General features: G+C 31.9%; 1 protein-coding gene across 1 annotated transcript; it reads right to left on the reverse strand.

Moving 5' to 3' along the window:
- Positions 1-4,796: 4,796 nt before the first annotated feature.
- Positions 4,797-42,454, reverse strand: LOC107447438 (uncharacterized). The gene is made up of 12 exons (XM_087163582.1): positions 42,145-42,454; positions 38,476-38,580; positions 35,939-36,175; positions 33,485-33,613; positions 21,348-21,452; positions 21,044-21,142; positions 18,270-18,374; positions 14,426-14,524; positions 12,817-12,960; positions 12,570-12,707; positions 7,544-7,637; positions 4,797-5,017 (listed from the first exon to the last, which is right to left on the reverse strand). Exons 1-12 carry the CDS (start codon positions 42,323-42,325, stop codon positions 4,975-4,977), a joined length of 1,479 nt encoding a protein of 492 aa, XP_087019708.1. The 5' UTR covers positions 42,326-42,454; the 3' UTR covers positions 4,797-4,974.
- Between the last annotated feature and the right edge of the window lie 28,616 nt (positions 42,455-71,070).

Consider the following 71,070-nt stretch of genomic DNA (forward strand, 5'->3'; position numbering starts at 1 on the left):
TAATTGCCTCATTTGAGAGATGCAAAAGTGAATTGGCCAACGCAGCAACACTCACTTACCCTATACCCAATCAGCCACTTTCACTTATGGTCGATGCCTCCGATATCGCTATCGGGGCAGCTTTAAATTGCACAGTGGAGAAAAACTTAAAACCATTAGCATTTTTTTCGAGAAAACTGAGCGCAGCAGAGGCAAAATATAGCACATACGACCGTGAACTCCTCGCAATTTATTCAGCGGTAAAACATTTCAGACATCATTTAGAGGGGCAGGATTTTGTGATTTATACAGATCATCGCCCATTAACATTTGCTTTTATTAAAAACTCAGAATCCTGTTCACCAAGACAACTCCGGCAACTCGATTATATTTCACAATTTTGCACCAACATCAAACACATTTCTGGCTCCGATAATGTAGTCGCTGATGCTCTATCTCGCCTGCAATCAGTACAGACTCCATCAGTGGACTTTACTGTCATATCTGAAGCCCAAAAAGCAGATAAAGAATTATCTGATTTGCTTCAAAAAGAGCACCATTCGCTCCAGCTACAATCATGGTCTATTTCGCCAACAGTGAAACTATATTGCGATGTGAACCACAAGTTAATACGCCCATATGTGCCACAACAGCTTCGAAAGACTGTGTTTCAATCTCTACACAATTTAGCTCATCCAGGCATACGAGCCTCCAAAAAACTTCTTCAAACTAGATTTGTGTGGCCTTCTATGGCCAAGGACATTGCGGAATGGACTCGAAATTGTTTATTGTGCCAGCAGTCCAAAATAACAAGGCACACCCACAGTCCTCTACAATCCTTCAACCTACCTTCACAACGGTTTGAACATGTGCACTTGGACCTGGTTGGCCCTTTCCCACCGTCCGATGGCTACGAATACTTGTTGACGTGCATTGACCGCTTCACAAGATGGCCAGAGGCCATCCCTGTTCCTGATATGTCAGCGGAGACCACTGCACGAGCTTTTGTCTCCTTCTGGGTTTCAAGGTTTGGTGTCCCAAAGATCATCACCACCGACCAGGGAAGACAATTTCAGAGCCACCTGTTCTCCACATTGAACAAACTTTTGGGGACCAATATGACACGAACAACTCCATATCACCCATCCTGCAACGGCCTCATCGAGAACTTCCATCGTCCACTCAAGCAGGCCCTCCGATGTCATAAAACCAAATGGACCGACTCTCTACCCCTAGTTCTTCTTGGGTTGAGATCTGCTTTAAAAGCAGACTTAAACTGCACGAGTGCAGAACTGGTCTACGGTGCCCCTCTCCGCCTTCCTGGAGAATTCTTCGAGGCCTCCACTACTGACGTGCAGCCTCATGAATTTCTGATGAGGATGCGTGAGACAATGCAGACTTTGAAGCCAAAACCAACGTCTTCACACTCTAAACAGTCCATCTTTGTACACCCATCTTTACCAAAATGCTCTCATGTTTTCATACGAGTCGATGGTGTAAAGAAAGCATTGCAACATCCTTACGACGGTCCATTCAAGGTTTTGAAGCGTAGCGGAAAAACCTTCACCATTGAAATGAAGGGTCGGCAAGCCGTAATTGGCATCGACTGCCTAAAACCTGCATTCCTGGATGATGAGGAGTTGCAGACTACTGCTCCAACCCCGGAGCAGAACGAACCTAGAGCTGCCCAGCATCCGGCTCCAGAGTTGGCTCGACCGGGGATCACGACTCGTTCCGGCCGCCGGGTGCATTTCAACACTCGTTGCTATTGATGTCGGTCTCCTGGACACTTGGGGGGGAGTACTGCGGCGATGCCCTGCTTCTACATTTTCATCTTACCTAATGCGAAAGGGCACTTCAACTTGGAGTGACGCATTTAAAAACCAGTTTTCCGCCAGCAACCAGGCTACTCCCATTTTTCCTCGTGCACTAGTACGTGATGCACGGCTCTCCGATAACTTTAATGTCATTCAGTTTTAGCTGTATTTATTTGTGATTTTAATAATGTTCAAATTAAATTTATTCCTTAAGTTTTAGTTGGTAATCTGTTCCTTTTAATGCTTGGAAAAACATGATTTACCACATGTTGAAACCAATGAAAGAGTAAAATCCCTTATAAAATCATGGTTCTATTAAAATCTATTCGTAAAGAAAATGGGGGACTGACGATGGTTAAGAATTGTATGGTTATAAAAGAAAAAATAAACAAGAAAAAATATTAGTACTGGTTAAATAAGAAATGACCATCTTTATAAGATTGCCATTGAGTATAAACAAGCATATTATGTAAAGTGATTATTTTCAGAGAAATATTAACAAGACAGCTTATTAAAAAAGAGGTGAAGAATGGCGATAAAACAAGTACCACAGTCTGTTACTATATATTGATTAATACAGACATATGGAAAAAGCAATAAGGCTTGGAATAGCAAGGTAAGAAACTGGTGATGGTTACTAGAGAAAATTTTAAAATGGCGACAAAAGTAGTACTAAAAACATTATGAACATAATAAAGTAATTTAAATATTATACTTTTAACTCTGGGTGGCCAACGCTATGTAAGTATACAATAGAAAAATAATAAGCAAACCATTAGATGATAGTTGTGAATACTCTAAGATGATGGCTTGGTACGATGTGGTCCACAGATGGTTGATGTTCAATAACCTAAGATTGTCTATTTGTTAAAGCAACCAGGAGATGTTTTTATTTATTGTTGATAATCGTGTAAATAAGTAAGACACAACAGTACACAAGTAAAAGATTTTAATAAATAAGACAAGCTTTTAATGATAAATGCATATAAATAAACAAGAGAAAGATATATAGAATGAAATGCTTAAAAATACTTAAAAATATGTTTATACTCTGACTCTGAGAAGATCGATTTTACCCATAGGAAGAAAAGCTAATAAATTTAACAATTGGTTAATTGAAATGAATAATAATTATTGAAAGCTGGGCGTAGCGTGATTGTAATAGCTTAACTGTTACTGTAATCATTACTTAGGTTTGTTTACATAAAAATGGCTAAATTATGCATTGAAAAAGAACGCCGAAATTGTGAAAAAAGATGTTTATTAGAAAATCGATAATAAATCGAGTATTAGGTTAAAAATTTTGAAACATGTATTTGTACATTGAGCATGAGTTGGGGCATAACATATAAAAAAGTTAGAACACACAGTAACAATTAAGTCTAAATTAAAGTCACTCAAAGTCAGAGTACAAAATAAAAATGTTTAACATAGCGATGGCCTATACCCAGAAATGACTATAAAATTTAAAGTTGCTGAAAAATATTATTACGATCGTCTAAAATTAAAAAAAGTATAATGGCATTAAGAGAATCGCTTTTAGCATTGAAATGAACAAGCGTGATTAAGTTTAGACACATTAAAAAAAAATTATAAATGCTGAAAGTTAGCGATAGAAATTTTTTGCATAGGAATACATGCTAAAATGGCGATCATATACATTAAGCCTGAATCAATGGAACGTCAATTTTAAAATATCAAAACATTAAAAATTGGGCTCCTAGGGCCCGGAAAAGACTCACCAGAGATGCCTTGAGGAGTTATATGATGGTTTTGATGATATTTTTTAGAAGAAGATGGATATTTGTTGCTTTTTTAGTTGGAAAAAAACTCTGTTCAATTAGCACAACAACATGGGTAGTAGCTAGATCAGTCCTCGATCGCATCTGGCTGGAATGTTGATGACCTCGTTCGACAATTGGGTCGAATTTGGCAGGAAATACCGCAAGAGACCATCCGGGAGCTTTATCGGTCTATGCCACGCCGTGTGGCAGCTTGTATCCAGGCTAGAGGCGGATCAACACCTTATTAAACTTGTTACTGTAACTCTGCGAAAAATTATTCTATTGTTCTGAAATTTTAGTCATTTACTATTCTGTACACTGTCTTCCTATCCACCAATTTTCATTTCAATCGGACAAATCTTTCTTGGTGTTTCAATTTTTTTTTTGTTATAGAGTGTATATGCATTCTACAGGGTTACAGCGGTCCTTGAGAAATTTTTATAGTGGTAGTAAATTAATTTCTTATTTTAATATACTACTTTGTCGTTAAGAAGTAAATAGTTCGTTGTAGTGGAACTGGGCCACTTGCGGCCCTTTTCCCTTTCATCCTGAAATTAGACTAAGAAACATACATGTCTAAAATAAAGTTTGGGGCACAAAATGGAGTTAAGAAGTAAATAGTAGGAATTTTCATGCATATATACTTTCTTTGGAAAACAATTTTTAGTGGTGATTACACGGAATTTAAATTCTTAACATTTGTTTAATTTTCCTTACCACTTTTTAAAATTTACAAAGCTTGCGGGAACCCTGTTCTAAGCGTGGTGACAATCAGGGTAAAAAAAAACTTTTAGGTAAAATATTTCTACGGCTGTTTATTTGGGATGAGGGGAGTAATAATAGTTTGATTTACTTAATATATCACGAATTAATTCAAAATAAAAATTATGTAGCTACACTTTGAGCTAACATTTATTAGGTATGTTAGAAAGAAAGTGATAGCAAAAATAAAGACATGCCCAAAATTAAGCTACCGCTTTTTATTTTGCTCCATCCTGACTCTGATTCCGTACGTATACATATATGACTCGCCAGTTCAGAAAAGGTTTAGTAGATGACTCTATAATATGTTCTTTTATATGCAGTAATTCAATAGAACATCTAAAATGTAGTTCCTCAGGATGTGCTTCATTAATAAGTTATTTGACATTTCACCATTGTATTTTGAAAACCACATTAACTTTAGTTACATATTTTTCTCTGAAAATAAATATCATTTCTTGAACTAATTATTCTAGTCTTTTATTCTACATTTCTCATTGTCATAATATTACATATTTACAATCGTATTTACATAATATTTCTTACAGATTTGTTTATTTGCATCAAAGTTCATCATCTCTATTTGATGTCTTGAAATATCGTCCACTTTCCAGGATCTTCATACTCGTAAGCTATTTTAATTCCTGATTATAACTAGTATATTCTTCTCGGAATCTGTTCGTAAAAAGAAATGATTTTTTAAAAAAATTACGAATCGTAATTGTATCAGCAAATTACAAAATTATTTTTAAAAGAAAATAAATTATTCTGACATTTTTTTAAAATTAGAAGCAGCATCAAATTTGTAGGGTTTTTTTTAAAACTAATACTTTATTTTATGCATACCATGGTACACTGTATGAATTATTTACACATTTTTTGCTAGCTAAAATAATTTCAAATCAATTTCGTAGGTAAGAATAATTCTTATTAAAAAAGAGAATACAGAGTAGTGTATAGAGAATATAGAGTATTTATGTATTTGATAGAATACAAATATTTCATTAAGAAACACTACAAAATTAAATAAGCTGAATTTCTCTAACATCGAACGAGAAAAGACTTTATACATATCATGGTGCACTATATGAATTATGTACACATTTTCTTGTAGCTAAAGTAGTTTAAGATCAATTTTTGAAGTAAGAGTAATTCTTATTAAATCAAAGAAAATTATGTATTGTATTTATGTATTAACAAGAAACACTACTAAATTAAGTAAGCTGAATTTTTTTTAATCTTCGTAACCTGGAAAATACTTTATTTTATGCATATCATAGTGCACTGTATGAATTATTAACGCATTTTTTTGTAGCTAAAATAATTTTAAATTATTTAAGTAAGAGTAATTCTTATTAAACCAAAAAATAGAATTTATTGTAATTATGTACACCAAAGAGCCATTACAATATGACCTCCCTCCATCTATAACAATAGGCTCGCCCAGATTTTCATGGTTTCTCGCCCAGGAACAATGTTTTCATGGGGCACATGGGCACATTAAGACCCATAATCCTCATAGAACAATCTCTGACGTCTGTAAGCTTCTTGAAGATAGTGGCAGACCAGGTTCACCCATTCATGGCAGCAGTGTTTCCTGCGGGGGATGGTGTTTACCAACAGGATAATGCACCATGTCATAAGGGTCGAATCGTCATGGATTGGCTCGAGGAACATTCCACTGACTTTCAAGTCATGTCTTGGCCCCCAAATTCACCTGACCTTAATCCAATAGAGCATTTGTGGTACTACTTGGAAAACCAAATTCGTGCTGCCACGCTACCCCCTCGCAATGTGAGGGAATTGCAAGACCAGTTGGTGAGCGCTTGGTACCAGATATCTCAGACTATATATCAGCACCTTGTGGAATCAATGCCACTGCGGGTGCTAGCAGTTTTGAGGGCTAAAGGTGGTCCTACATGTTATTAGCAGGGTGGTCATAATGTAATGGCTCTGCGGTGTATTTTAGCATAACAATGATGGGTGAAAGCGATACAGAAAAGAGGAAAAGTTGGTAGTAAGAATCTCTTTTTCAAACTATTACCTATTATATTACTAATATATATATATATATATATATATATATATATATATATATATATATTACTAATTTGCGTATTATTGAAGCTAGCGAAATTTTTAACCCTCTGTACTTTGACGCATTATCAACAGTCAGCATTTTTAAAATTTAAAATTTTTATTTCTTAATAATTAGTAATCACTCAAATTTTAAAAAATTCAGAAAAAATTATAAGAAATAGTAGTATAATTAATAAATAATTTAAGTAATAAATATTGAATACCTTCAGCTATAATATAAAAAACAACAATATTGAACTTTTCCCTCAATGTTAACCCCTCAGTTTGTTAACCGCTTAATGGTCGTTAAATTTTTTTTTTGTTGTTGTTGAAGGAAACGGTCATTAAAATGTCAATTTTTCTATTCAAGAAAATTATATTAAACTAAGTGTATGTGCAATATATTTCTTAATTTAAAATTTTTGGGTTTATTACAAATATAAGTGCTTGATGAGTGCAAATAAATATCAAGTTCAAAATAAACTACCTCTAAGACATCACCTCCTACATCAGAAAGCCTCCACACAGTTTTTCATAAGTAGTCCGTGCAGACTATTTAAAAAGTGTGCGCAGGAATCCAAATTCTATTTTAAAAGTACTTGAGAGAAATTTATCATACATATTTGAGAATTGAATCTGTAGTGGTTGACTAGTAAATAAAACAAACCAATTATATTCATAAATTAAACAAATTTTTAGACATATGTTTGCTACCATTTTCTAATTTTTAATAGATTTCATATTAAATGGTTATTGCACTAATTGGATTACCTTCATAGTGATCTGATCGGACTACCTACAAAAACCGTGTGGAGGCGTTGTCTAAGCACATTCCAAATAATCTAGTACTGCCATCTGTTGTATAGATTGAGAAATATATATGATTCCGGAAATGGAGAAATAAATTGTTTTAATATTTTTGGTGCGGTACTTTTGAACACTCCTATTTTAACGGCAGCAAGAAGGAAGGGGTTAAAATATACTATTAGTTATGATTGACAGGCACTGTTAATTAAACGAAGATTGCATGATAGGTAAAAATTCTATCCTTAGTTCAAAGAGTATTTTTGAAAAAAAGATTTTAGTTTTGTTCATACTATCGTAAAGCACTTTTGTACTTACGTTTTCTTCACGTAATAAACGACTGCTCCAGTAATTATAAGACTTACAAATGAAGCTATGGCGATAGTTGTGTAAATTGCTGTAGCTGTACTTTCTGCAATATAAAAAAATTTTAGCGAATGATATAATTATTTCATAACAGCAGGAATTTGTCATATATACATTTTTAGCAATAATAAGTATTATACTCAAATTGAAAATATTTTTAAATTTGCAATAATTATTTAATTTCTTAAAAAAAAATATGTATTATACAGTGCGTCAAAGAAAAAAACGGACCACCCTGAATAACTTTTGATCGGATCTTCACGTTTCGGGACTTTTGACCCTCCAAATATAGGGGGTAACCACAATCTGGGAAATATGATCCTAATAGTTTGGTCAGGAAAGTAGTCCAAAATTTGAACCCCCTAATGTTAATTTTATTTTTTGCGTATTTCGCCATATATCAAGAAATTTTTAAACGAATTTTTTAATTGAAAAATTTTCGTACACAATTATAAAATTCGTTTATCCAAATGTAAATTCCATGCAAAAATAAATTTTATTAAATATTTATTATTTTTTAATATTTTATTTTAATCTAAAACATTTAGAGTTGTAAGGTTTTAAAATTACTTACATCATTTCAAAGTATCTAATTTCACATGGCAAACTACAAAATGTGAGCGAAATCGGTTCAATAGTCTCTGAGAAATCGAATTTTTAAAAAATTGTTTTTTTTTTATTTTTTAAGATATCAATTATTTGTTGATATTTTCTCAAAAATCAACGAATTTTATAATTGTGTGGAAAATTTTTCAACAAGCTTTAAGATTTCTTGAGAAATAGCGAAATGCGTAAAAATTAAAATTAACATTAAGGGGTTAAAATTTTGGACAGGACTTTTGACCAAACTATCTGCGCCCTATTTCCCAGATTGCAGCTACCCTTTATATTTTGGGAGTCAGAAATCCAAATCCCTCGAAAAAACGGTATGTGTATACAGAGGAAGTAAGTTTTTGTGTCTGATTTCGTTACCTAAAATAACGTTTGTACCAATTAATTAACATATTTGAGGTCACCTTCTTGAATTATTAAGATTGGGTCCTAAAACGTGAAGATGATCAAAAGTTATTCAGAGCAGTCCATTTGTTTTTCCTTTCGGTGCATTGTACATATAAACTAAGTCAGAAGAGTTACACAACCTGAATAATTTTCAAATTATAATTTTGATTCTAATTTAAAATCAGGGAATATCATTTGCATGGCCATGTACTCAAGCGCTATAAAGGTGGTTTTAAACAAATTCTTCAAATAGTCCTATTAGAACTTCTTTAAGTAAATAAGTAAAATGTTTTACAAGACTTGAAAAGCAGAATGAAAATAGTTAATAAATTTCAAATTTAGCTTAATTTTAAAAATTAACAAAATAGACAAAATCGTAATTCCTTGAAGGTACTTATGCTCCAATAAATTATACTATGTTATACAACAGAAGTGAAATTTACAATAGTCAAATGAGAAAATTAGAAAGCTGAAGCTTGTTAGTTTAGTTGGCCTTAAAAAGGCTTCATCGATAATAATTTATAATGGATGCACAAAGTACACATTTAAAAATGTATGAAAAAAATTTTTTTTAGCAGAAAACAAAATAAAGCGTACTTTTAGGTACTTGTACTGTCATATATTTGAGTAGTGCATACTTAAACTAAGTTAACTAAGTTTGCTTGAGGAAAACCTAAACTCTTTCCGCCTAAATACAACCATTAAAATAATTCGTTTCTGAGCAAAAAAAAAAAAAAAAGACATTTATGCTTGATGCAGCCACAATAAAAAGTGATGAAAAGTAGGAGGATTTATCTCAGGTAAAATATGTTTGCTTTTATATAGCTTGTAACAAAAAGTATTATTTTATTATTCAATGGATAAATATTAAGGTAAAAAATGTTTATGAAGTTAAACTTTAAAAATATTTGAAACTGAAATTGTTATTTTGAATAGATTTTTTTTTGTATCTATAATATTCAGAAAAGTTTAAATAGATTAAGTTACAATTTTAATTCAAATTATTTATAAGTTTTCATTTGAAAAGGAGAGTCTTATGTGGAAGAAAAGTGAACAGATAATAAGAAGTTCCTTATGTGGATGACACGAAAATATGAAGGCCGATATCGCCTTGCTGGTAGTGCGCTGGACTCATGTTCGTGAAAGCGAGAGTTCGAAAGCAGCCGGTTAAAGACTCCCCGTGCAATAAATGGGGATTGGTTAGCGTTAAGTCTGTTGGGTCACAAAGTCCTCCATATCACCACAACAAATTATACTTATGCGGGTACTGGATTGGAGATTGATCGTTCAGGTCAAAATTACGATCTGTAGGTGAATGAATGGTTACGCCTTATGAACGGGTGGGACGTATTGGTGTTTCAGGAGTCAAATTCTTTGCCATAGATGGCGCTATTGGAAGATAAAAAAGCAATTCTATCCCACGTGCCTTAATGGCCAACGACGACAACAGCAAGATTTGCGAATTACTTGAGTTTTCCTCATAGGGCTGTCATCATATTATCAATAAGAAAAATATTCTCCGCGGCTGTTGTCAATGTAAATTTTAATAAAGTTGATTTTCCTAGCTATATTTTTCCATTTTTAAATTTGTTTCATTGTTTTCTTTCTTGCTTTGTATTATGTACTACTATATACATTGAAATGCTGCTTGCAATCAACTAATTAGAATTTAAAGTTGCACTGTTTTACCAGAACTCGAATGTCTTTACAATACTTTTTTTCGTGTTTTCTCCAATGGAAAATAGAACGAAATAAGAAGAATTATAAATTATAAAAAGAAATACAGCAAGAGAAAAAAAAGTACTTGTTCCATTAGTAGATGTATAGCACTCCAATATTTTCAGGGATGCCAACTGTTTCGGCAACAGTGTTTATAAAATGGTAAAGAATTAAATAGTAAAACTTGTAGAATAAGAATAATTACTTCTAGTCTTTAAAAGTTTTACCACGACATAAATGGAATTAAGTTACATTTCATATGACGCTTAGATATTTTTTATATATAGTGGTTGAAAAATTACTTTAAATGAAAATTACTAAATTAAAAATATAACTTAAATTTCGTTACTTCTCGAAAATATTTTTTTTACAAATGGAGTAAGTTGGCATCTTTTCCTCTCGGAGTATCCAAGCAGTGCCGAGAAATTCCATAAAACTCTCTGTGATTTCGTTTCCGAAGCAGAGTGGACAATTTCGGCCCACAAACATACCGTTATGATAAAGGCGTTTCGCCAGGCAGTCATGACTCTCCGCAAGTCTTAATTCAGTGACAGCTTTTTCACTGCTCTTATACATACATCATATACATCAATCCAAGATGTTCCTTAAACCCTTCGAAAAATTACGAGAAGTGAGCAATGCTTTCCAATTTTGCCTCATTAGATTTTTTGTATAAAATTTTGTGGGGGAAAAGGAGTTGTAGATGGTAAGTTGTTAAATTATTTGAGTGCTCTTCTTAGCTAGCATATTTGCCTGTTCGTTGCCATAAATATCACAATGTCCTGGAATCCATTGGGGTTTTATTTGTTGTCCCTCTATTCTCAATCCCAACCGGACAATCTAGGGCAGTAATTCTCAATATTTTTGGACAACAGAACCCTCAATAATCTACCTCCTTTTGGCAGAGCCCCGACTTTATGGACAAAGTTTATTAGTTAGAGGATTGAAGATTTTTCATCGTTTTATCATTAATAATATTAAATTATGTTTAATATCCAACCGTTAAACTTGCAGTTCTTGTGCTATATCTAGCCCAGTTATGAATTTGTTTTTGGTGTATAACTGAAAAAGAATAAAATAGGTTTAATTATGATTAACTTCGAAATGAAAACTAAAGAGAATTTCTGTAAGCGTCGAAAAAGGTCATTGGGAATACAAGTTTCCTCATGGAAGAATTTAGTCATTTTATTCTGATTTGAATAGCGCGATAGGAAATACTGATGCAATATTTTATAATTGCTTGTTTTTTTCATAATTTTTCAAATATATTGTCATTAGAAATATTATATTTTCCTTTTAAAAAGCACCCTTTCTATTTTATTGGCATTTTACTTGAAATAATTTCATAAAGGCAACCGCAAGATTAAATAAATTATGAATTAGGCTGCATCTAAATACGAGGGTTGTAAATTAAATAGTGGCAACTTAACCTTAAAACTCACAGAAGGGCGGGCATGCGCAAATTGGATATGGGAGCGATGAGGTGGCGCTGTTGTCGATGTGTAGAGTGCAAAAAAAAGTCGATTTGCTTAGAAGGGTAGTTGTTGTGTGGCGTTAAAGTTAGGAGTTTCGTTTCCATCGCTCTAAAGCATGTTTTCAAAAGGTGATCAGCTGTCGTGGCTTAAAATCGAGGTAGCCCGTGGCAAAAATGCAACAGAATGCTATAGAGGATTAGTGGAAGCCTGTGGAGCAAATGTTTTACCGTATAGGACAGTAGCACGATGGGTTCAAGCATCTCGTCTTTTTTCGTCATTAAGCCTTTTCACAACATGCTTTAGAGCGATGGAAACGAAACTCCTCACTTTAACGCCACGCAACAACTACCCTTCTAAGCAAATCGACTGTTTTTTGCACTCTACACATCGACAACAGCGCCACCTCACCGCTCCCATACCATACCTGCTAACTCTTCCAGATTTTCCGGAAGATTTTATTTCCATTTTTAAAGTGGTAGTAACTAGATACTATTTTTTTCTTTTATAATCTTAATTTTTAAATGATATTGATCACCACTATTCTTACAAAAATTAAGCACAGATATTAATATGCGTTACTATCATGGTTGTCTACTTAAGTTTTCTCAAATACAACGTATTTGTTTGTTTAATTCCAGTTAATTAAGTTTTAATTCCATTTTAATACCACTGGGGAAAATGATAATGGAAGGGATTAAAAGTTGGCAGGTATGCCATACCCTTATTACGCATACCCTATTTACGCACAGTATCATTTTATAGATAAATTTAAAAGCTATACATACTTTCGCACAATAAAGAGGAATCCATCAACCCTCGAGATACAAATCCAGATTCACAAATACAGTTGTAGCTACCTATAGTGTTCTCGCAAAACGTGTTAGGCTGAGCACAAGCTGAAGAATTTTCGCATTCGTCAATATCTATAAATTATTAATTTAAATATATTGATACATTCTTAAACGTATTTTTATCCAAACAGTGTTACAAATTCCAAATTAAATACATCAATGAGAAATTCAATGTTATTACCTTGGCAAATTTCTAATGGCTTAATTATCGTATCTACTATAACAGTCTTATAACCTTCTTTACAAATGCATGAATATGAACCAGGCAAATTGATGCACGTCATTGATTGTTTACATGGATTATGTTTCTCGCATTCGTTGAGGTCTAAAAATAGTCAAAGAATACTTATAAGAGAGGTAAACTTAATTAATCAATGCCCAAACACAAATATTGATAGATTGTGAAAAGTTCTTGTAAATAAAAAAAGTGGTAAAACATATTTGTATCTACTATTTTAGCTTTGAAAAAGAAAGAGTGTTTTATTTTTATGTTTGTTATATAATATAACTCATGGAAATGTAGGCTCGTCTGCTCAACATGAGTACAACGACTTACAAGACCTTCTCAAGTTAAAGAGACTAGATACCATAATTTACATAAGGACATCCCAAAGATATTACCATGCTTACAGTAATATTTGAACCCGCAACCTCCACGCTTCAGAGCTCTTGGTAGAAGGACAATACTCAATGACAGAAGACTTTCGATTCTGATTACAGTGGTTTGGAAACGATTGAAAAATCTTTCACATCATTCAGCACTTAAAATTCTAGCGTATCAGAAAGTAGCCACAATATCGATTGTGTTAAACTATACAATGTAACAGAGACAATATAATTCAGAGTAAAATTGTTTTTTATCTATCAGAAAATGTATGAAATTTGTATTGTCATGAGACACACCGAGCTCTAGTACAAGCTTAAATGCTCTAGCTAGTCGGAAAGTGGTCGAAATTTGAATGGTGCGATTCCATCATTACAAACAAGAAAACGAAGTAACAAAAACAGGGCCACCAGAAAGTAATAAAAACAGACCCTTGAAAAATTTTAATGGTGGTAGTAATAGTACTTTAGTTACATCGCATTGGAACTGCATGATGAGATATTGCCAGCCGTCTGGGAAACATCCCTAAAAATGATACGAAGGCATGCAATCACAATCGATCATCTACAGAGGGATTGATAGCCCGACAACCTACTCGTAAAGTCGAACACTTTAAAAAGAACCAATGCCCCATCCTCGGTCTCTTCGCTAACTGATCAAAGTTGGCACCCACACGAGCAGACTGCAGCAAGTAATACTTGAACTAGATTTACGGAGAACTGTATTTTACACTCAGTCCACTGTAGACCTTTTTATTAGTAGAAGATATAATAGGTCTACCGGGAAATTCTGTCTGCGAAAGAATACGCCCCTTTATAGAAGAATCAAGAGGTGCCATTATAAAAAAAAATATGGTAAGATATTTACCCATAAATGTACCATCAGATGTACCGCTTAGTTCTGTCCGAAAATTTGGTCACTTCCAGTAGAAATTTCTCTCTTTAAAAAGCCTTTTATTCATTTAAGGATTTTTGAAGAGATTTTTTGTATCGTTATATTGTCTTTGAAAACTATTTAGCGGTTATTGCAAGAAATATTATAATATCGACGCTCGTCTCATTTTATCAGCGGTGTAGAAATTTCTAAGCCCCTATGAAAGTGTAGTTAAAAGATAAAATTTTTATACACTGTGTATGAAACTATATTGACTTCATTATAATGAAAATAATAATACGTATTTATTCACCTTTACAAAAACCATTTGCCTCTTCATACCCGGATTCACAACCACAGACTTTTCTATCACCATCAAAAGTACAATTAATATTATCTCCACAATAACACTCTATAAAGAAACGTAACAATAAACAACGTCATTATGCAAATAAAAAAAAAGTAGTGTTGCATAAAATATACAAAACAAGAATACTATAAAGGTTTACTTTTGCCGATAACATTTGAAAAAAAATTTGGTTTTGTTTTCCGTGAGAGTTTTGAACGGATCTTAGATGTTTTCACGTTTCTGATTTCCAATCCGCAATCGGTATCTCTCTACAAACTACAGTTTGTACGCAAACTAATAATGGGTTCCAAATCAGGATTTTTTTAAATTCACTCGAACAAATAGTGAGTGTCCCCACTTTTTTTCTACGTAGGGAATGGTAGGAAAAAGGGGAAAATACACTTCAGTTTATGATACGATACTTAATGGTCGTATGCTTCTTGTCTTACCCTTTTAGTACATACTTTAAAAAAGTGAAGAATAAGAATGGTGCCAAATTTTTGTTGGATTCATACATGTACTTGATCTCATGTAAATCATGTGTGAGGATTTTGAATCTGATATTAGTTTTGTTCAAAAAGCTGCAGATTTTTTTAAAGCGGTATTTTGGTTCATTTAAGTTTTTTTGTCTGAATGTATAGTGCGTGATATAAGAAACAGTCTAATGATCAACTTTTGAAAAAACTTTTGATCTAATGATCTGATCTTCTACATCTGATAACGTTCTAGAACTCAATTTTAATGGTTCAAGGGGGAGACCTCAAATATGCTAATTCATTAGTGCAGAGGATATTTTAAGATACAAAATCTGACACAAAAAAGTATTTTCTCTGAATATACATTCCTTTTTTCCAGCAGATTTGGATTTCTGACCCGCTATCTGTAAAATATGGTGCCCATAGTTTGCTCAGGTAAGCGGCCAATGTTTGAACCCCTTAATGTTAATTTTATTTTTTACGTATTTCGCCATATCTCGAAAACTTTTTAAGCGAATTGAAAATTTTTTGCACACAGTCATAAAATTAGTTTTAAATGAAAACGAAAAATTTTTGTAATGTAAGGTATACAATTTTTACATCATTTTAAAGAAGGTAATTTTAAATGGCAAAATACAAAATTCGGTCGAAATCGATCAAATAGTTCCTGAGAAATCGAAAAAAGCCGTATTTTAAAAATTCCATTTCTCAGGAACTATTCGACCAATTTCACTCAAACTTTGCATTATTCTATGTTAAATTACATCCTTAAAATGGTGTAAAAAAATTTTAAACCTTACAATTAAAATTTTTCGGTTATTAGTAAATAGAAAAATTAAAAGTAAGAAATATTTACTAAAAGTAATATTTTGCATGGAATTATCTTTGAATAAACGAATTTTATATTTATGTGTTAAAAACTTTCAATATGCCTAAAAGATTCTTGAGATATGGTGAAATACGCAAAAAATAAAGTTAACATTAAGGGATTCATACTTTAGACCACTCAACTGTCCAAACTATTAGGACCATATTTCCCAGATTACGTCTATCCCCTATATAATAGGGGACAGCAATTAGATTCCGTTGAAAAAGAGGTATGTTTATTCAAAGAAAGTATGCTTTTGTGTCTGATTTCGTAATTTAAAATATAGCATGCGCTGATTAATTAGCATATTTGAGGTCAGCCCCTTGACTCATTAAGATTGCCTGCAAATATACACTTGTCTGCCCTTTTGGAAATGGCCCTGAAGGCAAAAAAGATATGACCCTAACATCATACCTATAGTCATCAATTGAAATGTATTATCACCTTCTTCCTGTTACTCCTTACGTAGCATAGAAGTGGGGACAATATGTATTTTCTAGAGGGAATTTTAAAAATCCTGGTTAAGAGATCCAATTCAAATTGTTGTTTGGCAGGTATGCAAAAGGCGCAGTATAGGGTTAGTGTAATTTTCAAAGGTGCAGACAAGTTCACATCTATGTTTATAAATCTATCTTCATAAAATCTTCGTAAACTTGCACATTTAAACAAAATATACACTAAACTAAAAATATGATTTTGAAAAATATCTGTAACTCTTGGAACGAACAACAAAAAAAATTCAGATTTGATATTCTCACACCCGAATCAAGCTCTACACGGTTTCTTATGAGTAGTCCGATCAGACCAATCAGTCCGATCAGAGATGCAGGTAAACCAGTTAACGAAAGAGCCATTTAATAGAAGATCCAGTAAAGAAGAGGGAAATGGTAGCAAATATATGCCTAAAAATTTTTTGAGTTTATGAAAATGATTGGTTTGTCTTATTTACTTGTCAACCACTACGGATTCAATTCTCAAATATATATGATAAATTTCTCTCAATTACTTTTAGAAAGGTTTTGGGTTCATGCGCACAACTGGTTCACTTTTTAAACAGTCTGCGTGGACTACTTATAAAAGACCGTGTGGAGGCTTTCCGATGTAGGAGGTGATGATCACGCTAGATCAAGAAGTGCTTGTATAAGTGTAATAAAAACTTTGTTCCCTAGTGTAAATACTTCATTACAGATGAAGGAAAAAAATTTAAAGTGTTTTCTCGACACAACTGACATTAATATTTAAGTATTATGAGTGGATAACAAACGTTAATGTTTTAACATGGGATTAAAAAAATGCCTGTTATTTTTTTTTTCATTAAATTTTAGAACTCTTTTGTCTTCCCTTAAAAAAAATACTAAATAATATTTTATCCAAACAATCTTATTTCTCAAAATCTTAAATAAATATACGTAATTGTGTAATTTGATTCAACCGTTTAGTGTTAGTAAGACACTAAATATCTGACATCGATTTTTTTCAACGAATTCTGAAAATAATGTGTATAATATAATATATAAATAATTTAACATAAATAATATGAAGCATCTGTTTAAATTATTTTGTCATGTTTTAATTTCATAAGAATTATTTACGTGAGTTACTGTGAAAATTATTTTCACAGCCTTGTTAGTTAAAAACTGCGTATTAACATTCCTATTTTTGAAGGAACACTCAGAGTTAGTTAAAAACTGCGTATTAACATTTCTATTTTTAAAGGAACACTCCGAGTTAGTTAAAAACTGAGTATTAACATCCCTATTTTTAAAGGAAGAGTGTTTGCTAACAAATACTCACAATTTTTCTTTTTAATAAAGATGAATTTCTCAGTCTTTAGCTATCCTATTTATTTTATTAAATCTCAAGGAATATTATTGTTATTTCATTTCTAATTATGTATTTATTTACCCATCATTTGATTACTCAATTAATATACGTCCTTCTAAGGTAACAATTGACCTTAAGGGATAATTTTCTGTGTACCAAGGATGTCCACTTTACTCAGATGTCACCGTATGTTTATTATATTATGATTATAACCGTCATTGAACAGCCAATCCAATTTCTGAGTTTACGACCAACAGAGTTCTCCTCTGTAGTCATGTAATTTTAAACCCAATCCAGAAGACAAGGGAACTCCCGGATGAAGTATTGGCAGAAATTTTTAAAGCCTTTTTGATGGAACTAAACCATATTTGAGCTACGTGTAGAGGAAATCCACGAAAACCTCCCGAGATTAGTCTGACGGCAAGGAGTCATTAGCCCATGAACATTCTACAACGGAGGTTACTTCACGTCAGCTCTGTAATCCGTGAGAGCTGTTTGCGGAATTCGTATCGACCAATCATCGCTGGGATTCGAACATGGGTTATCTCATAGGGAGACGAGCGCTCTATCACCTGAGCCATCACGACTCCACCGTATATTTAGATATTAATAAAAAATAAAGAATGAGGTAGAGTTATACTTTCACATTTTCCCATTTTTTCTGCATAGCCTTTATCACATTTACAGCCAATTTGTTTTTTGTGTTCATCATATAAGCATTTGCCATATTGGCCACAGCTGCATTCTAAAAATAAGAGTGAAATAATTTAGAAAAGGGCGAAGATTCTAAATTTTTACCTTGAATAAAAGTGTAAACGATGTCACAGATTAATAATATTCTTAATAAAAGAAACATTAGTAAAAAGTTACATGTTCGAGCAAGTAATAATTCAGGAACATATCCAAGATACACATAAAGTTGCATATAAAAAATAAAAAAAATTTCATACATAGGGGATGATACTAATACATACCCTCTTCTTTTACGCAAATTTCTGTAGGCTCAGAAAATATTTTTTGTAGTAGAAGTAAGTGAAATATTGCATTAAATTTTTAATAAATTAAATTTAAAAAAAAATTGTGTAAACCATTTCACAGAAAAATTTAAATAGATAAAATATTTCATAGACTTGATAGCATAGCTGCAAGCCATTTAAAAACAATTTTCTTACTTATAGCAACATTATAGGCGTTTTGGTGCATTAATTCTTAAAGTTTAAGGTTTCAAAAAAAAATTAAACAACCACGACGAATCAATTATTTAAAAAATGCTGATATCTATTAGTTGGCTAATTATGCTTATAGATGTCTTAATAGATTTGTGTTTTTAAAATTCTTCCAAACTTATTGCAGTTTTACTATCACTTCGTAAAATCTTTTCTAACGACCATACTAGTTGCCGGGTATGTAAAAGGTCTTTTCAATTAAGGTTTGAAAGAAAGCCTATTCCTATGAAAAATTTCTTCTTTATATATATATATATATATATATATATATATATATATATATATATATATATATATATATATATATATATATATATATATATATATATATACAGAGAGAGAAATGCGCCATTAAAAGTGGCCAAAGAATATATAGCCAAAAAATGTGGGGGCGTAAATGAAAGAATGCTTTCGAGAAAAAATTATGTGGCCAATGTGAAAAATATATGAGGCTAAAATTAGACTTTTTAATATTTGGGCTATTATTAGAATTTTTCATTGCCAAACATCCTGCAAAGAAAAAAAAAATTTAAGATAATTGTCCGTTTCCTTTGCTGTATACATCAGTTGCCATGTTTTTAAATTTAATATCAACTAGTGGGCTGCGCCCCCTGCTCACTAACGCTCGCCAACCCCCGAAAATTGCTACGCAATCTTATATGGTTTGCTTCGACAACCAAGTTCGCTTCGCTCGCTAATAACTTAGGTACATTGCAAATGCACAAAATTCTAAGAAATCTAAAACAGTCATTCAAGAATTCTAAGAATTCAACAAATCCATATGAAAACTTTTTTTTAAAAAAAAATTACATCTTTTTAGTAAATACTGAGTCATTAAAATAAATTTGAATTCAAATAAATGACATGTAATTCGTTAAACCTATTAGAAATGTGCTATAGTATAATTCGTGATATAAATCAAAAATCGTCAAATAAATTCGTAATATATAAATTCGTGAAAAAAAGCGCTTTCGACAAAATACTAGAGATCTATCGACAAAGACTACTCACTTCCGCCAAGCTTAATAGTATGAGATTGCAGCAGCTAATGCTCTCTGGTTATTTCAGTTTCCGTTTTCAAAAGCGCTATATGTTGAGCCATCTCAGCTAGATTTGGCATGTGACATTTTTAGCGGCAATCATTGGTCGATTCGCCGTGTAAGAGAAATAGTAACGTAAACAAAACAAAGCAAACGTTACCTCCGGCGGAAAAGAAGTACAGCCAAAATTTGGGAGCCACGTAAGAGAATCTATCTTCTTATTATATAAAACGCTAATACGTACGTATGTATGTATGTATGTATCAATAAAACCAATGATATTTCTTTTCTCGCGCTGGCAACAGTTTTCATTTTTAATTGATTGGATTCGGCGCGCAAGAGCACGTAGTGAGCAACCAGATAACAATAACCAGAGTGAGCATTATCAGGTTGTTCAATTCAGATTCATGCACTAAAAACATGACAATATTTAATTTAAACTCAATTAGGAATTAATTAATTAATTGAAGTGAGAATGCTTTAAAAGGCCGCTGTTGAATTGATATTTGTCTACTGGGAGCTACCTTAACGTCTAAAAAACGTTTAAATGTTTGTATTGAATGCATTGAATTTTTTTATATTTCGCGTTTATTTATGCATTGAATTTTCACGCTTTAAAATGCAGAATATTAGTGAAGCAATATTTGATAATTTATTTTGCTAATATGTTTCTTTTTTAGCTAATGTTTAGATTTTTTCACCATGTACAATCTAAATAGCTAATATACTTTTTTTAAAAGCCAATAAGAACATTGGTAGAATTCTTCTACATAAGTACAATACTATGTCTTTGATGATAAAATACTATGTCTTTGATGATAATATATTATGTCTTTGTGCTAGAACATTGTGTTCATTGGCGAGCGAGCGCAGCGAGCCATGGTTCACGGCGTGAACCACATAGGATTGCGTAGCAATTCTCGGGGGTTGGCGAGCGTTAGCGAGTAGGGGGCGGAGCCTCCTAGTTATATATATTAGATAATACTTTCTTTATACAATATTAATATACTCAAAGCATTCCAGATATTTTAAGTGAATTGTGAAATAAAAATGGCTGGAAAACTCCAGGGTAAACAAATTAATTAAATCAAAACCTCATTTATGTATTTTTTTATAAGAATATAAAGAAAAACTGATTAAGTGCTCACCCACACAAATTCCTTGATGTTCAGCATAGCCTTCATCGCAAACGCAGGAGGGGAAAACAACATTTGGATCGCATATTCCATGATCACCACATAGACATTCTTGAATTCAGAACAATATTTATCATTGACATAATTAAAAATGAAAGATTTACTTAATAAATCACGTAAGAAAGCGAATAAATTAAATTTAAGTAAGGAACCCAACAAATATTAATCAATATTATTATGAAATTAAAAGTTTAAACTATACTTCTGGAATTTGTTAAACACACTTAAAACCTATTGAAATAGTAAATTTTCTCACTATCGCATCGGTATCCATTGAAATAATTTCCTTTTTTGCAACCACAAAGTATTTCCCCGTCATCATCAAACCCACACCAGGTTGAGTTCGATTCACAATCGCATCCTAAAAATAAGGAAATTAAAAAAATCATTACTAAACATATACATTGATGCCACCCCGGAAACCCTAATTGCACAAAGTATTTAAAAAGGTAGTAAAAATAGCAATAAGGTTAAATTAATTTGCTTAATTTTGGCAGCATTTATAAACAATACATCATTGTTTTCAGGTCTTAAATATTTAATTAAATTGTTTAGATGTGGTGGTTGCTTAAATTATTCGCGATCGCAACGAACTATAGGGGGCGTTGTTGTATGAGACGCATACCTGCGATTTCTATACGAACCGTCATTCAGTTACTCTGGAGACGTCGTTAATGTAGCGTGTAGCATTGCAACGTTCCTTCTTTAATGTGGCTTATTAAATTTAAAAAAGAAAAATGCTTGATATTCTTTCTTGTACAACCGAAAACAAAATGGTATCTCTTTTTATTAGAGAAGGAATATCCAAAACACATCGGAAAAATATTTGTTCATTAACAGAAAAAAATATGTATATTCTTATAAGAGTTAAAACCTAATGCCCGAGAAATAAACTGCTGTTTGTAGAAAATGCAACACCATGAAGGAATCATCAGAATCAAATGAAATTCGCAGCAAATGTCAATTATAGGATATTATGCAAATTAATAAAGTTTCAGAGCCATCGCGCGTGCGTGGCGCGCGCAGCGCCCTCTGAATTGATGCTGAAAGCGTATAAATAAAGTGCTGTAGCGGGACGTTGAAAATAGTCTATGATTATTTGTTAGTGGCAAACGTTTAGTGAGACCTGAGTATGCCTCCACGACGGAAGAATAAGAAATTCAAGCAACTTACGGAGTTTGAACGAGGGAGGATAATCGGCCTTCGAGAAGGAGGATTTTCCTATCGCGCAATAGCAGCTCGTATGCAGCGGAACAGTTCCACAGTGATGCGAGTTTGGAAGCAGTGGACCGACGAGCACCGAACAACTCGAAAAACAGGCACTGGACGACAGAAGGTGACGTCAGAGCGCGATGATCGACAACTGCTCCGCATGGCGGTGAATGATCGCACAGCTTCCTCCAGGCAGCTGGCAGCACATTGGTCTACTGCTACAGGTGTACAATTGTCGGCTTCGTCAATTCGTCGTCGTCTGCTGCGCCGTGGATTGCGTGCAAGGGTGCCATTATACAGGATTCCCCTCACGGCGGATCATCGACGGCTGCGTCGGCAGTGGGCTCTTGAGCACAGAGACTGGCGAGCTGATTGGCACCAAGTTGTCTTTTCAGATGAATCACGCTTCAATTTGTGGACCCATGATGGCCGTGTTCGTGTTAGACGTTATGCCGGTCAACGCTGCCTTCCTGAGTGTATTATTGAACGACATAGTGGTCGAACACCCGGAGTTATGGTCTGGGGTGCGATTTCGTATCATGGACGATCCAATTTGATACGAATTAAGGGTAAACTCAATAGCAACAGATACGTCCGTGAAGTGCTACAGCCCGAAGTCGTTCCTTTCCTTCAAGGCATCCCTGGAGCTATCTTTCAGCAGGATAATGCACGCCCACATGTTGCGCGGACTGTTAGAGACTTCTGTTCAGCACAACGCATGCAACTTCTTCCTTGGCCTGCTTATTCGCCGGATATGTCGCCTATTGAGCACGTGTGGGATATGGTTGGTCGGCGTCTCACTCGTGATCCGCGTCCTGCAGTTTCCAAAGACGAACTTTGGTTGCGCATACAAGCGATATGGAATTCTCTTCCTCAAGCAGATATTCAACATCTGTTTGACTCCATGCCACGTCGTATAGCAGCACTTATTGCAGCGCGTGGTGGCTGCACCAAATACTGATTTCGGACGCTTAATTTGTTTCTTTTGTTTTGAAAATTTCATCATTTATTTGTATCAGTACAAGTCGTTTCTGCATTAAATTTCATTTGATTCTGATGATTCTTTCATGGTGTTGCATTTTCTACAAACAGCAGTTTAGTATTACTAAATTTAATGATATAACTTGAAAGGCCCATTTAAACTTTACATTCTATAGTTTTAAGAATCATATTACTTCAAAAATTAAAATGAACAAAAGGTATACATAAGCCTCATAATTTTATGAAATTTAATTTTGTAATTTTTATCAAAAAATTTCAAGTTTCAATAAAAATCATTATTTAGAAACTAAGAAACGTAAAATAAAGAATGCTGACGAAGCAAAAACAAAAAAACAATTCTTTTTTGTCGCCATTTTTAGTGCTACGAAAATTCGTCTTTGGGACTTGCCAAAAACAAAACAAGATGCAATTTTATTTTTTCAGGAGGGAAATATTTTACCGAAAAAGCGAAAATGTACCAATTCCCACAACATGAAGCTTTATCTTGGTAAACGTACGTTTTGGAAATGTTATTTCATTTGGAATCGTATTTATCAGAGTTCATATGGCGATATGATTGTTTTGAATCTATGCTAAACTCTATATCGGCTCATTTTCCACCGAAATCCGATTGACTATTTTGATTTTAAATAAAGTGTTTTATTTTATGAATTGTCGCAAAAATTTTAAGTGTAGATTGGCGGCACTTAAAAACCGCCAAATCTGTAGCGGCGGTCGCGTTAATACGTAAGTACCGAATTTTTATTCCATACTTTTCAGAATCATATTACTTCAAACATTGGAATATACAAGAAGTATACATAAACACATAATGTTATACCATTTAATTTTTCAAAAAAAGTATTTTGAGAACAATTTTTATCAAAAAATTATAAACTAAAAAACGAAAATAAAGAATTCTTAGGATAAAAAAAAATGATTTTAAGAATTCTTTACATTGAAATAAAAACTTTCATATTGTTTCTTTTTTTATTATTCTTATAGTTCTTAATCGGACGTAAAAAACCATTCTGTAGAGAACCATCATCAAATGAAAAAAAAATATTTACAAGCAAATTTTTTATTGTAAAAATCATTACACTTACCTGATTTATAATTCCCGGAGAATTCCAAAATGATAAGTTCCTTGTTTGAAAACTTTATTCTCAAATAATAGATACATAGTTTATCCCTTCATTACTTTTAGATAACATGCTACACAGCAAAATTTTATAATTGATATGAATTTGAATATGTAGTTAAAAACAGAATAGCTGAATTCTAGTTGAACTTATTCTTTCAAAACTAAAAAAAACTTGCCAAGAAAACGATTAAAATTAATTAAGAATCAGCACAAATGGCACTATTTCAAGTAACTTGGATAATTTTTTATTGTTGTTTTCCGAATTATATGGATACAGAAATATATACTATTCTATAACGAAGAAGAATATGCTATAACTATTACAATTCTGTATGTTCTGAATTCATATTTATTCACTGGAATGACGAAAGCAATGTTGACTTCACTTTAATTCGTAATGAATTGAAGACAGAAGAAATGCATTTTACCTTAATACACACATCTGTAACAGTATCCGAAATCGGAAGTCATCAGTTGCAGGCTTGTTGATAATAGAAATTAAAAATTATTGAGGAATTTTTCTTCAAATGTTTGGCGTGTTCTGTTCCTGAAAGATTTGCTAATATTCTGGAGATTTTTTTCAAGTTCTTCGGCCTTTTCCTTAGGGAAATTTTGTTTCTTATTTGCTGCTAAAAAATGGCGTCTGATTCTGTCAATGACTTTGATGGAACTAAATGAAAACGTGATAAATTAATGTCTGATATTTACAGGCTCCCGCTAGACGGCGTACTCGAGCATTGCGATCGCGAATTATAAATCAAATATAGAAAAATTGAGAATCAAGTTTAATACAATATAAAACGAAAAATAACATTTGGTGTTTCAGAGATGCCAACTGCTCCGGACACGCCAAAATAATTAATAAAGCGGTAAATAACTACAAAGTAAATTTTGCAAATATTTGACTATTTCTGCTTGCTGTTTAATATGTATAGCATGACATAAATACCATAAAGTGGTGAATTATATAATCCTACGAATTATTTAGAAATAGTGGTGGATAAAAATCTAATAAATTGAATTTATTAAACCTAGAATCATACTTGGTAAACTACCACTTTAAAATAAATATTTGCTATACCGAGCAAGTTGGCATCTCTGGTGTTTTATCGATGTAATTTTTCCATTGGAAGTGCGCTAAAGCAGAAGATTTTAACCAAATATAATCTTTATAAAATTTTTACAATAACTTAACACATTGCTGACCGGCAGCTTTTCTGAAAATACCCCATGTGGCCGGCTATTGTTTTGAAAGCGGATGTGGAAGTAAAACAATATAAATAAAGCATATTTTTTTTTAATTTTTAATGCCTTATGATAAAAAGTTATTACTCACCATAGTGTAAAGGAACATAAGTTTTGCAAATATATCAAGTTTCGTAAAGTTATAACAAATTGGTAGAGAATTAAGTAGTAAAACTTGAAAGTAAGGAAAATTACGCCCACTTTTTAAAATAGTCAATTCGAGATCTCTGCTAACGAAAACACGAGTTAACTCGTGACCGGTCAGCAATGTGTTAAGCAGAGAGCTCAACTGCTCAGGTTTCGAAAAATCTTAAAAAGCGGTATAAAGCTCCAAACTAAAATTTGCCGTTTTTCAATTAGTTTTGCCAACATTTTAGTTTTTAATCTTTTTGCATTCCGAGTACTTCAAAATGCTTCCTGAACTAATATAAGCACTTACACATTTGATATACATAATACAGTTGTTGCGGCAAACACTAACTCCAATTAGTTTGTGCCACCAAAAGTATTCAGAATATGTAGGTTACTCTGAGTATGGCAAGAGAAAAAAGAGAGAACTGGAAATATCGTTGAATTGGCTTTTTTGAAATATCTTTGGAACGCTGTGTTTTGTTTTGTTTTTTGTTGTTTTTTATTTAAAATAAATGTTTTGTTTTGTCTGTTTTTAAACGTTATCAATCATTAGACAAGATGCCTCTCACAAACACAGTCAATCCGGTTAGGAACGACATTTCTGGCGCCCCCGGGTGGCCGGCCTTGTCTTAAGGATTGGTAAGAAAGGTAGGCGAAGATTTGTTAATTTCCATTTTGAAGATTAAATATTTGACAATTTGAATACTTTTGAAGATTTGAAATATATATATATTTATTTGAATATTTGATACCATAACGGTAATTTATATGTGTTATGAATCGATAGTTTTGGAAGCTAAGAATTTGATGTTAAGATAGTAAAAATGGAAATAATAAAAAGAAATAAAACCGCTCAAAGAGCTTCATTTACTAAGGCCTACAATAAACTAGAAAATTTATTAATTGGCGATAGTGTGACGTATGACGAAATTGAAACGGATCTTTGTTTATTTAAACAAAAGGTAGACATTTTGGAAATAACTCGTTTGTGTAATAGTTATTTAGATAGTTTGCAAGATGAAAAAGAATTCGAAACTGAATATAATTCCATTGAAGAATACAGAGAAAAAGCTTTGAGAATTCAATTAAAAGCTAAACGTTCCTTAGATAATTTGAAAAAGAACTCGTGTGAAAACGAAATTGTTACTTCCGAAAATAACGGCGAATTACCGAACACTAAATCTCCGAAAGCTTTATGTCAACGGCTCCCCGAAGTTGAATTATATAAATTCGGCGGAGACTTGAAAGATTGGTTAACGTTTTGGAACCAATTTAAAAATATTCATGAAAATGTTAATTTAACGAACGCTGATAAATTTCATTATTTAATTCAGTCGACGAAGCTGAAATCGGAAGCTAGGGAAATTGTGGAATCTTTTCCTGTAACAGATGAAAATTATCCTTTAGCTGTTGAAAGTTTAACCGAAAGGTATGGCCGAAAAGATCTATTGATAGATTTTTATGTTAGAGAACTCCTGAAACTTGTATTAAATAATGCGAATAAGAATAAGAATGATTCTTCAAGTTGTTTATACAATAAACTGTCAACTCAATTGAGAGCATTAAACTCACTAGGAGTTACATCAGAGATGTGTGGTGTAATTTTGTATCCCCTTGTTGAAAGTTCATTACCATTAAATGTGTTACGCTCATTTGAACGCCAAAGAAAAAATTTAGAAAGCGAACAAAAACTATCCAGTCTTAATGCGATAATTTATTTTTTGAAAAACGAAGTACAAGCGGAAGAAAAAATAAAATTGAGTAGAACTGAAATATTTCATTCCCCCTTCGAACGAAGGAACTTGACACCACCGGCGAATCTGAATTTGAGAGATCGGAAATCGTCTGCGGCTGAATTAATTAGTCATAATTCAAACGATGATATCCTTTGTTTATTTTGTTTTAAAAACCACGAGACTCGTTTTTGCAAGAAAGCGTTTTATATGCCTTTAGAAGAAAAACAGTCTGTTATTAGAAGGAAGGGTTTATGTAAAATTTGTTTATTGAAAGGGCACCTGACTTTTTCTTGTAAATCAAACATTAAATGTTCAATTTGCACAAGAAAACATTTAAAATTTATGTGTCCTGACTTAGAATGTAATCGATCGGATGAAAGAAAACAAGATAATAATGAAAGCAAAGAAAAAGAGACTGGCACCTTACATTCGCGCGTGCATGCAACTAAAGAAGTATTTTTACAGACTCTTGTAGTAATTAATAAGGGAAATAAAGCGCAGCGTAAAGCTAGAATTATTTTAGATACGGGTTCTCAAAAGTCTTATATTATGAAATCTACTGCAGAAGAGTTAGGTTTTGATTTGGAAAGGGAAGAAGAATTTTCGACCTCATTATTTGGGGGTAAGAAAACAGAAATTCAACGGCACAAATGTTATAAAATATATCTCGATAGCCTTGATGGTAAATATAGTTGTAATTTAGATGCATTGGATCAGGAAATAATTTGTAATAATGTTTCTAGCATTAGACAAGGGCCGTGGATTCATGAATTGAGACAAAAAAGGATATTTATAACTGATTGTGGGAATTCAGGACCTATTGAAGTTCTTTTAGGGGCTGATGTTGTTGGTAAACTATTTACGGGTAAACAAGAACAATTAAAATCTGGATTAGTCGCCATCGACACTAAATTAGGATGGACATTAATAGGGAAGGTTCCTCAGTTTGAAAACCATGATACTTTAAATATGACGGTTGTAAATATGCTTTCTCAAGAATTACCTGTTTCATTTTTATGGGATTTAGAATTACTTGGTATTAGAGACCCTGTGGAACAAAACACTAGAGAAGATACACAGAGGGCAGTTATGATTCATTTTCGAGACACAGTTTATCAAAATTCAGATGGAAGATACGAAGTAAGCTTACCATGGAAAAAAGATCATGCTTTATTACCGAATAATTATGGGTTGTCTCTTAAAAGATTAAAATCTACTAACAAGAAATTAGAAAAAACGGGATATGAAAAGAAATACCAGCAAGTTTTTGATGAATGGATAGAAGAAGAAGTGATTGAGAAAGTTCCACAAGAAGAATTGTCAATTAAAGGTACACATTACCTCCCACATCGCCCAATTATTAAGGAAAAGTCAACGACAACTTCTTTGAAAATCAGACCCGTCTTTGACGCTTCAGCCAAGAATCCGAACTTCCCATCACTAAATGATTGTTTAGAGACTGGAATAAATTTTATTGAGACAATACCATCCATTTTGGCTCGATTTCGATTATATGAAATTGGTGTTATTTCTGACATTAGAAGAGCATTTCTGCAAATCTCTCTAAATGAAAGAGATAGGAATTATTTACGATTTCTTTTGATTGATGAACAAAATGAACTGAAGAATTATAGACATCGCCGAGTTGTTTTCGGTCTAACCAGTAGTCCTTTCTTATTGATGGCTGTCATTCATCATCATCTGTCCAAACAGACATTCAAGATACAATATTCTGAAGAACAGTTGGAAAAACTCCGAAACAGTTTTTATGTAGACAATTGCGTAACGAGTGTACAAGATTTAACTGAATTAGAAACTTTTATAAAGTCAGTTACAGAAATTATGAAAGAAGGTCAATTTGACCTAAGAAGTTGGGAAAGCAGCCAATTATTAGATTGCCCGTCTGCAGCTACTGAAGCGCGAGTCTTAGGCTACGTATGGGATAAAAACTTAGACTCGTTAAAAATTGATTCTGACTCACTGAAGCTGGAAGAATTCGAAAAATTAACTAAGAGAAAAATTTTGTCCCTGATAAGCCGAATCTTTGATCCGATTGTATTTCTTGCTCCAGCTTTAATAAGACCTAAGCTTTTACTTCAAGCAACCTGGAAGACTAAAGATCATTGGGATTCGGAAGTTAATGAAGAAATAAAGAAAAAATTCAATTCATGGTTCAAAGACTTACATTACTTAAATGATATTAAGATCCCAAGATGGTTGGGAGTTACTGCCTTATCTAAACTCAGCTTCCATACATTTGTTGATGCAAGCAAAACAGCTTATTCAGCTTGTATATTCCTAAGAAGTGAATCCCCTGATGGCTCTGTAAATGTCCAGCTACTCCAAGCTAAGTCAAGAATAACTCCACTGAAAAAAATAACGATCCCTCGTCTTGAATTGATGGGAGCAACTATTGGAGCTAGACTGTTCAATTCTATGGACTCTGCTTTAAAACTCGAAAAAGGAAACATTGACACCTACTTTTGGACAGATTCGTCGACTGTGTTAACTTGGATTAAGAGGAAAGAACAGTGGTCAGTGTTCGTGAACAATCGAATATCTGAAATAAATAGACTGACATCACCTGAGAATTGGTATCATGTACCAGGAAGCCAGAACCCGGCCGATCTTCTCTCGAGAGGATGTGGAGCTAAACAACTTCTGAAGTCCAAGTGGTGGCTAGGGCTTGCCTGGCTGAAGAATTCTAAGGATGATTGGCCGATGACAGTAGCTAATGTTAATGAAGAGGAAGTTGAAAAGGAAAAACGAAAGACTGTTGTTTCGGCTATCAATGTAGACTCGGAATCCATTACAACTACTTTAGCATCCAGAATTTCGAAGTTTTCTAAGATAATCAGAGTTGTAGCATGGTTATTACGCTTCCAACCAAAAGCTAAAGATTTAAGAAAGAATGTTGATTTAACGCAAGAAGAAATAAGAAACGCACAAAAGACTCTTCTGCGGTCAGTACAAAAAGAGTGCTTCAATGAAGAAGAAGGTAAAAAATCTTTGAAAAACTTTCAAGTGTTTTCAGATCATGAGGAGATACTTCAATTAAAGTCTAGACTTTTGAATGAAGATGAAACCCCTGAATTCATTGCGCCTTTGATTCTTCCGTCAAAGCATCTTGTTGTCACCCGACTTATTGAACAAGAACACCTGTTGAATAAACATGCAGGAACGTCCATTCTTCTAACAATCCTGAGAGAGAGATTTTGGATTATAAAAGGTAGAAGAACTGTTCGCTCCGTTATTAGAGGATGTGTCACCTGTAAGAGACAAAAGGTTAAAAACCTTGAAGTACCATTTCCACCTCTGCCTCCTGATCGAACTAGATTATCGGCTGTATTCGAAGTGTCCGGTGTCGATCTGGCCGGACCTTTGATGACCAAGAATGATGATGAAGGTTTGGATCGTCCTTTTCTCCTGTGCTGTATATAGAACTGTTCACTTAGAGCTGATACCTTCCCTTAGCACAAACGCTTTTGTTCTAGCATTACGGCGTTTTATTGCTAGAAGAGGTAGAGTAGCTACACTATACTCAGACAATGGTACCAATTTCACTGGCCTCAACGCCTCCTTAAAGCGCCTTGATTGGAACAAAATCATGAAAGAATTTGAAGTTTCCCAAATCTAATGGAAATTCAATCCACCATCCGCCCCATGGTGGGGAGGATTCTGGGAAAGATTAATCGGAATTCTCAAAGATCTCTTAAGAAAAAACTTGGGACGGTCATCTCTGACTCATGAAGAACTCTCAACTCTTGTTTGTGAATGTGAGTCGATCATGAACAATAGACCTTTGACTTATGTGTCTGAAGAACCAGATTTGAGAGCTTTAACACCATCTTCATTCCTTCAAGACCTCCCTACTAACGACGTAGCCGACTTAGACAAAATCGACAAAACTAATTTAGACAAGAGATACAGATATGTTCAAAGATTGAGAGAAAGACTAAAAGAAAGATTCAGGATCGAATATTTAGGTTTCTTGCGTTCATCTGTTTCCAAGAGACTTGACCAAATAAAAATTGGAGACATCGTCCTGATTGGAAGAGAAGACAGAAAACGAATTTTCTGGCCGTTAGGAAAAGTTATTGAGCTGTTCCCTGGAAGAGATGGACGAGTAAGACTAGTCAAATTGAAAACGGACAAAGGGACTTTACTAAGACCTATTCAAAGACTATATCCCTTAGAGGTAACTGAAGATGCCAGTGAACATTAAATAACTATGAACATTTTTGGACGTTAAATACAGATTTGTATCTTTTAAAATTCTTTAAATTTTATAACATAACAATTGCATGTCTGCCATAATTTTAGTATTTTTTTGGTAATTTATTGTGTTGAGTTTTCTCCTACATAAAACTCAAGTGGGGAGAATGTTGCGGCAAACACTAACTCCAATTAGTTTGCGCCACCAAAAGTATTCAGAATATGTAGGTTACTCTGAGTATGGCAAGAGAAAAAGGAGAGAACTGGAAATATCGTTGAATTGGCTTTTTTGAAATATCTTTGGAACGCTGTGTTTTGTTTTGTTTTTTGTTGTTTTTTATTTAAAATAAATGTTTTGTTTTGCCTGTTTTTAAACGTTATCAATCAATAGACAAGATGCCTCTCACAAACACAGTCAATCCGGTTAGGAACGACAACAGTATTTTTACATAATTTTTAAAATTACTTAAAATAATCTGGTTATTAATTAATAAAGTGAAAAAATGTTTTATTTTAGAATGCTGAATGTTGATGTCGTCTCATGGGCGACATCGGAGTACCAAAGGCTAGAAGGCTTATATTTTATTTCTATATTAGATGTGGTAAGCAAAATTTTTTTCATCTGTTTCACTTTTGCACAAATAAGTTTAAGTAATTTTGACCATTACTTCCTAAATTAATATTTTTAAAAATCTGTGGAAATCCTGATAATATAGAGTAGATTTAAATGTAGAGTTGGTTTAATATTGAGAGATTTAAATATATAGTAGATTTAATAATAGAGTAAATTCAATATAAAAAAGATGATAATATGAAGTAGATTTTAATGTAGAGGAGCTCGAATATAGAGCAGATTTAACCCTTTTGAAGGCCGTGGTAAGTATACTTACCGCCACGTTTTACCACTTTTAATTTAGGTTTCCATTTTTCAATAACTTCAGCTTCCTTGAAGTGAGTTTGAATAAAATTGGTAACCATTTGTCACTTTTAAAAAACGTATAAAAGTTATTAAATACATAATTCCTTTTGAAGTTTGTAACATTTAAGGAATTTATTTTATAAATAAAAAAAATAAAAGTCAGTAAGTTCCTAATAGGTCATGTAAAATATATTTACCACCAAAAAAATGGCATTTTTATAAACTAAATGAGTTTTTTTTTTTAATATCAATTACTGTTCTTAAAACAATTTCAATTCCAAAAAAATACTTTAATTTACCATTACTAGAAATTAAGGGCCCATTAAAGGGTTAAGGAAGGGCATACGTCATTTATGCTAAAACTAACCATTTTCGATGTACCTTTTCTAAGAAACTTCCTATAATAACGCTTAAAAATTTTTGGAGATATTGCAGATTACATCAGTTGTATGCTGTGATAATGTTTCAGCGTTAACAGGAATCTTTGTTTTTGTTATAAAATATTTTTGCTCAAAAATGATAAAACTTTCTAAAAAATTAAAAGTTTTCAGTGTGCATAATTTAAAAAAAAAAATTCTGCCAAAGATATGTATTAACAGTTATCACAGTGTAAGCACATACAGTGTAACAGTTATATGTGACAAAAAGCTGAAGCAATATCTTGTTCAGATGCAAAGCCCTATATATATGCGGACTCCCCTTAATGGATAAAAATGATAATATAGAAGTAAATTTTAATCTAGAGTAGTTAAGATACTGTGTAGATGTAACATGGAGGTATAATATAGAGTAGATTTTCATATACGAACTTTCACATGCTTCAGTGTGTGGGTTGTATGAATAGCCCACTGTGCACACACACACTTGTCGACCTTGCTGGTAATCACACCAGCTAAATGATCCTAAATACTGAGAAGCCCAATTTGTACACAAACAACCTAAAACAAGATAGTAAAAATTAAAATTTTCATCCACACATATTTCTCAAGCTGATTATGATTTATTAGACGTGACGAATCACATAATCTAGTGCAAAAGCGCCCCACCAGTCATTTTATTTTATTTTATTTTATTTTATTTTATTTTATTTTATTTTATTTTATTTTATAACTGTCATTGAACAGCAGACTTAAATTTTTAAATTACGGCCACTAATGTTCAGTTTCGTAGTCTTGTAATTTTGTACCCAATCCAGAAGACAAGGAAACTCCTGGATCAAGTACTGGGTAAAATTTGCCTTCGTAGAGGACTCTTTTATGGAACTAACCTGTACTTGTATTACATGGAGAGGAAGACCTCGAAAACATCACAATGTTATCACAACAAGGGGATTCTAACCCATGATTCGTCAATCACTTAGGATATTTTACGTCTGCACTGTGGTCGAAGTGAGTTGGGTGCGGAATTCGTATCAACCAACCATTGCTGAGACTCGAAATCGGTTTACTTCATTAAGAGGCGAATGTCTTATACTTTGAGCCACCTTTTCTCTACTAGACATTTTCACTACCCGCAAACTTTAACAAATAAGGCTCTTCTCTGGAAGAAGAAAAACTTTTAGTTCAATTTCTAAGAGATGATTCAATGCTAAAAGATCGATTCAAAATGACTTCATTCTATTAATTGAAAAATGTCTAAATAATAATTTTTAGGAAGGTTTTGTGGGATTTATTATGCAAAGTCAATAATTCATGACATATTTTTAATTAGCTGTCTAAAACATCAAAATTATAATAAATTTTAATATGAATATTGTTATTGAATGATTTTCAAGGAAGCTGTGATTAATTTAAGTTTTTAATTTAAATAAGGTTCCCACAGGTCTTATAAATTTTCAAAAAAATGGATACAAGAAATAAGCATACCTCATTTCAATGACATTGTGATCACCTCTGTCAATAATTTATAAAGGAAATATACAGGACTTGGACAAAAATATAGAAGCGTATCTAAACTATCTCTATCTGAACAAAATTTCTGCTGTTGTTGTTGCTAATTCCCATCTGGTCTGACGGGGTCAGACCAGATCAATAAATCCGTTGACATTAAGAAAATCCGAAACCAGAATGGGAGAGGAATGAATGTCGTTCCAGTCCAGCCCTAAACAGTTCAAGATGTGCTAATTTCTTTTAGGAGCAATTGTTTTTGAAGATTTTTCCTTCCCAAACTGTTGGCATAATTTTAAAGATCTCACTTAAAACTTTCAGAAATGACACTTAAAACATTCCAAACTTAAGCTGAAAAAGAATTTTTATTACTTATAGTTAGTATATGAAGTGTTTACATACTTTGCCCAACCCCTGTATCTATATAATACGAGGGTCATCCAGAAAGTAAGTTTCCCTAATTTATAAAAAAAAAAAAGAACTCATACTTTCAGGAACATATATATTGGCAACAAGTACAGCAATGTTCAAGCTATTTTTCAACATAGCCACCACCAGAATTGAGACACTTGTCGTAGCGTGGGATCAACTTTTGTACACCTCTGTTCTAGAACTCTGCTGCCTGTGAATGGAACCAGCGTGTGACAGACGCTTACCGTTGCTGCGACACACTGCGGAAATCGTGACTTGTCATTCAAACAAGAGTCGTGGAATGCTTACTGCAGGTGTTGCGCTCCTCCGTGACAATGCTTGTCCCCATACGGCATGACGCACAGCAGCTGTTTTGACGGAATTCGGCTGGGAGTTGTTAGATCATCATCCCAATAACCCCGATATGGCTCCCAGCAATTTTCACGCTTTCTTGCAGCTCAAGAAATACCTGTCCTCCGGTTAACGTTTTGACGAAGAGCTGAAGAAGTCTGTCACACGTTTATTCCATTCACAGGCGGCAGAGTTCTAGAACAGAGGGATATAAAAGTTGATCCCACGATACGACAAGTGTCTCAATTCAGATGGTGGCTATGTTGAAAAATAGCTTGAACATTGCTGTACTTGTTGCCACTAAATATGTTCCTGAAAGTGTGAGTTCTTTTTTTTTTAATAAATTAGGGAAACTTACTTTCTGGATGAGCCTCGTAATTCTAATGCGTCAAAATTTTGATATTTAAAGTAATATTTTCAAAACGTAATGCAATACAAATATATTTCCTTCCAAAAGTAATACATGGAGGTGATCACAAGCGTGTTAAAAAATCAGCGTTTGATTGTTTTAATACAATTTAACTGTCACGGCTTTGACCTATTGGAATCATAAAACAAATTATTAAATATCAACTAATGGGGTTTCAACTACACAGTACGCAGCGCATGACTCACTTCGACATGTTTTGGTAGCTGCATCAAATCTATACTCCGTTATACTGCATCTGCAGTAGGCCTTTTGTCTATCCACATCATAAGAACAGTCTGTATGATCATTCTTTCTACACATATCAGTGTGCAAACAATCGTAAATGCTTTCACAAAAAGGTCCAGACGTCCCAGGTAAGCAGACACAAAAATGTTGCAGGCAAGACCCTCCATTTTTGCATGTTTGCGTTTCATTGCAAGTCTCTATAAAAGTATAAAAATAATTATTTTAGAGTATCTTGGGTGCTTAACTCCAATAAAATATGAGAATTATTAAGAAATATGATTTTCCTAAAATTTCTTAAAATGACATTTTAATGCTGTAGTAGGCAGTTAATTACCAAAAGTAAAATTCTAAGTGAAGATTCCTATAAAATAAAAAGACTAAAATATTTCATGGATTTTGTTTTAAGTAAAATGAAAAATTACAAAGTAGTTTTCACGAAATAAATAAAGTTGTGTAAACTTAACAACTGAAAATTTATTCGGTATTAAAAATTTCAAAGTTTAATGAATAATTAGGAGAAATATTATTCAAATATTTTTTAGTTTTACTGCAAATTTGCGATGAAATCTGAGTGCGCTGAATTTCTGCAGCTTACAGAATTTGCGTTGCAGATATTTTTTCAATCATTATAAAATCAATATTCTTGATTCTGATATCAACATTAATCATTATTTTATTCTATGTAGTAGCTTTTTCTGCGCTCAACGAATTTTATGCGTATACAGAGGGATTTTGTGATCATGAGACTTGAAGGGGTGGTCGAGCATATTAAACCGTGCGTTTTTTGTGCAGAAAGGTTCTAAACGTAAAAATATGACATGGAAGAAAAAATGAGTTTGCTTACAAAATCAATTCCAAGTGCTTCTTATCCGTGATACATTAATAGTAATAAGTGTTCAAAATTGTGACTACCACTACACGTTTGGTAGCGTTGTAAAAGGGATTGATGGAATGGTTGGCATTTTGCGCACGTTTGTAATCGCAACGGGTTTTTGTGAAACAAAGTGCTCCTCTGAGTTAACGGGAGTCTCGTAAATGATGCCCTCATAAAAAGTTGGATAAATCTGGCGAACGGGAGGGAAATCAGAATGGTCCTCTTCGCCCTATCCATCACAATGCAAAATTGCAAACAAAGTAATTCCAGAACGCCAGGTCATATGGGAGCGGTGCACTATCAGGCTTGAACATTTAATGTTCATTTTTAAAATTTATTGTATCTCTCCTGACATTTGTATTACAAGTCACTTTCAATCCTACACTTCTTCTCGAAAAAATAAAATATTGTTTCAACGTCCTCAACCACCCCTCTAAGTTCTTTCCGTGATCGTGGACTACAACGTTGCAGATTCCTTACATTTCTTTTAAAGAATGCACAGGAGGGTAACACATTTTTTGTTGCATTTGTGCGAATACTATATTTAATCTTGCTTAATTCGGGCAATTTGTGTTTAATGTTTCATTTTCTACCTCCTTTACTTCCGTTTTTTCTTGCTGCTGCTGCTTTTAGAATTCAAAATGGTTGCTCTGCCTAACTTGATTGTCTAAAAGAATAGCTGACTAAATGGATTGTGTCATAACCTCAAACATGTGTGGGATTTTAGTAGTTTCAAAAAAGATTTTGCTCAGCCCTCAACACAGTTAGACACAGCTTATTAATGTAAAAATGCTTTATCTAACATACAAGAGCAAAAATTTGCAAATATAATGTTTTTAAAAATTATGCATAAAAACTTTGTATTTATGCAAATATTAGATCTTGCCTAATTTGGTAGTGGAGATTTCAAGTCTGAAACTAGTTTTGCTCCTAAAGCTACAGATTTTTTTAAATGACATTTTAGTCCATGGTTTGCCGAAATGTAGAAGTTTCTTGAACTGTACCTGTAAATTAGTTGATGTACCTATTCAGAAGCACACGAAGAAACATTTACTGATAGGAAAGCGCCACTAGCAGTGTAAGATGACATTTTTGAGCATGGGTTCTTTTGCAATATCAGTCCTGATGATAACGGGCCCTAACACTCTATAAGTTTACTGCATCATGTATGCTACTTAGATATATAACGTTTTTAAACTTATATATTTCAACAAGTAATTGACTAAAAATGTCATGTTTAAAAAAAAATTTTTAACTGGGAGAGAGGAACTGAGTGCAGATTTGAAATCAACAATACAAAAGTTTCTATATCTATTTAAAAAAATTTCATAGGACAGCACACAAAAAAAACTGTTCTCGAGTTTTATATTTAGTAGCACTTTTGCACTCGAGTGTTTTTCTGTAATTAAAAAAAAATGAACCACACTCACAAGACAAAACCATGTAATGCAGAGATAAAATAAGAGTTCACTGTCAAGAATTATGATTTCCTTGCATGTGATCACAAAATTTCAATATTTTTAAAATGCGTTATACATTAAAATTTTATTTCTCAGAATTTACGGAAAAAAATAAGAAACTATAAAAAAAAAATTAAGAAATATTAAGGATTTCTTTAAATACCAATGCAAATTCCATCGATTCCCTGAACATATCCTTCTTTGCAGAAGCAAATCTTCTTTTCTTCAATGAATTTGCAACTAATAGAATTCTCTCCACAATCACATGCTGTAAAATTAATTTATTATTTTAAAAAGAATCTGAATTGCTACAATAAAACCCCACAAATCCAAAACACGGTCATCCAAAATTCTAGATGGTTTGAACCAATATCACTTTTCAAAAATTATAAATAAAATAAAAAAAATAGTCAAAATATCCATGAAAAAACTACGAACTCACTCGGTAAATAATACAAAAGAAGAAGAAAATATGAATTTAAATTATCTTTTCTTTTACGATGTGCATACCTGCCAACTTTTAATCCCTTCCATTATTATTTTTCCCAGTGGTATTAAAATGGAATTAAAACTTCAATTTTAATCAAACAAATACGTTGTATTTGAGAAAACTTTAAGTTGACAATCATGACAGTAACGCATATTAATATATGTGCTTAATTTTTGTAAGAATAGTGGTGATCAATATCATTTAAAAATTAAGATTATAAAAGAAAAAATAGTATATAATTACTACCACTTTAAATATGAAAATAAAATCTTCCGGAAAATCCGGAAGAGTTGGCAGGTATGGATGTGTATCAGAATAGAAAAGAACAGCACGTTTTAGTATGCTAAATGCCATATGCAAGAGGTTAAGGTATAAAGTATAGTCTAGATAAAATCAAACTAAAAATTAAATTCAAAAAATTGCCTCCCAACTACATTAAGTGTGTAGTTTAAATACACGAAGGGTGATAAATCCACGGCTTAAAGTGAGACGGAAAGGAAAAAAAAATTAGTAAAACCATATTAGTTTCTCTTGAGAAGTGAAAAATAAATTAGTGATATTCTTAACACGTTGAATGCCATGGGGATCACCGGTGACAGATACTGAGTTTGTTCGTAGTGTAACGGGGGTCACCGGTGGACGGCGAAGCCAATTATTATAAACACATATAATTGTTTTTATATAATTATCGTTACTAAAATGGTTTGAAGAAATTAATGCAATATAGAACACACAAAAATAGTTTTATTTATATACAGAGATATGCCAACTTGCTCCGGACAGCGAATAAATATTTTCAAATGGTAGTTTATTAATTGTGATTCCCGGTTTAATAAATTCAATTTAGTCGATTTTTATCCTTCACTATTTCTAAGCAATTTGTAGGTTTATATGATTCACCACTTTTTCCAGATATGTCGTGCTAAACCTTTTAAAAAACTAGCAAAGCCTCCACACGGTTTTTTATAGGCAGTCTGATCAGACCATTGTGAATGATATCCACTTACAGAACGAGTCATTTAATACAGAATATAGTTGAAATAAGAAAGTGGTAGCAAATATATGACTAAAGATTTATTTTATTTATTAATATTATTGATTTACCTTATTCACTTGTCAACCACTACAGATTCAATTCTCAAATATATAACATGAATTTCTCTCAATTACTTTTATAAAAGGTTTTGGGTTCATGTGCACAACTGGTTAACTTTTTAAACAGTCTGCGCGGACTACTTATAAAAGACCGTGTGGAGGCTACTTGATGTAGGAGGTGAAGGCAAAGCTTGTCTAATATTTGCAAATTTAGTGTGTAGTTATTTACCATTTGGCCAGACGAGCAAGCCATGTAAAATTAGCGTGGCATTCAACGTGTTACTAACAACATATCCATCCAGGGGTGAAAGCGAGACGGAAAAGAGGAAAGGCTGGTAGTAAAACCATTCCAGTTATAGCTAGTTTTGGGGAGGAGTTTACTTATTCTTTTTTTAAATTTTTCAACAATATCTACTTTATCTTGGACTAGAAGCAGTTTAATATATATGCCAGAATTATAAAAGAAATCTTGATAGTTACAGATATTTCATTTCTTTCGAGAAAAAAAAAGGCTGGAATGAAATGTTTTACGTACCAGGTTTTTCTCTATTCCGTCTTGCTATATAAGGGCTTTCACCCATGTATCCATCAAAATTGACTTTTATTTTAGCAACTCGATACTATACCAGTTTCACAGGAATTAAAGCCATAAAAAGTAACACAAATAGCAAAGAAACTAAAGAATATAAACGAATGTAAGTTCGATTTTTTTTTTTTTTTTAATGTAACGGAACTATTTTGCTGAAGATTTATTAGAAGGCGGGACAAAAAGTTCTTCGGCTTTTTTTATTTACTTCTAGATAATTTGAAGAAAGAAAATCATGCATGCATGCTCATAACTGATGTAAATTAGTTATGTTCAGATTAAACTGGAAACAAAATGATATATCCAATATATGCATAATGATAGATCCAGTTTATGTTATTTTCCCTGTAAGTTCCTGAAATTACGACTCACTTAATACACTAAGCTCTTCAATTGTATATCGTTCACATTAAATAAACAATAAAAATATTCAATCTTGAAATAATGACATATATAAGCTATTGCTCTGAAGCCCAAATGCATACCATGCAAACTTTTACGTTATCATGTTATCATTTGGCGTAAAATTTTATTTTTATATTTAAAGTGGTAGTAAATATATATAATTTTTTTCTTTTATAAACTCAATTTATAAATGATTTTGATCACCACTATTCTTAAAAAAAATTAACATACATATTAATATGTGTTACAATCATGGTTGCAGCCGATGGCAGCTCATTTTTGTAGTGACGTAATTTTAACTAAAATACAAAATATTTAATTTCCTTTTATTCCAATTACCAGAAAGAACCACCTTAAAGACCACAATACAAGACGAATGGGAAGAAGGCCGCTAACGGCCCCAGGCGCACAGATATATTTCGATGATGATGGTTGTCAGCTTAAGCTATTTCAAGGTATTTTTTTTTGTGCTTAAAATTGAAATTTCAATTCCATTTTAATACCACTGGGAAAAATCATAATGGAAGGGATTGAAAGTTGGCAGCTATGCAAATGGTAGCAGAAGTGTTTCATTATTAGAATTTTATTTGTAGAAACAAGACAAACTCAAAAGATGCCAGAATAATATACTCCAAAAAATAATACAGTAAGACCTTTGACCAGAGATAAGACTTTTTAGACCACTATATTGCAAAGCTAATTTTTTAAAAAGGCCATAAAAACAAAATGGCGTTTCATACGAACTTTTGAATCACTAAGATGTAGTGGTGTAGAAAATAATTTTAAATCAATTTTACAAAACAAAAAATCATACATTAAAACATAACATAAATATCACAGAAAGTAATTTTCCTATATAGCATAGAAAATTGCCAGCCCTGCAAGTACCTTAAACCTTACCTTAATTATCTAATTATGTACTTTTATGTAAAATTAATTTATGTATTGCTGCTGCTACCAACAGTCTTAGAGAAAATGTGAAAAACGGTAATTAAACAATCGAAAAATGCAGACGACTTGTTTCAAGTAATTATATGAATATTTATATTACTTGCATAATCTATTGGTTTCATCTAAGTAAATTCTAAGAATAACATTATAAATGCATTACAATTACATTGAAAAATGAAAGTCTTTTTTATTCTTTGGTGCGATTCATTTAGTACATTTTAATCGAAAATCCCTTTCAATAAACAGTCACATAATCTAATTCACATTTCAGTATTGATTTAAAAAACTTTTTCAAATATTCTTACCTGTTGCTTGTTGATTCAAATTATTTTCAGCTTCAACATTAATTTCATCTGCTTTTGCATTCGTTAATTTAAATAAAACTTCATTGTTCTGTGGTTTTAAAATATTTATGGAAGCATCAGTAACTACGAAAGATTGTAAGTAAATGGATACAATAAATATGGATGCAAAGTTGTAAAACATTTTACTCTGATATTAGAGAAAAACTACAATTAATTATTTTTATATGTTTAAACAAATCCTTAAATGCTGTTAAACTTTGACAAAACTAGTAAATATCAACTGAATGTTATCTAACTTGAAAAGAAAAAGGATTTTTTTTTTTTACAATTGAATACAATCATTATCTATAAATATTATCAGCAATATTTAATCTAACGGTCTTACAGTGTATAAGTGTTATTGATAAAAACAAGTAATCGTGAGGAAGAATAAAAAACTTCATACTAAAAATTTCGCAGTGGAGAATAAAATATTTTCAAATTGTCCCAAATTATATCTCATAACAAAATTTACAATTGCTTACCGCTTGGTTAGAAAAGTTGCTACTTTCCCAAAACTAGTAGCTCAATTACTTCATTTTTATTTTTTCATCTTGGAAAAGCACGACATACTTGTCCTAGTACTCAGCGCAACAAATTCAGCTTACCCTGGAAATAAAAAAAAACTGGTGCAAAATTTTTTTCTATCCAACTGAAATTATCATGATATTACCTAGCATTTTAAATTAATAAAATAAATTCTAAGTAATATTGCATTATTTTTGAGCATTAGTTGAGCAATATCATTAAATTATTAATATTTCAGCACGACATAAATACTTTTTATGTTAGTATTTTAACCAGAAATAAATTCAAGCTTTTCAAATGTTACATTAAACTTTAACCCCTTCCTTCTCGCTCCCGTGAAAATGACGGGGTGAAGTTTCGCCCTCTATTTCTCTCTCCCATGAAATTTCCGGGCTGGAGCAACGCCTCCTATAACTGAAAGCCTCCACACGGTTTTTTATAGGTAGTCCGATCAGACCACTGTGAAGGATATCCACTTACCGAACGTGTCATTTAATACAGAATATAGTCAAAATAAGAAAGTGGTAGCAAATATATGACTAAAAATTTATTTTATTTATGAATATGATTGGTTTGCCTTATTCACTTGTCAACCACTACAGATTTAATTCTCAAATATATAAGATAAATTTCTCTCAATTACTTTTATAAAAGGTTTTGGGTTCATGAGCACAACTAGTTAACTTTTTAAGCAGTCTGCGCGGACTACTTATAAAAGACTGTGTGGAGGCTTCTTGATGTAGGAGGTGATGGCTGGAGTCATGGCTGAAAGCCCTTATATAGCAAGACAGAAAAGATGAAAAACTGGTGCGAAAGATATTTTATTACAGCATTTTTTTCCGAGAAAAATAAAATATCTGTAACTATCAAGATTTCTTTAAGATTTTAACATATATATAAATCCGCTTTTTTTCCAAGATAAAATAGATATTGTTGAATAGTTTAAAAAAGAATAAGTAAACTCCTCCCGAAAACTAGCAATAACTGAAATGGTTTTACTACCAGCCTTTTCTCTTTTTCCGTCTCGCTTTCACCCCTGGTTGGAGTGTTCAGTAGTAAAGCAACTAATAATTATAAAACTAATTCATTTCTTTTGCCCGGAAAACATTTTATTTCTCATTTTACATACCAGATGGCAGTACCAGGATATTTTTAAGGAAATTGTAGATAGTTAATTTTAAACTAGATTTCAGCACTAATCAAATACGTGTATTTGGCAAAATAGGCACTTTTATGACCGTTTTCTTGAAAATTAACCGATCATTAAGGGGTTAAATGTTTTCTAGGACGTGCTAATAAAAATTATAAAGTTTTAAATGCTATAAGGCCTTGCAATCTCGTAGCTTCAACGTAGCGGGTTCACAACACTGGCGACAACTTTGTGCTGTTATCCTCTAAATTTTGTCAACTGTTTTCCACTTGCGAAAGACTTAAAAAAATATTTGTGTTGTTGTCACCAGAGCCTGCTTATTAATTTGTAAAACTAAAGAGGCTATAAATATTAAACTTATTAAATAATAATTGACGCTGGGAAACATTTTACTAAACATTTTCAATGAGGTAGATACCACTCCTACTCCATTCATTTTTTACTTTAATAATTTAAAAATTTAAAGTGGGCTGCTTCATTTCGGACTTTCAAATTGAAGTTTTGATTCAAAACTTTCTACTTCCCAAGACTAATAGCAATTTGCATACTTATAATTTCAAATTAAAATAAGTCAGAAATTATTTTTGCGCAGACGCGATTTTCATGTTTTTCTAAATTAAATTTTAAGAAGGAACATTTTTGGCTATCAAATTTTAACCAGAGTTAGACACAATTGTTATTTTCGATCACTGTTACTGTTACTAGTGAATAACAGAGACCGACGATGGCATATTATACTATGTAGTTAGTTAATTGTTATTTTATCGATGTGTATTAGCCTACTAAGTGGTCATTATTTAATCTATAATTTATAATTTCAGTGATCAATCGCAATTAAATTATTACTTGATTTATGAATTGTAATTAATAAAACATTATGAATTAATGAGTCATAATATTTTTCTACATGCTTTGAAGATCAATGGAAAATCATATTCAGTTGGAAACATAAGCTTATATGGCAAACTCAACCAAATAAAAATGAATTTGAATATAGCTTGTATCATGTGCCAAATTTATTTTCTGAATTACGAAGAATAAAACAAAAATATAAAGTAAAATTTTTAAAAAAAAATTTCAGTTTCTTGATTCTTGTGAAAATCCATTCACTAAATTAATTTTATTTATGTCTTTTATTTTAAAGCTTGTTTCGCTCGAACGAACAAAAAAAACTATATCTAGATCTTACAAAAACTAGCGATTTTCTTTCTTTCGTTTTTTTTCATCTCCAAGTTGCGTAATTACCCCATTGGTAGATATTAAAGAGAGGAGAGAAATAATATACATTTTTAACTATCTATTATTATTCTATTAAAGATAAAATTATTACCCCCACTGGTAGGTAAAGTGAGGAGGAAAATGAAACATTTAAATTATCTATTATTGTTATCTTATCAAAGATGAAATTATTACCCCACTGATAGGTAAGAAAGTGGAGAGGGAGATGAAACATTTTAATTATCTATTATTGTTATCCTATCTAAGATGAAATTATTACCCCACTGATAGGTAAGAATGTGAGGAGGGAAATGAAAAATTTTAATTATCTATTACTGTAATCCTATCTAAGATGAAATTAATACCCAACTGGTAGGTAATAAAGCGAGGAGGGAGATGAAACAGTTTAATTATCTGTTATTGTTATCTTATCAAAGATAAAATTATTACTTTACTGGTAGGTAATAAACTGGGGGGGGGGGGGAATTGAATACTTTTTATGTATCTATTATTGTTATCTTAATAAAGATAAAATCATCACCCCAATGATAGGTAATAAATTTAGGAGAGAAATTAAACGCTGCTTTAATTATAACCCAGTGGTATGTAATAAAGTGAGGAGAGAAATTAAATGCATTTTAATTATCTATTTTTGTTATCTTATGAAAGAGAAAATTATGTAAGGGAACATTTTCTATAATTTAAAAAGTTTTCTTAAGCTTACTTACCAATTTTAAATAATCTAAATTTTAGTGAGAGAAAGTGGTAAATTTAAACTCCATTAAAGGAGGTTTTAGTTCGAGACGGTGGACACTCTGATCAACGTGGAAAACAACAAAAACTGGGACAAAAATGGTTTGTTTTCAGGAAAATTATACCAACTACCAATATTTATTTAACATTTGTAACATACATATTTAGGAAAAAAAATTTATGTGTTATTTAGTAATTAGAGATAAATAATGTACAAATAAGATAATAATAGTAAGAACTTATTTTACTGTTTCCGGATAAAAGCTATAATTGAAAGAGTTTTACTACAAGTCTTTCCCCCCTTTTACAAATAGCTATTAGACATTTAGACCTGGAAAACGAATATTTCCGCCTGGTCCACTACTTGGGGACGCACTCTGCAGTTTACTAAAATACTTTTATTTTGTTGAACCGTTCATAATTCAAAGCTTCGTAATAGTGAACTTGACTAAAGTCACAAAAATTTAAACACTTTTCTGAAATTATCTCAGTTTTTAAAAATTTTTGCAAATTATAGAATATTAGATGTTTGGTTAGGAAAATAAATTTTTATTTACTTTATATCCTTTTTGTAAATACGGTTCGCACTTAGAAAGTAGGCGTTACTTTTCATGGTATATCCAATTCGAAGGCTTGCATAACAAAAGAAACGCCTACAATTTTAGTCAGTAAGCCATAGTTAGAGTGCCACTGTAAAAAACGGTTTCAATTTTGTATTAAAACAGTTTAAAAAATTTCTTAGTCTTAGCTTTAACTTTAAAATTATAATTTCAATTCCATTGGTATCGGATCTTAATGTATTTATTAAAATATTCCGATATCATAAGCTTCATTTAATAAACTACAAATTTTCATCGTAATTTTTTTACCACTTTCTTATTGTTTCAAGGTGCGAATGAACCCCAGAATAGTTAAAATTTTATACAGAATAATGTGAAATAGGAAATCTGATACAACTTCAATCCCGGTAGCTCCATCACAGCAGAAGCCGTTGCAGATTATCACTGCGTCAGCATATTATTATCTTTCAGAGATCATTAAAAATATTAATGTTAAAATTGGTTATTCTTGAATCTTTTCAATAATTATTGTAAGAATATTGAAGAAATTTTGATCTAAATCATTTATTTTTATGTGTAACTATTTAGAGACTTTAAAATTTAGAGAGATAAATTTCATATATGAATTGACTCTTTCTTCCTGTTTAAAGGGATGCCACAGGCAACAAAAAAGGCATAAAAAGTGGTATAAACTCAATTCACTTTCATTTATTTACTTTCTCTTTAATTATTTGATCGTATCAACCACTATGGCTTACAATTCAAATTATTCATATATAAACATATTTTTTATTCTATTTCAATAATGGGAGAAAGGCCTAGACGTGAATGGAAAGGAACAAAAGTGATTTGAAATACATACGTGAGGTCGTCAACGAGAAATGGAAATTTGAAAAGGAGATACTAAACTAGAAAATCTACAGAAGCCGAAAGAGAGTAAAAAGATTAAAAAAAATTCCGCACCCAGCTCGCACCTACTACCGCCCTGGTGTAAAATATCCTCAGGGGCTGACGGATCCTTAGTTACAGTCATCTTGCCAACAGGCTAACCAAGGGAAGTTTGCGCGGTTTTCCTTTCCATGTAACGCAAATGCGGGTTAGTTCCATCAAAAAGTCCTCCACGAAGGCAAATTTCTCCCAATACTTGTGACACGAGTTTCCTTGTCTTCTGGATCTGATTCTAAATTACAAGGCTTCGGAATTTAACATTTGTAGCCATAAATCCAAAGTTAGGTCGGTTGCTCATCAACGGTTATAAGGAAAAGTGATGACTAATAAAATTAAAAATTTTATAGAAAGAGATTAAAATCAACAATTATTTCAAGCATATTTTTTCTGTTTATCATTTAAAGTGAATGCAAAGAGGGTTTCTGTTTGAAATGAAAATTATTTGAAATGCAAGTCGTGGATTCGATTGACCAATTAGAAATATAAATAAACAAAATTGAATTGAGTTTATACCATATTTTATTTTTTTAGTCGTCTGAGGCATCCCCTGCATTCATAAGTAATTCGTATGACGTATCATATGAAGTACAGCAACTTTGCGATGTTATCTCAAAATAAGGTGTTATTTAAATACGTTCTATAATTTATTTATTAAATTAGTTTTTGAAGTAAATGGCATGAAAATCTAAATTTAGGTTTAAAAGAAATCTGAAACTTCTAAATAAATAAAATAAAAAAATATGCCTTACAATTCAAAATTTATTTTTCATCCTTAACAAATTAATCAATAAAAATTTACATATTTCAACTAAATTTTAAATTATATTTCATATTTCTCTTTGAGGTAAGAGCTTATACCTTTTTGTGAATGAATTACTATTGTTTAACCAATCATTCAAAAGATATGAAGAGAAACGTGACACGTTAAAATAACATTAGAGTAACTTTTTTGTACCGTTATAACAGTTAAACTATAAAAGCCAGTCCAATTTGATGAAAAAATTAGGTTTCTTCAGAGAAGAGCGACTTTTGGTCAAAATAAGTCTACCACGGTTACAGTCAACTGTTGTACACATTTCAAGAGATTTCTTTAAGATATTAACCGTCCAACCGCGGACTGATCATGAAGACACCGTCCCCAATAGAACGCTAAAGTCATTGCATCAATGGCTGCGGTCAGTAAGCGGATGGGTAATCACTTTGATCATCCTGCGCAGGGACCGAGGGAGTGCGATATCGGTCCCCGTTAAACTGTTCAATCGTAAGCTCGACTTCGCACGCAGGTCATCAGGCTACTAAAGCGGAGGAGTGATCCCCTCTGCAGAGGATCGAAATTGCTGTTGGCATGTCTTCGGATCACCCTCAGGGATATTTCCCAGATCGTCGCCAATAGCCCATTGTGCAGCTTTAGTGCTACGTGAATAATACATACCTGCCTTGAGATATTACCAAGGCACTTAACAGAATGAAAATTTGACCACTCTTACAAAAGTTTTTTAAAAAATCCGTCTCTTTTGTGTGTATGCGTTGAATGTAAATTGTGAAACTGATAATAAGTAAAAGTAGTCACGGGTAATTATTTCTCTTTAAAGACGGTAAAGTTTAAATGGTTTTTTTAGTATAGGTACATAAATTTTTCCGAAAACTAGCAGCCTTCATATTAGTTTGAGCTCTCGACTACTACCTTAGCAAACTGTTCTTGAGGACTAGCTGTAAATAGCAAGTTCTTAACGATTTTCAATTATTTTTTTAATTAACTAAATTTAACTCGTCAATGTTGTTGTTTTCTTCTTTTAATTTAAAATAAAAACCTGAAAAACATCGCCATATTTTTTTTTATTCCGTTTTTAAGCATGAAGAGCTGAAAAACGTAACCAACAAGGTTTTTATCTTTTTGGTAACCCTTGGGCCTAATCTAGTTCTACTTATTTCAGATATAATACCAAATACTAAATATGAAAAACTATTTGTTTTAACCGATTTTTCTGGAGATATTAATTTGTTATAATACATACTAACTCAAAATGATTCGGGAGAACCGGTTAATTTTTCATGCTACTGGTAAGTAAATTATTGTATCCTTCTAAAACCTTTCAACAAATAAACGCTCATAGTGCTTCAATTCTTCACGAATCAAGCACTTAATCCTTAAATGGAAAAATTCTGTTTCGAAAAATGTCTACTTTTTCCTTTTCTGTGGGTGTTTACCCAGATTACATAAAGGTGTCGAATTTATCATTCTCACTTCTTCCGTTCGAGGGCGGACATACTCGATAAGATAACCACGAAGAGCAAGGAAGATTTGAGGTGCAATTTGCCATTCTTTATAAATGGCTCCATTTCAACTGCGACATTTTATTCCAAATTAAGTGTTATGGGTTCAGAAAGTCAAATCATGCACTCGTGTAATGAATTAAAGGTGTTACTGAAAAGTTTTATTGTATTCGTTTAGGAGTGTGAGTTTAGCACCATTGTATTAAGTTGCAGCTATAGTAATTATTTTTGACAAGTTGTAAGTTAGATATAAATATAACATAACAACTCATCACCTTAAAAATGATCAAAGGCGTATCAAAATTTAGCATTCAAATAGTTCTTAAAAACATACAGAAATGTAAGGCACTTCTAATATTTATTCAAGAAAAAGGAAATCCAAATTGAAGAAGTAAATATTGTGCTGAGATATGTCAATTTAGAACAAAAATTAGGAAAATATATAACAAAACCAGCAATGAGGACTAAAATTGATTCCAGATCTTTCAGAAACCACAGCTACTATAAAAGTAATTTTATCTATTTTCATCTATTTGTCGAAAAAAGTTTTCAATCACTGTGTATAATCATCACCTCCTACATCAGAAAGCCTCCACACAGTATTTTATAAGTAGTCTGCGCAGACTATTTAAAAAGTGAACCAGTTCTGCGCATGAACTCAAATTCTATTTTAAAAGTAATTGAGAAAAATTTATCAGATAAATTTGAGAATTGAATCTGTGGTAGTTGACAAGTGAAGAAGACAAACCAAACATATACATAAATTAAAAAAATTTTCAGGCATATGTTTGCTACCATTTTCTTATTTTCCCTAGAATTTCTATTAAATGGCTCTTTCGTACACTAATTTGACTTCCTAGAGCAGGGGTGGCGAACCTTTATACACCAACGTGCCATTTTTTCTAAAAAATTGTTTAATGAAGTCACAGACGTGCCGTCCAATAATTTTGACTTCATGATTATTGGGAAAATAGTAATACTAAATACTATCAACTCAAAACTTTATTTACATAAAAAAAAATATATTTTGCAATGTCTCAGTTATAGGCATAATTCAACTTAAAGCAACATCAGTGGGACTGCTGTTGTTGTAGATTAGATGGTAAATAACTTATATTAGGTTGTAAGATATTAGTTTAAGCAGGACTGTTGATTTCTTTTTTGCTAGTTATTTATAGTTAGCTTGCTTTTTATGGTTATTAATTGTTTTTTTAGCATTAATTGTAAATTTTTTATTAATAATTGTTTATTATTTTGTTTGTTTTTTGTGAATTTTAATTTAATTTAATATGCTTCATATGCTTCTATTGAGAATTTTATTTTAATTTAATAGGCTTCATAGCGTAATAACATTTGTGTAATAACAATTCATAGTGCAATAACAATTGTGATCGGTGGCGTCCCCAAAATATCGTGTCGCGTGCCGCAAATGGCACGCGTGCAATTGGCTCGCCATCTCTGTCCTAGAGGTTTGATCGGACTACTTATAAAAGACCGTGTGGAGACTTTTAGATGTAGGAGGTGTTAGTATAATACGCATACTCTTCTAACTTTTCTGGTTTTTGGAAAATATAATTTCCACTCATACTTAACTAATGCAGACATTTTTGAACAAATCGTATTAATCTAGAACTTTCAGCGGAACTTGAGATAGTGACTCTAAGCCGACATGACCTTTTTATATCTCTGTAAATTGTTCATATGTGATAGTATGTATAAATTTTTACTTTCAATTTATTGAAATATTTTTAACACTACCTTTGCTACCCACAGGAAAAAAGTTTTCTAAAACTACGAAAATTCTTTGAGGTCTGTGACTAAAACGTGTGGAATATATACCATTTAAAATAACCTTTTCAATAACATCGCCGACAAATAATTCAATTAAGGGCCGGGATAGACTGGTTGGTAGAGCACTGGGCCCATGCACAAAAGGTCGTGGGTTCGATCCCTGAAGCCTGGACACTCCCCGTGTTGTAAATGGTGACTGATGCACGTTAAATCGGACGAGTCACAAGGTCCTCCATGTTCCCTATTACAAACCATACCACTGGGCCATACCATAGTAGCCGTAAACCCAATATTGGGTTAGTTGCTTAACGACGCGGTTATAAATTAAAATGAAAAGTAATTCAAGTGAGATAAATATGATAATTATTTGCGCACTGGAAAATCGCGTGAAGAAGTTTTATGTTTCTAAAATTTAACTATTAAATAAAATATTTTAATAAGATCCTCTCCATGTCAATAAGTTTAAATATGTTAATAAGAAACTTAATAATACTTATAAACAAGTAAATAGAAACTTATAAATAAGCTAAATAAGAAATATGTACCTTATGCAGAAAAGGAGTTCTGAATTGTTTTTTGTCATTAAAATGTTTAGATAATAAACTACGTATTTAAAAAAAAGTCAATAATGACCCCCACGAAATTCAAATGAATAAAATTAAAAAAAATATTCATAACTCATATGAAAGTCAGGCGAAGAAGTCTGATGCAACTAAAATGTGTGGAATTCGTACTATTTAAAATAACTTTTCCTGTAATATCCCCAACAAGTAAGATAAATAGAAACATTATTCGAGCTCAGAAAAACGCGAAGAAGTTTTATGTTTCCTGAGAGAATAAAAATAATCTCGTTAAAAAAAGTTTGATAAGAAATCCCCATGTAATTAAAATCATTGAAATTTCAATGTTATTCCTCATGTTGAAAAAGCGTCCGAAATAGTTTTTTAATGCAAAAATGCTTGGAAAATGATCTTTTTAAAAAAATAATCAATAATATTCCCCACGTAATTTCAAAGGAAATTTTAAAGAAAATTCATAGCGAAATCAAATCGTTGCAAAGAATTCTTATGAAAACAAAATGTGTGGAATTTATTACAGGTTTGCCACGGGCGACTAAAACAGTTAAAAGTGGTCTATAATATTTCATAAAAAGATATTATAAAAAGCAATTTGTTCCAGCATATTATTTTCAATTTCCAATTACAATTGAATGAAATATGAATAATTTGGAATGGAAATAATAGTGGTAGTTCGAATTGATTAATTAAAGAGTTAATAGATTTTAAGAAATGAATATAGTTTCTACCACCTTTTACATTCATAATCGCCTGTGGTATCTGTATTTAAAATAACTTTTCAACTAAATTCACCAACAAGAATTTCAAGTAAGAAAAATAGGAAAATTATTCACGCGCGGGAGAATCGTGAAGAACTTTTGTGTTTCTTAAAAGGATAAAAATTAACTCTTTATAAAAGTTTTAATAAATGCAATTCAAACCACTGAAATACGAAAGCTATTCCTCATGTTGAAAGAGTGTCCGAAATGATTTTATGATACTAAAATGTTTGAAAAAATTATTTATCTGAAGAAAAAATCTTCCCCACTTAATTCCAAAGCATGAAATTTAAAAAAAAATTCATAGCGTAAGAAAATCGTACAAAGAAGTTTTATGCAAATAAAATGTGTGGTAAAAAAACAAACTGGAAAATGAGTTAATAATACAATAAAATTTGTAAATATAACTATTTAAAAAAAAAATTTCAATGAGATCGCCAGCGTAGCTCAAGTAAGATAAATAAGAACGATTCGAGAGCAAAAAAAAAAAAATCATGCAAGAGCAAAAGAAAGTTTTCAGTAACTAAAATTCATGCTAAATAAAATGTTTAAATAAACTTATTCAATATGATCTCCCACGTATTTCATATAAGTACGAAAATTATTACTTACGTAGGAAACACGTGAGAAGAAATTTTATGTTACTTAGAGAAAAATGCATTTCATAAAGTAACTCTCATAATTAACTTATTTTCCAGTTTTTTCTCTTTTTTCTATTTTTTTCCCATTCGTTTTTAGCTTTTAGATGATAATTTTTAATCATTTCAACTCTATAGCACGGAACTTTCTGTGATTTGTAGATTAAACAAAGAAAAATTATAAGCAAGTAGAATTTATTTTTTAAGATAAGTCGGATGATTAATGCTCGGCTCGTTGGTATTCTTCCGGGCAATACAAGGGAAAAGACATAAATTTGTTTTAATGGGAGATAGATGCAATCTCTATAGATAAAATGCCTGAGATATTGCATATTTTTATTCTGAATTCATAATTTTATTAATAAGGCAGTGAAAAGCCAGTTTATCTTTGTAAATTCGTGGGTATACTACCAAAAATGAAAATGTAAAATAAAGTGTAAAACTGAGCTTTAGCAACTAAGTGTTCAGACACATTTAGCAGTTGAGGTTCTACTCTGTAAAGCTTGTTTAGTCTTATCCCATATAGTTATAAATACATACCTGCCAACTTTTACGTATTTGGCGTAAAATTTTATTTTCTTATTTAAAGTGGTAGTAATTATATACTTTTTTTTCTTTTATAAACTTAATTTAAGTGATTTTGATCACCACTATTCTTGAAAAAATTAAGCATATATATTAATATGTGCTACTATCATGTACGTAAGCTTCAGCTTTTTCAAATGCAACGTATTTTTTTGCTTAAAATTGAAATTTTTGTTCCATTTTAATACCACTGGGAAAAATCATAATGGAAGGGATTAAAAGTTGGCAGGTATGTAAATAGCTATAACTGTATATTTTATTTTATAACCGTCGTTGAACAGCCGACTCAATTCTGAATTTACAACTATCAAAGTTCTAATCAGTAGCCTTGTAATTTTGAATCCAATTTAGAAAAAAGAAAACTCCTGGATCAAGTATTGGGACAAACTAGCCTTCGTGGAGGACTTTTGATGGAAAAAAATCGGCATTTGAGTTAAAGGGAGAGGAAAACCGTGAAAATTCTCCATGGCTAGTCTGATGGCAAAGAAACCTTAACCCATGATCCGTCTACTGAAGATATTTTCAACAGCTCTAAGCTTGGTGGGAGCCGGGTGTAGAATTTATATTGAACAGTCATTGTTGGAATTCGAACCTGGGACGCCAACGCGTCCCCCCTTGAGTCACCGAGACTTTTGCATAGTATATTGACCGGAGCTTATATGTTCTCAAAAATATAACAGGCGTTTAAACGTTTTGGGCACATGAACTAATTTTTTGATAATTACTGACTTAGCCATTTTCTATAGCATGCCTACGTAACTACAACTACAAATTTCTGGTATATGTAAATCTTTAATGATTTATTGAAATTGCAAACATTTGCAGTCTTGTATGCTCAAATTAGGCTTATAATTCTTTGTCAAGCAGAAGGACATCTTTAAGACTCAGCCTTGGTTGCGGCTGGATTTGAACCTGCCACCTCCACGCTTAGCACAGCGTTTGACGGGTGATACCGCCCGACCAGGGAGGCCCCTACGAAAATCTTACAATGGGAAAAAGATATTTATATAAGTGAAATTTTAGAATTGTAGTATTATTTAAAAAGGAAGGAAATAAACTCAAAAAATTCGTAAAAGACCTTTTCTAAGAATTACATGCTAAGAATTACTTGCTAAGAATTGCTTCTTTCATGTTGTGCGAAGCAGTTTTACCATGTAAAATCTTCCAAAACATTTTCTCCTATAAGAAATATTGTTTACATAGATTGAGTATAGATGTGTTCGATTTCATTTTGTGACACCTCTGTAGATTGAAAAATAAATTTAAAAAAAGGGAAAGTAAACTGGATTTATTTCTAGCCATCTTCTAAAAACTTGCCAATTGCAAATGGCTCGTTTTGTATTCCTGCAACTAATCTCAGTTAGAAGTCGCAGGTGCTAAGATTATGGAAGTGAAGTCGGTCGTTTTTAAAAGGGGCTCGATTGATATTTAAGTATCTGGTGGGTGTGAGAATGGAAGGGATCACGACCCAAAACCCTCATTTATCACGCCTGATAAACGCCCTCCATTAGCTATCCCGCCCTATGATCTTAAGGGTATTATGAAGTGTATTTTGTTAGGTAATATTTTTTTTCAACTTCTTAGCAAAAAGTATAAGGGGGAAAAAACAGGAATAACGGAATCATGTTTTTGCAGTTGATAAGTATGAAATCGCTTTTCTTGCCCATTCAGTTGCATGATCAATCATCTAAATTAGCTTTATATACACATGAGTACTTTTTATGATTCATTTTTCACTGGAGAAAATACGTTTGCGTTTGAAATGTTTATATTTTTATTCTGATTTTTTTTCCTTTGCCGATTTTACCTGTAACCAAATTAGTTATTTGACTTAAATATACACATTGAATAAAATCAAAAAATTAAATTCAACCCGGTTGAGCTTTTATACATACAGGTGTAATTTTACCCGTTATTTTCTGGCCAAAAAACGAGTTGGGTTTTTTCCCTGCATAACCCTGAATGTATTTCTTCTTGATGTCCTTCTCTGAATTATTCTATCTGTCCTTCTACTTGACAAAGGTTTATAAGCCTAAATTGAGCACGCAAGCTTGCAAATGTAAGTAATTCCAATAAACCAACAATTTTTAACACAATTCCAGCTGGTCACGTAAAAATACGTTTTTGAAATTTCTACAATACATACAAAATGGTATGAAGTAGGAGCAAACTACTTTGTTTACTCTCTGTTTTTCAAAAAAATTATCCATACTTACTCGGTGGTCAAAGTGTTAATATTATTTCATTAACTGCATTTTCCGAAACAGCACAGTTCCCCCGTTACGTTTTATTTCACATTTTGTAACTTTTTAAATATTCTGATGTAGATCTGCTGACTTAAGGCTTTTGACCCGAAAATTTTCAAAATTATTTAACCTTTTCGAAGGCCGTGGTAAGTATACTTACCACCAATTTTTAAAGCCCATGGTGAACTTTTTTACCACTTTTAATTTAGATTTCCATTTGTTGATAACTTCAGCTTTCTTGAAGTGCGTTAGAATAAAATTGGTAGTTTAAGAAAACGTATAAAATTATAAGTTTGTAGCCTTTATGAAATTTATTTTATAAATAACAAAAAATGAAAATGAATAAGTTCCTAATAGGCCGTGGTAAATGTACTTACCACCGAAAAAAATGGCATTAAAATTTAGATTAATTTTTTATAAGCGAAGTGAGTTATTTTTTCTTATATCAATTACTATTCTTTTATCAATTTCATTTCCAAAAGTACTTTAATTCACCTTTAGTAGAAATAAATGGCTCATTAAAGGGTTAAACCATCACCTCCTGCATCAAGAAGCCACCACACGGTCTTTTATAAGTAGTCCGCGCAGACTGTTTAAAAAGTGAACCAGTTGTGCGCATGAACCCAAAACCTTTTATAAAAGTACTAACTAACTAATCAAGTTTTTCAGAGTACCTATCCATGTATGGATATCTGCTCTTTCATCTAAATTGAATAATATGTGGTGGAAGGGAAGGGAGGTGCTGCGTTAACATTAAGTTAAATCTCAGAATGAACAATAATTGATAAAATCAAGTCTGAGTCATACATAAAAATAATTTGCAAGTTGATACATAATAAAGGGAACAAATTGAAGATAAAGATAAAGAAAGAATATTTACACTATTTACAAATTTACAAAAGGGGGAAAACTCCCTGTGCACTCTCTCGCCTCCCCCCTGTATAGCCGGGCTTCATTGGTGCAGAGAACACAGTTTGTCTAGGGCAGTGGGGATAGTCATGATTATCCGAAATGCTTAGAGAGAACACAGTCGCTTAAGAAAAAAGCGGTTATCGGGCTGAAATTTTTATTGTCATCTATGAAATCAATGTCTAATAACTTATTGAATTTACATGTTGAACAATTTTTGGCACCTTTAAAAAGGATGCATTGAGTTTAAAAAGGCACTCGTCTATTTTGTCGATTTTGAGGTCATTATAGAGGGTGTTATTTCTGACAAACCAGGGAGCTTTATAAAAGTAATTGAGAGAAATTTATCTTATATATTTGAGAATTGAATCTGTAGTGGTTGACAAGTGAATAAGGCAAACCAATAATATTCATAAATAAAATAAATTTTTAGTCATATATTTGCTACCACTTTCTTATTTTAACTATATTCTTTATTAAATGACTTGTTCGTTAATTGGTTATCCTTCACAGTGGACTGATCAAACTGCCTGTAAAAAATTAAAATTTATATTTTTATGATTAAAACTAAAGCGATTTTGACCACCACGACATCTAAATATTCGATCACCTTAGTACAAAATTAGTGAATTAAGACGTTCTTCTGAGCCTCCATCGCCGGGCAGCCTCCTCGGTTCGTCAAAAACTTTTTGGCCAGAAAACAGCGGGTTTGAATCCTACTGTGGCATACCTGCCAACTCTTCCGGAAGATTTTATTTTCATATTTAAAGTGGTAGTAATTATACACTATTTCTTTAATAATTTTAATTTTTAAATGATATTGATCACCACTATTCTTACAAAAATTAAGCACATATATTAATATGCGTTACTATCATGGTTGTCAACTTAAGTTTTCTCAAATACAACGTATTTGTTTGCTTAAAATTGAAGTTTTCTTACATTTTAATACCATTGGGAAAAATGACAATGGAAGGGATTAAAAGTTGGCAGGTATGCTGTAGCCCTTAATATACCTTTGCAATGCCCTTCTCTTGCTTGTGCCATCTGTTCCTCTACTTGACCAGGGTTTATAAGTCATATTTGTACCAAAAAAGACTTATACACTGGTGTCTTTACTTATGGATAACAGTAAATAAATTAAGCAGTTTTTAATTGTTGTAAATTTAAAAAAATATTTGCTTACTTAACGGTAATTTGACTACTACTATAAATACCGAATTGGTATTAGCGTAAATCATTATGAAAACACATCACCACCCACAATTTGATTTTTTAAGCATATATTATGAAATAATTTTATTTTATTATCCAAATTTTTTTAAAGAGAAATTTAAAAAAATATTGGAAAATAATATTCACGAATTACAAGGTTTAATTTTCAAATGTTTGTGAATCAAGGGGAATCAGCAATCACAGAAATTACAGCTGTTACACAATCAAGTAATTTTTCCTATTACTATCAGAAAATTTTCGTAGTTATTTTTAACCTAGCTATTGCTAGAATGCTATTTAACACTAGAAACTAAACTTCTTTTAGCTCAAAGTCACCGCATTTACCGTAAGATTTTATAAGTTATATAAAATACGAAAGCTATTTTCAATCCCTACATTTGATCACATTACTTATAATCGAAATATCTGCAACTTTAAAGAATACAAAATTTAAGTCAAGAAGGATATGAGTGGTAAATTAATTTTTTTAAAAATAATAATTAATTCAAATCATTTTCTACCACTGACTTAAGGAAACTTTCGAATGCCTTTAATATTTTATTAACAAAATACACCACAGCTGTAAAAAAATCTGCAACTGCACAAAAACTGCTTCATTAAATTACGATCCTTTTTTTTAATATTCTAGAGACATTCTCCATAACCCATAAAATAATGAGATTTTATATGAAAACAAAGTTCTATATAAATGACAGGCGTGTGGAAGAGATTAAATTTCTTTAAGAACCCAGTAATGGCCCCAAATCGAGCGGGTGGTTCATCATTTTTATAATATAAAGGAAGTGTGGGAAAGCAATTACCTTTTAGTAATTAACTGCAACCGGTATTTATTTCAGTTAAACGTCAGATAATAATTAAAAGGCATCAGGTTGCGATGCTGTAGGTTCCTCGCTCAAAACTTAAGCCTTGTGGTAAATATTTTTCTTGATTTTTAAAGTCATACCCTCCAACAATCACACCTTTTGAGAAATGTATTTCACAATAACTGTGCACTAAAGTAAAAACTTAATACAACTGGAGTTCTCCTACATTTACGAACAGTACTATTTGATCATTTGACTTTTTGCGTACACAGTACTATCCATAACTAAACGACTCTACTTTAAATTTGTGCGACTACAGCCGAAAGTATTGTTCGAAAAGTTAAGAAATTTTGTGTGGAACAGGATGAAGTAGTGGGAAATTTGTTTGAACTAATAGAAAACTAGATTAAAATTTCGTTTCCAGTAAGCTTTTTTTTCCCTTCGCATGAATTCTCATTTTAAATGACGCTTATCGTCATTAAAGCTTATATTTATGGGGAAAAATCTATGACTTACTGACTAGAATATTAAAAATTACCTTTAATTAATTGTAATTAGTGAATGATATCGCAACCTAGAAATAATAAATGAAATAGGTAGAAAAACCGATTTCCAATTTCCAAAAACTAGGTTCTGCAGCTTCGTTCGGTTCAAGTTCGCCAAGTTTGGGTATTTGGAATTGTTAACTACACCATTGCATACCTGCCAACTCTCCCGTATTTAAACGGAGATTTTATTTTCATATTTAAAGTGGTAGTAAATATATACTATTTTTTCTTTTATAAATTTAATTTTTAAATGATTTTGATCACCACTATTCTTACAAAAATTAATCTTATATATTAGTATGCGTTACTATCATGGTTGTCAGCTGATGTTTCTTCAAACACAACGTATTTTTTTTGCTTACAATTGAAATTTTAATTCCCTTTTACTACCACTGGGAAAAATCGTAATGGAGGGGATCAAAAGTTGGCAGGTATGCCATTGTCTTCGGCATAGAAGGAGCTGAGGCTATTGATATCTACTGGGGAAAATCATAAGAAAATTGGATATAAAGTATTGATGTATACGGTGCATACTTGAAACACGCCGGAAAGGATATTTCAGTAGGAAGATTTGGCTTCAACTTTGATACTGAAGTTTCTGTGCTTTAGAAGTATTCTGTTATAATCTTGATGATTCCTAATGGAAAGTTTAGCTTCATGAGTTTGCAAAAAAGCCTTTCATGCCAGACACGATCTTAAGCTTGGGCCACATCTAAGATGAGGAATATTGATGATTCTTTTAAATGTATACTTCTACCAATGAAATCTACTGTTCTGATACGTTGCTTTGTGGTTTCAAATTCTGATTTTAGGCCAAATTGTTCGTTAGGTTAGAGATATAGATCTGGTTTAATTCCGGAGTAAATAAATTTTCCAAATAATTTTCAAATTGAACTGAGAAAGCTGATTGATCTATAACTGTCCGGATTTGATGGATTCTTATTAGCTTTAAGAAGTACTACAACTATGGCTGATTTCCATATTGGAGGGTAATAGTTAAGTTTCATGCAGTAATTAAAAATATGCGCTATGATGTTGCAATAACGTTGAAAAAAGGTTCTATCTACGCCTGACAGTACCATACATGGTTTCAATTCTTTAATTTTTTTTTATCTGATAAGGATTAGTAAGATTTATTTCCTCAAACCTTTGATGTCTCCGATAAAATTCGTTAACAGATTCTTTAACCATTTTTTCATTGTCATTGTCAAATTAGATATTTATTCGAAAATGTTCTTCCATGCAGTCTCATACCTGCCAACTTTCACTCTTTCCGAGAATGGATTTTCAGAGTGGTTGTATAACAATAAACGAAAAACAATCTGACTCAAAAATATATTTATATTTTGATCCCGTTGAAATTCGCTTGCGCCAAGATTATTATGCTTTCATATATTTATTGTAATTATTTATATGCAGTGGTGGTCAAATTCATTTATAATTATCATTATAATTCAAAAAGTTAATTGGAATAACCTGAGTATTGCTACCACATTAAATATGAAAATAAAATCTTCCGGAAAATCCGGAAGAGTTGGCAGGTATGCAGTCTGCAAAAATAATTGCCTTTTCACTGCCTGTGTAAACAAAGTCATTCTTTCCTACTATTTGTTTACTAGAAGAAATTGATATTGCACTTGGCATAGAGGGGTTGGACTGTTGTCATGACACCCTTTATTCCGAAAAAGTCGGAGATGTGGCCAGGGCTGTGTTCCATGCCTTTGGTCCCATTTAACTTGTACTTTTCTGCTCTTGTCAAACAACAACATTTGTTTACTAACTTTTTGTGGTTGTTTTAGAACTCCAACCATTTTCCAAAATGATATGTCTTGAAGTTCCAGTAATTCAATTTTATGTTCCCATTGCTCATATCTTAAATTCTCTCAGTTTTCAATTAATTTATTGAGTTATTTTTTTAAAATTTGGTATTTTGTGTGTTGCCTGCCTTTTTATAGTTCTTCCTACATTTATTTCTGTGAATGATTTTATTTTTGATGCTTATTAGAAGTAAGAGATAATTAGCAATAAAATCAAAAGTAGTTGTTTATTTGCTATAAGCTTCCATAATTTTAAACTGACTATTGAAAAGGCAGTCATCAATTAAGGTTTGATTGTTAAGTTTATCAGTGGTATTAGTTTGTTTGTCTCAGTGGGAGAAATTATGGTATAATCACCAACCTGTTTACGAAAATTTCCTCGTTTCCAATGACGAGTTGGCTTTGATTATGAATAAAACTGGATGGTGATCAGAATGTAGTTTACACAGACAGCTATTGGGCTGTCAGAATTTGTTATAGCATAGTCAAGAATGCCAGGTCTGTGATTTTGATTTTCTTGGAAATAAGTTGGTGCCCAGAAGGTACTATTGCAATAAGAGTTAAATAATCTATTTATTTTTTTTTCAAACTTTGTTTTTTATTTCTTAAAGAGTTTTGCCCTTTTTGTTGGTATAAAAACATCCCCATAAAGTATGTTTCTAACTAAAATCTCTTAAAACAACTGTTATAAGATCAGAAGGAAATAGATTTATAATATAATTTTGAATAAAGTTATGTTTTGGCGAAGTGTTAATAACAGTAATTTTAAGTTTGTGACTGTCATATTTAAGAGCAATGGAAAGCAAGCAATTTGCTCGTCATTGTTGCTGTTGTATTCACATGAAGGCCACTTTTGACGAGCATTGCAACTCCTCAACGCCTCCTATAACTGAAAGCCTCCACACGGTTTTTCATAGGTAGTCAGATCATACCACTGTCTTGCCTTATCCACTTGTCAACCACTACAGATTCAATTCTCAAATATATAAGATAAATTTCTCTCAGTTACTTTTATAAAAGGTTTTGGGTTCATGCTCACAACAGGTTCACTTTTTAAACAGTCTGCACTGAGTACTTATAAAAGATCGTGTGGAGGCTTCTTGATGCAGGAGGTGATGAACTCCTCCACCTCTTTAATTACGATTTATATATGCCTTAGTTAGTAATTTTGATGCTTTGGTTAGAGCGTGTTTCTGTAACTATAAAAATATCCGGGTCCAGTCCAGAAATAAAATTTGTAAAATCATATGAATCATCTTTAAAATCAAACCTTTACGATTCGTAAGCGCTCAGATTCTAAGTACTACGGTTTCACCGTCGTAACAGAAAATTCTTTTCTTAAAGGGATCAAGGGTAATGTATTTATATTTTGTCCACTACTAAACACAAGTAATTTAAACTAGTACATATAGGATCATATAGACCTATTAATAAAGTATTCATAAATATTTTCTTTATCTCAGATAGAAAAAAAATCGAACATATTAACTTTTAGAGAAATCATGCCCAGAAAGCATGTAAAAAGATCGGCATGTAAAAAGATAGCATGTAAAAGATAGAAAGCATGTAAAAAGATACCTTTTGTCGGACTTATCTTTTTACTGTCACGAAAATGTTTGTACTAAAAACCTTTTTTCAAAAAAGCAAAAATATTGCTATTTCAAACATTTTATCCTAAAGGGATTAAAAATAAATTTTTAAAGCTTTTTCAAAAAGTATTGTCAATTAAGTAAAATGGACACTTATGTCCATAATGACGTTTTAGATCTCGTTTTAAGGTTAGAAGGTTTACACGTAAACCGCATAACAAACCTTTTTAGGTTTACATTGAAAGGGCTTTGCTGAGTTTAAATAAACCTTATTTTGTTATATGGGATGGTAGTAAGTTTTTCGTAAAATTTATAATAGAATCATTTGCCTTCCGTTCGATCTGTATACACGTAATTGCTTGATTTTAATTCCACACATGTGGAAGATTTCTAAAATTAAAGTCTGCCCTTTACTGGAACATTCTTTTCAAACTTTATTGACATTTGTGATAATCACCTATATTTTTCATACATATATTTCTAATAGTTTATATTTAATTTCGTTATAGAAAGTAAACTGTTAAAATTTTCTTTTGTTATTCTAATAAAATTATTAGTGTCCCTAGAAATAATTACTATAAAATAACTTTGAAACTTCTTTTTAAATTTTTGTTTGCACTTGCAATGAAATTATCTCTTTTTTTCAGAACATGTAGTTTCAGTTAGAACTTTCCTTCGTTATTCTAATAAAATTATTAATGTCTCTATAAATAACTTCTAAAAAATATATTTGAAAACTCCTCTTCAAATTTTTGTTTGCACTGATAATAAAATTATCTCTGTGTTTCAGAACATGTAGTTACAATTAGAATTTTCCTTCGTTCTTGTAATAAAATTATTGGTCTCTCTAGAAATAATTGCTATAAAATATAATTTAAAACTTCTCTTCATTCGCACTTCTGATAAAATTTTCTCTATTTTTCAGAACATGTTGTTTCAGTTAGAATTTTCTTTCGTTATTCGGAATAAAAATTATTAGTGTCTCTAGAAATAATTTCTTTAAAATATATTGTAAAACTTCTCTTCAAGTTTTTATTCGCATTGAGAATAAAATTATGTCTATTTTTCAGAACATGTAGTTACAGTTAGAATTTCATTTCGTTATTGCAATAAAATGTTTGGTGTCTATAATATCAACTTCCAATAAAAATATTTTTCAAATTTTCTCTTAAAATATTTATAAGCAGTTATTAGAAAAATGTCTATATATCTTAAAGTTAAAATTTAAATCCGTTATTTTAGAAGAAAAGAAATTAGTGTCTGTAGTTATAACTTCTAAAATAAGGTTTTTCTAAAACTTATTTTCAAACTTTTATTGGCACATATGAGAAGATTACTTCCGTTTTTCTTTTTTCTTCAGAACATAAACAAATTACCGATCCATTTATATCAAGTTTCGTAAAACATATTTGAAGTATACATTTCAACTATTCTTTTCTCACTCAATCCATCACAGTATCCATTTTCCTTTTATTATCTATTTTAAAAGAAGAATACACCTAATCTGCAAACGACATTTTCAAAAGTAGAAGAGAATAGAAGTTCTATTAATCTGCGCCAGACGTTTATAGTTCTAAAGTTGAAGCCAAGGTGGAGGTAACATAGTCGGTATTACAAAAGAAAAGACGGAAATTTAGAATAATAACACCAATGAGATAAATTGGTCTGTCCCCCCAGGCCATCCATCCGAGCAGTTTAAGACACAGAAAGGTACCACAAACAATATGGCGGCGAGCGACCATTCTTCAACTATTATTTAATATCTCTTGAAAATACTGCTTTGAAAAACGGCGCAAAACTATTGTACCAGCGGAAAAAAGACAAGATTTTGTAGATAAATGAGAAAAGGTATTTCTTTAAAAAAAATGATGTACAAAGCAGCTCTTTTCAACTATAATTTAGCCGTTATTAATTTTCTAAAAGTAAAAGCGTCTTACAGAGCTACATTTTTTTAAAAAAAAAAAAATATGTTTGTAAAGGTAATTGTTGAAATTCTAAATTGTTCGAAACCCTGTAATTTTTAGGCCAAAATGACAGTGAAGAGATATGAGAATATAATGTTTGTGTGTATGGTCTTCTATCTTTTCTAAATGTTTAATTTGTCTCTGTAGTAAAAATCTATTCGCTTTCTTTATTTGGTGTTTAATTTTTCTTTTTCGTTCTTTTCTTAAATTGGTGTTAGAGCAAACAAATGAAAAAGATAGCATGGTAATTCAAAAATGAGAGGGGAGCTTTCAACTCGATCCGTCGTAAAGTTTAGTTGCTTATTATTAAATGTTGACACTGGTGCAAAAATTAGCTAATAATTAAATTTTAAAATTATTATATATTGGTTTCATTAATTAAATTATCATTTATTTTATTTTAAATCAACAACCATATTTACAATAAAATTCAGATCTTTCTTTTATGGAAAAGCATATCTCCCATCAATCGCACGTTTCGAGGAAAAAGGTTTTTCTTGGCAGTAATATTTTATAATTTCAGAAACAGAAACTTTAAATTTTTCAAACACCTAAATCTGTCTGGGATAGCCTGGTTGGTATGGCACTGGACCCGTGCCCAAGAGTTCGCGGGTTCGATCCCCGCCGGCCAAAGATGTATTAAATGGTGACTGCACGTTAAATCTGTCGAGTCACCAAGTCCTCCATATTTCCATAACAAATCATACCTCAGGGGGTACTGATCCAGAAATTTCCTGGTCTTCTGGATTGGTTCGAAATTACTAGTCTGCGGAGTTGAACAATAGTAGTCGTAAACCCAAAATTTGGGTAGGCTGTTCAACGACGGTTTTAAAATTATAAAATAAAGAAACACCTAAAACCGCATCAAATAACTATCGACCCTTTAGTATATTCGTTTGAATTTACTAATTATAAAGTTGCAAGACAAAGTTATGAAATTGAGAATAAAATATCAGAGCTGAAATTTTGCTCACACTGTAAATATAAAATTAAACATTGTGGAAAGAAGAAAGAGTGTACAAAATAGACTTAAACTTATCTAACTGGGTTTTGGATTATTTCAAATCTAAAATATACTTTGTTATGAAAAAAAATAGATTTTTTTTTATCAAAATGATATTTTTAGTTTAGTTTATTTTTTCCTGATTGTTTAAGTTCATAAAGAACGTACATAGGTTTGAATACATTCATACATATATACTTACCTGCTTCTTAGATGAATTAAGATTAATTAAGATTAAACAAAACTAATAAGATGAATTAAGATTAAACAAAAAAAACCTATGACTTTAACGTATCGCATCATAAATTGAACTGTATCGTCGCCTATTTCCTAGCACTCCGTACGTAGTAGAATAGTGGAGACACTGAGTATTCACTCGAATAAATTTTAAAAAAATCTGGTTGTGAAAATATTTTTTTAAAATTGTACGATAACTGTAGCTTTTAGAGAGAAACCGGTTCCAGGTTGGAAATCTAAGAAGCAAAAATCTCATACAATAGAAAAACAACTGACGAGTAAAAAAACTGCTTTCTAGCGTTATCTAAGAAGCACTTAATTATTATTCTTCCTAACAATTAACAAAATTTACTCATTGACAGGGATTACCAACGGATGACTATAAATGTTAGAAGTGATAGAAATTCAATTAATTTTCAATAAATCAATCCATTTAATTATTCAACCGAAACTGCCATCATGACTTACATTGCAAATTAATCATAATTAAGACAATAACTTTCTTTACCATCACTGAAAAAAATATGCTCGAAATGTTAGCTAATTTTAGCTAACATTTCTAGCATATTTTTAGAATAGATAGCATATTTTTAGATTAGCAGCTAGTTTTAGAATAGATTCTTGCTGTTTATTAGTTCTCAATTTTTACAATTTTATTAACCCATGGCATCCCAGCATGGAGTATTTTTATTTTATAAACGTCGTTGCACAGCTGACCCAATTCAGAATTTACAACTATCAAAGTTCTAATCAGTAGCCTTGTAATTTTGAATCCAATCCAGAAAAAAGAGAACTCCTAGATCAAGTATTTGGACAAACTAGCCTTCGTGGAGGACTTTTGATGGAACCAATCGGCATTTGCGTTAAAGGGAGAGGGAAACCATGAAAACTTTTCTTGGTTAGTCTGATGGCAAAGAAACCCTAACCCATGATCCGTCTACCATTAAGGATATTTTATTTCTGCACTGTGGCCTCTGTAAGCCGTGTTCAGAATTCGTATCGGCCAGCCATCGTTGGGGATTCGAAACAGGGGCACCTCATTGGGAGGCGAGCGGCTGATACACCACTGCCAATGCCTCCTACAACTGAAAACCTCCACGCGGTTTTTCTTAGGTAGTCCGATCAGACCCCTGCGGAGGATATCCTCTCTTTCTTTTCTCTTTATTTAACTAAAATTGGGTGCCTGGGCCGCGCAGCGGCCCCTAACCCATACATAATGAAGTATTTACAAGTTGAATTAAAAAACATTTTAAATTATGCAGCATTTAGGTAGCATTACAGAAAATCAAGCATATTTGCTTGATAAATTAAACATGATTTGATATTTAATATAAGTCATGATTTATGCAATAATCAGAAGTTTTCGTGAATATAAAAAGCACAATTGATATTTAAGCATTGATTGGTATTAAATTTGATGCAGTCATAGGTTGTGATTAAAGTATGAAATTAAATTAATATATAAACAAGTACAGATTAAACATGATTTGATATAAGTCATGATTTGTGAAATAATCAGAAATTTTCATGAATATGAAAAGCACAATTGATATTTAAGCATTGATTGGTATTAAATTTGATGCAATCATAGGTTGTGATTAAAATATGAATTAAATTAATATATAAACAATTACAATTGATATTTTAGCATTGAATGGAATTTAAATTTGATGCATTCATAAGTTGTGATAAATTATGAGTAAAATTAGAATATATGCAAATGCGATTGACAATTTAGCATTGAATAAAGTTAGAATTGTGTAATTTTAAGTTCTAATCTACATATTACGCTAATGCAAGAGTTCAGAATGAATAGTCCGGAATTGGGCATGACTATGACATTATGGAGCATTATCTCTAATGATTCTTTGCAGTAATTGGAGTACCTCTTCATTCTTTATGAGTTCTTGCAGTTCTTTTATTATTATGACAAGTCTGCGAGCCATACCGGCTGTTGTTGTGGGAATCGGGCGAGAGCCCTTCCTAGTGGGACGGGCTATGCACCCAGTGTTGTTTGCGGTGTGGGATTCACTACAGTTGCAACATTTTGGTGGAGTGTGTCTGTCCTTTCTGCATTCATGGGAGCGATGATTGCCAGCGCATTTCACACATATTGAGGCAGCGTTGCATGATCTTTGAGTGTGGTGGAATGCTTGACAATTAAAACATTGAATTGGTCCATGACCCCCCCCCCCCTAAATCTCTCTATTCTGACTGGAATACTTTGAATAGTGGTGATGGAGTTAATTTGATGATTTTTTTTACTTACAGTATAATTATTAATTAATTATAACCTTTAATTAACCGTTATAAGATAGATATGTTGGGGGGAAATATTCTTCCAGGCTTTTCTTTTGTTTACGCAAAAAGTCAGAAGCTGAAATAAGGCTTTAAACAAAAACAACATTGTCTAATCAAGGTAAAAAAATCAAATGTTTTAATTTTATAGTTAGACGCAAAAACAAGAAAGAAAACTAGAGAGAAAGAAACATAGAAAAAGAAGAAGAAAAAATTGGGGGAAATCGATTCTCATAAAAAAATAGGGAGATTTCTCAAATTTATTTTAGATTCCATACGCAAGATTCTCAATACGCTAAAAGATTAATATTATTTGTTTATGTTTAAAATTATGGTTGTCCAGAGATGCCAACTTGCTCCGGATAGCAAATATATATTTTAAAGTGGTAGTTTATCAGTTGTGATTCTTGGTTTAATAAATTCAATTTAGTAGACTTTTATCCACCACTATTTCTAAATAATTCGTAGGCTTATATAATTCACCGCTTTGTAGTATGTATGCCATGCTTTACCGTTTAAAAAGCAAGCAAAAATAGTCAAATATTTGAAAAATTTACTTTGTTGTTATCTACCGTTTTATTAATTATTTTAGCTTGTCCGGAGCAGTTGGCATCTCTGGTTGTCTAACTGCAATAGGTCCATAAAAAAGACTAAATATTTTTTCGTTTTCTAAAATTATGGAATATAATTATTTTAGCTTCTCAATTTAGTTAGATGTTTATCCTGCATCATATCCTTGTCCATTGTAAATGTTTGTTTGGATTTTGTATTCAAAGTTACGATGATATTCCACAACGTTAACGTTTTTAACTTACATGTTCTTGCAAAATCTATTATTTTCATTCTCGTAAGTTTGATATTTCTTCACGGGAGCATACGCATTTTCACCAGAATTGATGCATGAGCACCTCAAGAACGCATGCGCAATTATTTCAAATCTTACTTACCGCAGCGTACGCTATAGCTATTATTAACACGTTCACGCCGGGGTGACCCACCGGTGGGTCACGCTAGATTGTCACATCTTGTCAGCGCACCGGAGTAAAAACTGGTAACAAATAAATTACATTTTTTAGTTTTGTTCCGGGAATAATAAAAATCCATAACTACCAATGGTTTTTAACGGATGCAATTTTTATATTGAATTGCTTCTTCGCCGTGATAAATTTCCTTACAGTGAATTGTTATTGTTGAGAACAGATTAACTCCTCCGGAATATTATCTAATATTAAAATAGTTCTTCTACCAGTATTTTCACTTTTCCCGGCGTGAACGTGTTAAAAGCAATAGCTATTTTTAGCTGTTTTAATTTCCTCTGGATACTGCCATTAAAATTGATTAAACGACTGTTGGACGTTAAAAATGTTTTTTTCCGAGCAAAATCATTTTTAACCCTTTGGGGACGGGTGATTCAGAAAAGAATTCGTACAAAATCAGAATCAAGTTGTAATTAAAGAAAAAACGGTAACTTAAATGTAGTCGTTGCTAATTTGACAGACTCACTTTGCTTTTAATTTAATTATTGTTAGTTTAAACATATATATAATCAATGTTATTTCAAAGTATAACTAAATAGTTTTATTTTGAACAAAGGATTGGTGAATTAAATAAATCAAACAATTATTACTCCGCCCACAAATAAACTGCTAAAGAAATACTTTGATTACCAGTTTTATATTTTTAACCTGATTGATGCGGTTTTATGCTGTCACGTATTTGTGACAGTCGACCCGAAAGGGTTAAAGAATTGAATATATAAGATACTTACTTGCATACCAAAATCGTGATAAAAATATTACAAAAAAAAAAAAAAAACTTGATGGCGAAGATAACAATTTCGGTGAATGATATGAATTATTAATTTACTTTCAGCGAAAGAATTTTTTGGTAGAAAAAGAAAAACACATTTTTCCCCTTAAAACCACAAATTCTAGAACTATTCAGCTTGATTCCTTTCTGTTTATCTTATAATTTACTTGCTTGTAGCTCGTTTTATGGAATGAATGTATAAATAATTTTGAAAACTATCGTATTCAGTTATGTTCACGTGTTGTATTTTTCATGTGTGTACGAGAAAGGAAAATTATGTTTCTAATAATGAATTCGCACGAATCGTTTTAGACAGTTTGTTTCAAAAGTTATTACACAAAATTATAAATTTTATTTTTCAATTTTAAACTCGATTACTTTTGAAACCGAAAAGCAGGAAACGATATGTCAATTTGAATTTTCTTAATGCTGATTATAAAACATGTTAGTCTTTATAACATAATTTGATAATTATCAATGACCGTTTCTCATTGTTGTCAAAAATTAATTGATGGCTTCCTTATTGGTATCCGTTAATTTGTGACTGACAACAAAGTAATTTTTTATAGCTTACTATATTTACACGTGTCTAAATTATTTATCTTTTATTTAACGGTACTTTCATTTTGTTCAAATTTGATTTCTGA

This window comes from Parasteatoda tepidariorum, chromosome 5 (genome assembly GCF_982258835.1).
Source record: "Parasteatoda tepidariorum strain Cologne lab strain chromosome 5, Ptep-v5.0, whole genome shotgun sequence".
Classification (NCBI taxonomy): domain Eukaryota; kingdom Metazoa; phylum Arthropoda; class Arachnida; order Araneae; family Theridiidae; genus Parasteatoda; species Parasteatoda tepidariorum.

Coding starts and splice junctions, on each gene's coding strand:
- LOC107447438 (XM_087163582.1), bottom strand. CDS start 42,325: ATGTTTTACAACTTTGCATCCATATTTATTGTATCCATTTACTTACAA. Junction 36,176..38,475: donor AATCGATGGAATTTGCATTG/GTATTTAAAGAA, acceptor ATACTTTTATAG/AGACTTGCAATGAAACGCAA. Junction 5,018..7,543: donor GTTTATTACGTGAAGAAAAC/GTAAGTACAAAA, acceptor TTTTACGAACAG/ATTCCGAGAAGAATATACTA.